This window comes from Passer montanus, unplaced genomic scaffold (genome assembly GCF_014805655.1).
Source record: "Passer montanus isolate IOZ18808 unplaced genomic scaffold, ASM1480565v1 scaffold31, whole genome shotgun sequence".
NCBI lineage: Eukaryota > Metazoa > Chordata > Aves > Passeriformes > Passeridae > Passer > Passer montanus.
Genome location: NW_024367819.1, coordinates 10321813 through 10382760, shown reverse-complemented (window position 1 = coordinate 10382760; position 60948 = coordinate 10321813). Strand labels below are relative to the sequence as shown.

The 60948-nt window shown below is 46.8% G+C and overlaps 2 protein-coding genes across 2 annotated transcripts; both read right to left on the bottom strand.

Moving 5' to 3' along the window:
* Window positions 1-374: 374 nt before the first annotated feature.
* Window positions 375-12867, bottom strand: CUNH7orf57 (chromosome unknown C7orf57 homolog). The gene is given in 8 exon segments (XM_039714798.1): window positions 375-1717; window positions 3822-3944; window positions 3947-3957; window positions 5065-5165; window positions 11253-11415; window positions 11542-11650; window positions 11887-12065; window positions 12678-12867. Coding segments are annotated over 7 exon segments (744 nt in total). The 5' UTR covers window positions 12053-12065; window positions 12678-12867; the 3' UTR covers window positions 375-1646.
* A 2365-nt stretch (window positions 12868-15232) lies between these two features.
* On the bottom strand, window positions 15233-39171 carry LOC120504905 (myosin-7-like). Its single transcript, XM_039714808.1, is given in 39 exon segments — window positions 15233-15370; window positions 15452-15586; window positions 16014-16109; window positions 16545-16820; window positions 16923-17048; window positions 17252-17455; window positions 17534-17584; window positions 17586-17741; window positions 17817-18000; window positions 18201-18397; window positions 18817-18935; window positions 19037-19163; window positions 19253-19642; window positions 19905-19995; window positions 20073-20218; window positions 20309-20485; window positions 20699-20941; window positions 21030-21158; window positions 21267-21393; window positions 21483-21619; window positions 21820-21943; window positions 22031-22148; window positions 33655-33742; window positions 33881-33948; window positions 34032-34341; window positions 34479-34649; window positions 34825-34974; window positions 35082-35200; window positions 35285-35423; window positions 35502-35605; window positions 35684-35782; window positions 35986-36049; window positions 36183-36275; window positions 36652-36772; window positions 36997-37024; window positions 37146-37302; window positions 37708-37854; window positions 38278-38495; window positions 39117-39171. Coding segments are annotated over 38 exon segments (5433 nt in total). The 5' UTR covers window positions 38479-38495; window positions 39117-39171; the 3' UTR covers window positions 15233-15349.
* Between the last annotated feature and the right edge of the window lie 21777 nt (window positions 39172-60948).

Below are 60948 nucleotides of genomic sequence, written 5' to 3'. Positions count from 1 at the left end.
GGAGGCTTGGCAGGCACGTGGTGTGCAGCCAAGGCCAACTCACCACAACTGGTCAGGTTTTAATGCTGTGAGCTCCAACTCTGGCATCCTCTGATAGGGTGGCCTAGAAAACTGGATTTCCCCAAAAGCTCTGCCTTCACAGCAAAATTAATGGTTTCAATGCAACACAAATTGCAAGTGAAAACAGATACAAGGTAAGTAATGTCACACACCACTAAAGTTACAGCTTGATGTAAGCTTTTTTATATTTAGAAAAATTTGCTGAGCAGCCAATAACTGTATATTTAAGCATTTGCACATGTTTTAGCCTTTTATTTTTTAAATACAATTTAGTTGAATTGTTCAAAATAACGGATAGCAAAGATGGACTCAGGTGCTAGGTAAAACAACATCAAGAGCAAAATTTCTACAGTTCACTGAAAATTTTGAGGGTTCAGATTAGCAATGGTTTACCTATTTCCAATCAATTTTTACATCAAGGTTCTAAAGGAACAGTATTAAACCAAATACTCTAAACATTCTGTTCACATAAATGCATATTTATTAATAAATTTTAGAGCCTTCAGGACTTGGATTCAAAGGTGCAAAACATACTGAATGTAATCTGAAGAGGAAATTCTAAAAATTAAGGGTTTACTTTTCATGCTGTTTGCAAAAAACATGGTAATGAAATTGCACCCACTTTCTAGTGGACTTTATAATCAATATTTAATTATTAATAAGATTTCAGGGATATATCCTAATCCAAGTAGATAAAAGAGCAAGTGTTGAAATATCAGTGTCTCTTAACTTTTTCAGAATATTAAAGTACAACATCTATACATTGCTGTTTCAAAGTACAAACTTCTGCTGATGCGAATAAACAGTGATCTACCATATAATATTTTTGTTGCAGTCAAGACTTCAGGATAGATAATTTTATTTTTTTTTATCTAATAGCTGAAAGTACAGACATCATGGATAGCTGAGTCCACAGAACTGTTAACCAATGATTCAGCTTCTATATGACGAGACCATACCAGGAAATGCCACCAGGTCTTTAATTATGTGGCTGAACACTATGACTGATCAACTAGTTCTTGTGCAGCAGGCACAGCAATAGACCTGTCCTAGAAAGCTGAGTGTCTGTTCAAAGTAAATGAGCTCTTGGGATGAAGAAGTAGTCTTTTCAGTGAAGGTTTGACTTTTTTACTGCAGGCATCCATACCAGTTCAATTCTTTCCGTCTGCATTTCATCCCGTACCGCACAGTTGCCCTTCACCTTTTTTTGTGGCATAATTCATGAGTACAGCTGTACTTAACTGAAGAAACCTGTTGATTTGGACACACCAATAGCCTGTGTCTAGTCAAGTTAGCAGCAATATGGTAACCCTGTTTGAGAACAGCAAAGCAGCAGGAGTCTTGTGCAGGAGAAAAACTCAGCTTTGCTTTGTTTTGTTTATTATATTAAGAAAAGGTCTAGGACTAAAAATTGACACCTGTTGTCTGTTCTTTAAAATTTGCTGCAATCAAGCCAAATGAAGTTCATCCATCTCGCAAACATCTCAATCAGGGATGAGTTAAGTTACAAAAATAATCTAGTCAACATGTAAATAGTGGGCTACATAAGCAATACAAAGCTTTAGTTTCCCCAAGAATCTTTCAAGTTACTTATTACATCCCTGAAATGGTGGCTTTAACTCATTGCTTGCAGGTGGTGATTCAGATCGTTCTGAATCTGCAATAGGAAAAAAAAGATTAAAGTTTACAGAATAACTTCAACCATAATAATAAAAAGGTCAGCTAAAATTTTTGGCTTCTTTCTCATGTCAAAATACACATAAATTCCACTACTTTTAATTTCTAATTAACAAGATAAACAAGCTACCTAAAAAATTTGCACTATGATGCAAATCTGTATCTCAAAACAAAGGGATTATAGATTTACATATGGAATGGGTTGTATCTCCTTTCTGATGCATCTAGGGCTTATTCTGTGCAAGTAAGAACAGAGAAAGCTCCATCTCAAGGTGCTCATGCTGCTAATTGCTTTGTATGAACAAAAAAAAGTACACAAGTGAGAAAAAAAGTAAAAACACTACTGTCAGTAATCACCTAAAAGAATGAAAAGGACATGGTCAAAACTGAAGGAAGATACACATCTGGATGAAACCATATTGTTAAGAGCATTAAAAACAGTCTCCTTGTACACTGTGATGCAGAACCAATCTCAATCGCAATAGCTATGATTGCAAACAAAGGCAACAGAAGCAAAGCCGGTATCATATTATCAAAAAAAAACTGAAAAAGATAGCAACTCAAAAATTAGATGTATCTATATGTCAACCTATGCAGCACACTGACTTTTCAGAAGCCTTTACAGCGTACCCATGTTTTTCTTCTCTTTTGCCTAACTGTTATAACCAAACCAATTTCATGTTTACTCTGAAAAATCTTCAGATTTTCTTTATATCTCAGATGTCTTATTAGAGGCACACATATTAAAGAAATTAACTATCACCAAATTAAGGAAATCAAGATTTTGAAATCCCCTTTTAATTTTACTCAGAGTAATGGGAAAGAAAAATGTCAGCACACAAGAAAGTTGAGAAGAATCTGAAAACAAAGAATATTCAAGGTTTTCTTTCATGCTGAGGAAGAGCACTTTTAGACTTCATAGTTGAATTGTTGGGTCACTGAACCTCTCAAAGCAGCATCCTCTGCATGATCAGAGTTTGGATACTTAAGTTAACTTGAAAAGTGGCCTCTTCATTTTCTTTCAGATACAGACCATTATCTGGCTTCATCTCTCAGTTTTATGACATTTTTTCTTCTGAACAAAACCACACAACTTCTAGCTCTCTGTTTTCTCCTGATACCACCCGGAGGAAGAGGTTTTGTACTCCAAAAAAAAAAAAAAAAAAACCAAAAAACTGTAGATACATTAATGGAAGACACAAAAATTAATTCAGACACAGCTGAAGTGTCAGAAAAATTAAAATACCTGGCCTGTAAGACTTTTGTACATTAATATATCAAGGTCAAGGGAATAATGACAATGCCATTGTATACAAAAGGATTCCCTGACACAAATTCTAAAATAAAAAAAATAATTCTGGTGCATGGAATGGGAGGTCCAATAGCATTTCCAAACATTGTTATAGAAAACTGATAGAGCCAGCATGGTTACCAAAGCAAAAGGTCTTTGACAGAAGTAAGAGAAATTTTTCCACCCTGTAACCTTTATATTTGTTTCCAAGTGAACTCTTTCATAACTATTACTATTGTGCATGATAAAGTTTTGAAGGCATGACTTTTGATAACTTTTTTCTCTTAAACTGCTGAAATGCCACTGTCTTCAACAATGTGCATATACGTATTTTGACAAATTTCTGCAAATAATGATCTATTTCTTAAACACGAGTATCAATGACCCTTGTGACAGAAGTTTTTAAAAATAATAGGAGCAAAAGAGTATTCATAATAACTAGGCAACAAATATTTTACAGTCTGCTTAAATTTAGGCAGGGTGGCTAAAACCCTGCAGCATTTTATGGAAACACATCACAGAAAAGCCCCTGGATCAGAACACAGAAGCCCCTGGATTGGAACAGAGCATACTGCAATTGTAGAGATGAAAAAAGTCCATGAAAGCGCCTGCCTTGACTGGCTACAAACAGGAGCACTCCTTTCTTTAGCTGGTCACAGGGTATTGTAAACTAAGCACAATAATTCAATGTGTCTCACCACATTCAGAGAGCCACACAAATATTGAGGCTGCCCTCTGCTGTTACCTTGTGAGTCCAGCTCGTTTTAAAAGAAACAGCTTTCAATAACGTTACCTTCAGAGAGCTCACTATTTTCTGATGTTTCTTCAATCTTTTTTTCCCATCCAGTACTCTGCTGCAACCAGTCAGTCCCATAGCCATTGCTTATTAATTTGCTAAAATTTACTGCTTCATTTTTCTTTGAGCAGGCCTGTAAATACAAATATATTAATGGAAAACAAAAGCAAAAAGTAAACAAAAATGGGGGCTAGGTGGAAAAATAATATTTTGCACAGAAAAGGCCTTATCATTTATTTCTAATTATAACATTAATTTAAAAATGTAACCATGTATAGCCTTATAATGTATTTATAAATAACAAAACATATATTCTACATGTAATAATCTAAGAAGAAAAACCAAAAATAAACAAACAACCAAAAGCAGAGAACTATGCCTGATTTAGTACTGCACAAATTTACATGAGAAGAGACATCTGTTTCATTGGAATTTTACATGTATAATGCTTACACTGTTCTGATCTTAAAGACAAAAATTGCAAAAGAATGTGAAAATGAAAAAGGCTGACAGTACTCATTCTGTGATGCACAAAAGTGAAGTTATGTTACAAATTTTCTATTAAATTCATTTGACACTTTAATCACTTATTTGGCAGCATTAACATAGTTCTAAAAATACCAGGACTACTGATGACTGAGCAATAAATTTTTAAGACAAAGTATACAGAAACAATTCAGCTGTGCACACAGCTGATGATGTGATTATATCACATCACAAATTACATAAAAATTTGTTTAAAATTCCTCTTTCAGATGTTCATCACAGAGTATTTTTGCTCTTATGACCTTATAAAGGCTACAGTTTATGTCTTTCCTTAAAGAGTCAGTTGTACTTGTTTCTCTGTAACCTACACTGACAGAACTAACAATGTAGATTATCATTTTCATCTGTTCACTGGTATTAAGAAAAAAAAACAAATTTAGAATACCAAAAAATTCTGCTACATGAAGATACACTACTTATGCTTAGTTTCCTAACACAAGTTATGTGTTTTCTAACAAAGTTATATCAAATAATTTTCTAATATTAGTTAAAGTACTGTTATTTTAGTTGCTTTAGACACTTTAAAAACTATTTTAGCATCATGTATGATAGCAAATTTAATAGCAATAAATATCCACAAGGCCCTTACACATATCTACTAATTCCTGCATTTTCACAAGGAGCAATTTTAATTGTACACATGAATAAGTTGCAGGCTTAGGTGTTCAATGATTTTCATAAATGTACTACTTACACGGGTGGGAAGGAAAGCTTATTTTCTCCACTAAATTCCTTGTTAGTAGAAACAGTTGGCATTCTGCTTGGATATTTAGGGCTTATAGGTGGAAGCTTTACCCGTGTTAGAGAAATCTTAACTCAAAAAAAGGAGTTATGAAGAAAATAACCAAGAAGATTATATGATAGCATGGCCTTCAAAAGTGAGGATGATATTAAAGGCCTAAATGTATTCAAATTTCCATGTCTCATCTACATTATTTCCACAAGTACTAGTAATGGATTACTGAGGAATAACAAAAGATAAAGCAGCCTCCTTAGTTAGTTATTCTACATGACATTAGCTGCTTGCTCTCTCCACAATGTGCTTTACAAAAGCCTTTCCCTCACAGTACACTTCAAATGAAGCCTCAAATCCAAACTTATCCATAGCAACCTCTCATCTTGGTCCATTTGTTTTGTATGCAGAATATGAAAACAGACCAGTCTTACTAAAGTCAGGAGGACTAGAAACTAACATATGGTTTAATTACTACTTCTTTTTCAGTTTGTTTGAATTTTGTTTTTTAATAAAAAGCATAAAATATCCTATATAATAAGAAAAGAGTTGTGGTATATTAATTAGAGGTTTGATATTCAAAGAAATACACCCATACACACACACATATATATATATTTGGGGGAAGCCTACAACAGAAAAATATATTTTACTTTTTTCATCTTTCCAATGACAGGTAAAGAAACTCAGTGTTGACTAAAAGACTGAAAGATAGCACCTAGAAAGCCAGGGAAATACAACATACATTCTAGAACTGAAAGTGGGAAAACCAATAAGTAGTGGAGAAACACGAGCAACACATACCAAAGCTCTTTATTTTAACATTGATCAAATCAACAGCTACTAATAGGTAAACTTACCTCCCTCTCAAATAAAAGCATGAAATTAAATATCCTCAACAACTCCCAGATATTTTTCACTAATAGCTGCTAAGAAATTCTGAGGTAAAAAAAAACCAGAACATCTTTAAAAACTACTTACAGCTTCCATCATTGCACAAAGAAAAGTGGACAAGGGGGAAGTCTGAAGATAGCACAGAATTTTAAAGGTTATTAACCAAGTTTTTGTTTTACACTAATATATCCTTTTAATTAGAACCTACATATTATTTGACCATTTTCTTTTTTGAACACACAACACAGAGAGTACCCCATGGAATAAATAAGAGATATTACTTGCAGGTTATTTACAAAAAAATCAGGTGAGGGTAACTAAAAGTGAAATGTATTGCTCTGTAAATTTACAAGTACATTAAGGATAGCAATACTTTCCACCTACATGGACACAGATACTGCAATACAGTTAACAGAGCAAAAAATTATGAAGTGCAAAAATTAGATGCATGAACAGCAGTCATACTTGGATTGCAGGCACTACAAAACACCCATGAAAACCTCTATAAGGAGAAGATTACAAAATGTAAACACACCAAGGACTTCTCAAGGAGTTTGTGCACAGTAAGGAAAGAGCAAAGTATTATGGCCTTTGAATACACCTAATTAGGAAGCCACAAAGAAAAAGCAGATCTGAATGTTCAGAGAATGTGTTTTCTTATTATCTTGAAGAAAGTGAAGCCTGGGATAGGCAGTTGTACTGATTCTGAGCTAGGATGTCAATGCAAACACGTGTGAAGTCAGTGAAACCCCTTCCAACTTCAGTGGAGTCACTGTGTGCTTTGGCTAATCTCAGCTCTTCTTTGATAAAGAAGAGCTGAGATTAGCAAAAGCACACAGTGATATCAGAGGCAGCTACGTGAGGTGAAAAGGAGGGTGTTTGTCCAACCTGGAGGTTAAAAACCACATTAGCTGCTTAGAACTGCTTTTCAAGTTTGTTCACACTTCTTGCTGAAGCAGCCTATTTGTGTTTTACATTTCAAAAATGCCATCCCATTGTGCAGAAATCCTAGCACTGCCTTCCCTCTATCACTAGACGACCACTTCAGATGTGGCGTGCAGGTTTCAGATCCAGGACACAATTACCTACAGTTTCAACTGACAAAAACAACCTCAGGTGACATTTGTCACATGCTGAAGTCAGGATGGCACACAGGGCAACACAGAAACACAACTCAATTTGATAGTCAGGATAAATAGCAGATGGAGAGAGATGAGATTTCCTTCTTGACATCAAACAAAAGCAAAAGAAAAGGAGGCCTAGTAATTAAAGAGTTAATTAAAAGACAAAGAGCAGAAGCTAGAGATATTTTTACTAGAGACAGAAAAAGGTTCAAATTGTCCAAAATAAAGTCAAGAAAAAGAAAGAGGAGAGGAAAGGCAAAGAGAAAAGTCTTGAAGGCTGCAAGCAGGAGCATTATTTTAAATGCTGCCTTTCTTGGCATTAAATGAGAGGCTAGCTTATACTGCAGGGATCAAAACACTCCTTACTGTTCAAGTAAACTAATCAATGACAAAGGTAGCAAGGGAACAGATGAGAATTTGGCTTTCAAGGGCACCTGCAATCCATTGAGGTGCTATTTGTTACTTTGCTGGGCAAATTCAGCATTAAAAGCAGACTCTTGTGCCACTAGAATCCAATGACTACAGCTGAGGGAGCTATTTCCCTTTGATAAGTCTCTATTTAGTAGCAGCGATCAATTTTCCCACATAAAACAAACTACACAGGGTATTTTTTTTTACAAACAAACTACACAGGGCATGTTCTTGGTTTAAAGTGTTTTCTCCCTCTGTGAGGAGATGGTAACAATATACTCTAAAAATTGCTATGTTTATTATAAATACGCATTTATTAATCTTGGATTAAAGAAATATGATATAGAATATGCATTGTGCCTGGCTAGTATATGAAGACCAATGGATATCTGCAGCCAGCATGGTAAGATAAAAGCCTTTAGATGAAATCCTGTCTCCTGTGTGATCAAGGACAAAATTCTAGATTACATTTCAAATCTCTCTCTGAGGTAAAATCCTGGCCTCAGATGAGCAACCATTTTGCACATACATACCTAAGTACATATGCATATGTACACAGACATTTCAGGCAAGTGCCTGAAAGAGAGGACTGGGGAGATGAAGGAGTAATCTTACTGGTGGTGCTGCAGGGATATTGCAAATGCTGTTGCAAACTCTGATGACACCTCCAACTGACCTCTCATCCATACAGGCCTCCCTCCTTCTTAAGGTCACAGTTTTTTCAACCCAACCCAGCTGGGCCATAAAATGCACAGGCAAAAGGATCACTGAATCACAGAATGGTTTGGCTTAAAGGGTTCTTAAAGATCATCTAGTTCCACCTCCCCTGCCAGAGGGACACCTTTCACTAGACCAGGTAGCTCAGAGTTCCATCCAGCCTGACTTTGAATACCTCCAGGGATGTGGCATCCACAATTTCACTGGATTACTTGTGCCAGTGCCTCACCACTCTCACAGTAAAGAGTTTTTTCCTATCATCTAGTCTAACCCTACTCTTTTCAAGTTCAAATCCTGTCACCAATCCCCTTGTCCTGTCACTACATGCCCTTGTGAAAATTCCCTCTCTATCTTTCTTGCAGGTCCCTTCAGGCACTGGAATGTCATAACGAGGCACCCCAAAGCCTTCTCTTCTCCTGGATGAACAATCCCAATTCTCTAAACCTTTCTACACAGGAGAGCTGCTCCCTTCCTCTGATCATATTTGTGCCTTCCTCTGGACTCCTCCAACAGTTCCCTATTGTCCCTATGCTGGGCCCCCAGAGCTGGATGCAGCCCTGCAGGTGGGGTCTCAGCAGAGCAGAGGGGCAGAATCCATCCCTGACCCTGCTGCCCACGCTGGTTTGGATGCAGCCCAGGACACATTTGGCTTTCTGGACTGTGACTGCTCATGTCTGGGTCATGTCCACCCTCTCATCCACCAGCATCCCCAAGTCCTTCTGGGCAGGGCTGCTCTCCATCTGTTCAACCTGTGCTGATAACAGGGGTTGTCCCAAGACAGGTGCAGGATCTTGCACTTGGTCTTATTAAGCCTTGTGAGATTTCCATGGGCTGCTTCTCCCTGGGCCAGAAGTCCATTACTTTGCCATGAGCACATAGGCTAAATCCTTCATGCATTACTACTCTTTGCTGATTTGCAAAATCCCCATGTAATGGCCCCCTGGATCTCCAGTCCTCCTCAACATAGCAACAACCACAAGGAAAAGCAGAGATTTTAATATTTCAGAACAAAGCAGCAGAAAGGCTTGAACCTTCAGAGCAAAGGCCCACTTGGGAACAATGTTTTCCAAACAGAGCAGAAGAGGTACCCTTAGAGGTTAAATGGTTTTGCACTTGTTCCTAAGTGCGCCCTTTGGGATTTAACTCCACAATTGCACCATGCATGTCTCTTCTGAATAACTGCTTAGTCACACTCGACTGAAAAATATTTTCAATGCATTCAGTCTCATACTAACAGAAATACTTGAGGCAGTTTGCTGCTGCAGTGTCACCATGCAGTCAAATAAAAAAATCGAATTTTCCTTAGAAATTTGCCTGTGGTGTTTTGGAATACATTATTCTTACCTTTCAACATACAACATGTACGGTGAAAAACTAAAATTTTTTTGAGACTCTTTGGTAGGGCTAGTTCCATTGTCTCACTTCGAAGACTCTTTGGGAAGGCACTTTTAAGAGCACGGCATAGAAACTTCCCAAAAGAGGATATTCAAGAAGTAGCTGTGAGAGAAGCACCATGTGACATTTCAAGATACATGATGTGCTTTTCAGTGTACAACAAAGACACTGTGAAGCACAGCCAAATGGGAGATGGAGGTGTGGAGGTAGAGCTAAACGTACCAACACAGAATCTGTCTTCCAGCCACCTAATCCTACAGAAAAAGATTTGGTAGAACCTTAGGCAAAACTTAACTTCAGCATCCAGGAGAATAGTGTAAATTATATAAGAGGGCCTCAGCATATTAGCAATCTGAGCTGAATATATAACGTATATTCACTGTGCATTTAGTCCTAAATAAAGCACGTGACTGAATTAAACTGGGAACACATGAAACTTTCAGATACATGACTGAATGAAACTGGGTCTCAACCAAACTCCACCAAAACTGAAATGAACCTCAGTTTCACTTTACAAGTCAGTACATGGGCTTGAATTACTGTTATCAAAGTTAAGTTTGACTCTTAGAGCACTGAACATAATTGGTTCTTAAGTAATGGAGTGAGGAACAGCACTTCCTCTCCATCCTAGTTCAATTCCTTTAAGAGGCACAGCATGTCAAGTTTTTATTTTCAGTGCCTCAAATCTATCATAGAAAAAAAAAATAGAAGCTTTACCTACAAGCATCAGGCAAATTACAGTTTAAACATAGGTTGCTTGTTTGCCTGTTGCCACAGACCCAGTAAACACTCCCAAGCCTATTCAGTAATGAGGTGTTCCCATTTACACAAGACTTATTCTGATTCTGCACTAGTTATTCATGTCAGCAAAGGCTGAGGATTTTTTCCTAAAATTCCCAACATCTGCCTTTCTGTTGAAGAAGGGGGGTACCAGTGTTCAAGTACATCAAATGTCCTTCCAGATATACCCCAAAGGACTATGGTAGATGCAGCAACTGAGTTTACAGAGGATATTTACAAAACATAAGGCTTCAGAATCTAAACTGGGCAGGGGCAGGGAGGATGAAAGAGGAAGGATAGCAGAGAGGTCTCCAAGACAAAACACCAGTGTCAGTACAGAAAGGTTTGTTTGGGGCACAGCTTGGGCTATACTTCCTTTGTCTTGGATGCATCTTTCATTAAAGACAGCTAACACAGTACGGTAGGGAATCCCAATTTAATTTCAATTTCAAAATAAATTAAACTCCTTTTTCAGAATAGTCTTCTGTTCTCATCTTCTTTATTCATCACCCAAGATTATTAAACAAAATGTCTCTTCACCAAGAATGAATTGCAGGGGAAATAAAGCATAAGAATAATACTACTGCTTTTTATTTATACTGACGTATATATACCATATAATGTGATGGGAAACTGTTTCTGGTTTTCACACTACACCTGCAGCACTTAAGAAAACATGTCTTTCTTCTTGTTCTCAAACTGCTAATATAAAAATTGATTCTGGAATACGGAAACATGGATTACAGTTTCCCTCCTATAAGAAGCAACAGAGATGTGTTCACAAGCTCTACAAACAAAGCATCATCACAGGGTGCCTCTCCATCCTACCTTCTTTTTCTCTGCATGTTCTTTGTCCTCAGCTTCCCGCTGCCAAATACTTTTTGTATCAAACTCAAAAGGCCCTCTTCTTGTCTCATAACTCTTACCGTGATGGTCATCAGCCATAAACTGTCTGTGAACCATATAATCTGGTAGAGAGGAAACACAGCTCCTGCAGGCAAAGATTTAATGCTTGTTTGTACAAGGTATACAAATCCCGCACTTTAGTACAGAAGCATTCAGAAATGTTAATAGGCGAAGAGGGAGGCCAAGATGTGTTGGGCCTCAGCAATCTTACCGTGGCTCCTCAATCCCTGCAGGACTGGCACAGTGTGAGTACCAGTCAGGTGCAGCGTATGCTGCCAGAGGCGACTTCATTACCACAGGAGTGTAGTGCCTCAGTAGGTCTAGAAAGAAAAAGACAAAAGCCAGTACTTTTCTGACTTTTTATGTAGTTGCAAAAGCACTACCTTTGTTTTCAGATTGATGTTTTGTCAGGAAGAAATTAATCTCCTCATTTTTTCCACGAGTATATTTCAAAAGTCCAGAGGATCCTTCCGTAGCATCTATGAACACTTTACACTGCACTCAAGCAAAGCCAAAAAAACCAAAGGAAAAACAAAGAAGCAAGACAGATGCTCACCAGGTCGGCCTCCTTGCTTTGCCAGCCTCACATAGGCTGAATCAGTTTCTTTGATCCATTTCCTGTGGCACCCAGACAGTAGCACTTCATGGGGAGCTCTTGAAAGGTCACTGAGACCCAGAATCTGGGAGGGAAGTGGGCTCTTCTCTGGTTGTTTGAGTGGCATGGGGTATTGCTTCCTGCAATAATGGAAAAGAAAAATATTTATGGTAAAAGTTAACTGACAGCATCCCTTTTTCGGGCAACTTAACAAATTGAGCCCACCTGGAACATGAATGAGGTGCTACATTTCATCGTGAAGACAAAAGACAGACTTGCTCATTCTGGGGGATATAGCACAAGCAATTTCTGGAGAATCAGAAGCAAAACACTTTTGTTTCAGTTCTGAGACAACATTCAAGTTTCCCCATAAAGTGCTCTCATACAGAGGATCATGCCTCTTCATTCAGAAAACTATTTCCAAGGACACATCAAAATCAGTGAGAGGCACACGAGACAGCAGAAAACACTTCAGCCTTTGGTTTCCTTTCCTTCACATGTGCTAACTAAAAGCAAAGACAGTAGCTGTCCATTGGCAGGTCTTTATATGTAAAACCTAACCCAATCCCAAAATAAAAAAAAATTAATAAAACCCAACACCGAATGCCCTACTTCTCCATGCATTACTTTCTCAACTTCTAGTGAGAAAAAGAAAATACAAACAAATCGTTCAAAATGGGGAAATGAACGGCAGATCGATAAGAAAAAGCCAGTACGAGGTACTGTGCCATAAAAGATGCACAGGCACTTACCGGAGCGACTCCAGCTGCAGCTGATGCCGCTCCGTCGGTGTAAGGACACCACTTCCAGGCAGCAGCTCACAGAGGAGCTCCTGGCACACACCCACACGGGCTGGCTGTGCCCAGACTCAGCCCCAAGAACAGCCCAGGGCGCTGCCGCTCCCGGCGCTCGGGGACGCCGAGGCACCAGCCGGAGCCCGCTGCCGCCTCCCGGCCGGGTCCGTGACCGAAGGGCGATTCCCCGAGGGGTGACCCGCATCCCCCGGGAAAGGGGCGGGATGAAGCCTGAAGGGGAGGCGCGGGCGGAGCGGGGCAGCCCGGCTCCCGGTACCTCCCTCGCTCTTTCCTTTCTCCCGCGGGGTGGAAGCTCGGCGCGCTGCTCTCCGCCGCCAGCAGCAGCAGGCAAGGGCGCAGAGCCGGGTGGGGGCGGCTCCCGGCGGGCTCCTGGCTCGGGAAGCGGCGGGAGCCGTGCCGGGACGCCTTCCTCCCAAAGAGGGAAGGGCGCCCTCCTACTGTGACCGGCCGCCCAGAGCTTGCCGCTACTGGGAAACTCCATCCCAGGAAGACAAAATCCGTCCTGTATTCCATGGCATTTACCATTCTGTACTATTTAATTTTTGCCTTCTGGCCGGTTCATATATTGAAAGCCTGCTGGTACCCTTTCAGTACCCCAAAAGGGGTCCTTGAAATACCCTCTTCTGAGATTTTCTTTGTATTCGTGGAGCTGGCATGCCACTTTATCCACCAATGCTGCTTCTTCATCTTTCCATGTCTGGGACCCAGAGAACATGGGAGAATGATAGGATATAGTGGGAGAATGCGAAGGGATGGAGGCACATGAAGAAAATGGTGGGGTGGTGGAACATGGAGGATATAGTGAGATGTAGAGGAGATGGAGGGCCAGAGGGGTGGTAGAATGGGGAGATGGTGAGTCATGAAGATGCTGGGATGTGGAGGGAATGGAGATAGTGGGACATAGAGATTGTGGGATGTGTAGGGACCTGGAGGAAATGGAGTGGTAGAGAACTCATAGGGATGGTGAGATATGGTGGGATAATAGCCCTTGGAGGAGATGGAGGGACAGTGAGAAATGGAGGGTAACAAGTTGGAGGAGACAGGGCTGTTGGGCCAAGGGGTGGTGGAATGATCCATGGAGAGGCAGACAGATGAAAGCATTTGGGGCAGAAGGACAGTGGGACATGAAGGACAGGGGAAATGAAACATGGTGGGTAGTGGGACAGAGCAGTTAGTCTAGGGGAAGCAGCCAGCAGCTAGGGGAACACTGAGGCCAGAAGCAGCACAAGCTGCAAGCTCAGGAACCAGGAGGTCCCTGAAGGGCTCACCCAAGCTCTGTGCTACATGTGGAGGTACAAGATGCTGCTCCCCATCTCCTGAGGACCTTCCCTCCTTGGTTCTCTATGTGGCCTCAGGCACATCTCTTCCCACCCACAGATACGGATTGGTGTGAGTCAGGTTGAGATAACCTGTGAGGCAGTTTGAGGTCCAGGTACACGTCATGGGTGAAATCATATTGCACTGTGGGGTGGGCTGCAACATCCTGTGGGGTGCACCAGGTCCACACGGGTTGGCAATCCACAAAAATTTTAGGGTTGGAAGGAACCTCAGAAGATCATCCAGTCCAAACCCCCCTGCCAAGGCAGGGTCACCTAGAGAATTTACACAGGAACGTGCCCAGTTGGGTTTTGAATGTCTGCAGACAGGGAGACTCCACAATTTCCCTGGGCTGCCTGTTCCTGAGCTCTGCCACCCTAAATGTAAAGAAGTTCTTCCTCATGTTGAGGTGGAACTTCTTGTGTTTTAGTTTATGGCCATTGCTTTTTGTCCTGTCTCTGGGCGCCACTGAAAAGTCTGGCACTATCCTCTGGACACCCACCTTTGAGATGCATTGATGAGATCCTCTCTGAATTTTCTCTAGACTTAGGCACAGCTCCCTCAGTCTCTTTCCCTGGAGAGATGCTCCAGATCTCAGATCATCTTCCTGGCCTCCTGGACTCTCTCCAGTGACTCCTTGTCTTTCTTGTGCTGAGTAGCCCAGAACTGGAACCACAGCAGATGTGGCCTCACTGTGACCGAATAGAGGGGCAGCATCATCTCCTTCGACCCGCTGGTCACACACTTCCCGATGCACTCAGGACACTATTGGCCCTCCTGGCCCTAAGGACACACTGCCAGCTCATAGTTGACTTGTTATCCACCAAGAATTCTAGGTCCTTCTCCACAGAGGTGCTCTCTCATCTGATTCAGCAGTGGCTTCATATTTTCCCTAATCTCCCTTTTGCTGCTGATATACCTGTAGAAGCCCTTCTTGTTGTACTTGTTATCCCTTGCTAGATTCAGTTCCAAGGTGACTTTGGCCTTCCTCACTGCATCCCTGAATGCTCTGACAATGCTTCCGTGTGGCCTGTCCCTTTTTCCACATCCCATAAATTTCTTCTTCATAAATTTCAGATTTACTAGAAACTTATATGGGCTCCATCCATATTACAGGTACCATACAATGGGATAACCCCACCCTCCCCACACAAATTCAACCCCACACAAATGGCTGCTGCTCAATGGTTTTTATTGGATTTCCAAGCTTGAGGGGCTAGGGGGAGTTGGGCACTTGGAAGTCTAAATGGGACAGCTGCGAGTTCAGGTAGGATACTTAGGGATCCAGATCTTCACTCTTCATTGAGTCCCTTCTGATAGAGGAAAAAAAGGGGCTGTTGTGGGGCAGCCATGGGGTGGCCTATGAGGCACCTGTGGGCAGGGGAGAGTCCCACCTTGGCTCCAATATCGCGGCTCTTGGCCCGCAGCTTGTTGACCTGGGACTCGGCGATGTCGGCACGCTCCTCTGCCTCATCCAGCTCGTGCTGTGCCTTGCGGAACTTGGCCAGGTTGGTGTTGGCCTGTTCCTCCTGAAGGGGGCAGAGACACCAGTGAGGCTCCCACACAGCTCTGTCTGGCCTCCTGCCACCCCATCTGCTCTCCATACACCTGACTATTTTATTGCTCCATCAGGCCTTCAATAGAAACCCCTGTTTCTTCAGACATCCCATTTTCAAACCACCCAACCATCTACTCAATGATCCATCCATCCAATCTTCCACCCACATAAACTAACTTCCTTCCTTCCTTCCTTCCTTCCTTCCTTCCTTCCTTCCTTCCTTCCCCATCATCTCTCAATCCCACAACTAACACACCCTCCTCATTCCCTGACAACCCACCACCCCTTGACTACCTCATCTCATGGTTGCCTGCTACTCTCTACATCCTCTCCCACATCCTAAACCCACACTGTCCTCTCCTGGGGGTGGTCCCATGGCTGCCTCAGCCAATGCTCACCGCCTCCTCTGCCTGTCGCTTGTAGGCCTTGACCTTCAGCTGGAGCTTGTCCACAAGGTCCTGGAGCCGGACCATATTTTTACGGTCCTCCTCCGTCTGTAGGGTGAGACACGTATGGATCATGACCTGACCCTACCTGCTCTTGGAATCACCACCCAAGCTATGACAGTCAGGAGACAGTTAATGAAGTTCTTGGGGAGTGGAGTTTCTTGAGATCTGTGGGTGGCTTCAGCTCTGGGAGCAGGAGGAAGATGTCTTATTGCCCTTGATGAGATCCCACCTGAGGTTATGGATCATGCCCCCATAAGATTCCATGGATACTGGGACACTGAGAGGTGGCCTGGGTAGCTCATGGCCCAGACCATGTTCTGGGTACTCACGTACATACAGTGGGTGGTCCCTTATCAAATCTAGACAGCCTGTGTCTCTCTGGCCAGCAGGTTGGCCATGTTCGAGGTCATGTACAGCATGAAATATGAGGCCCTGAGGCCAAGGGGCAGGAATTGACCTGGGCCAGCCCAGGAGCCCCACCTGGTAGCTCAGCTCCTTGACACGACGCTCGGACTTGCGGAGACCCTTAATGCTCTCAGCATTGCGCTTCTGCTCAGCCTCCAGCTCATTCTCCAGCTCCCTCACTCGAGCCTCCAGCTTCTGCAGCTGCTTCTTGCCCCCTTTGAGGGCCAGCTGCTCGGCCTCATCCAGCCTCATCTGCAGGTCCTTGATGGTCTGCTCCATGTTCTTCTTCATCCGCTCCAGATGGGCGCTGGTGTCCTGCTCCTTCTTCAGCTCCTCGGCCATCATGGCCGCCTGCCCAAGGAGAGAAGCAAGCAGAGAAGGAGGACCAAAGCATGCTCTACTTCACCCTCCAGTGGAAGGTGTCCTAGATGTAGGTCCCACTATGGCACTCACATCAGTGATGGCTTTCTTGGCCTTCTCCTCAGCATTCCTGCACTCCTGGATGGCCTCTTCCACCTCTGTCTGCAGCTGGGAGATGTCGGCCTCCATCTTCTTCTTCTGGTTGATGAGGCTGGTATTCTGGAATTAGAGGAGAGGATCTCATGAGGTGTCTCTTGAACTGCTGACCCATCCTTCTTCAACCCCCCAGTACTTAATGACGCCCAACTCCCTGCCAACTCTGCAGGCTTAAAGGATCTGGAGATCTTGGTAACTCAACCCGTTAGAAGCCCATACCCATGGATGGAGATGACCTCTGTCCTTGAAGGTATGTGATGTCTCACCTGTGAGTGGAGAAGCTGGACCCTCTCGCTGGCCTCAATCAGCTCCTGTTCGGCCAGCTTGCGAGCCCTCTCAGTCTGTTCCACCACTGCCTGCATCTCCTCCAGCTCGGATTGGAGAAGGTTGTTTCTCCTTTCCACGATGGCAATATTCTCCTTCAGGTCTTCATTGGCTCTTACCACATCATCCAGCTGCAGCTGGGTGTCCTGTTGGGATAAATATAATGGAGATCAGCCAGCAGCTCAGGGACCTAAGAAGACCTCCTTATAGGTGGGTAATCCCACCTTGAGGTGAGCCTGGGCTCCTTTCAGGTGGGACTGAGCTTCAGCAGCCACGCTTGTTCTCCCTTTTGAAGGTCTCCAGGTGCTCAAGCGACTCCTCATATGCATTCTTCAGCTTGAAGAGCTCAGTGCTGAGGGACCTGGCCTCTTTCTGTGATGCCTCCAGCTCCATCTGTGACTCTTCAAACTTCTGCTTCCACTCAGATAAGATCTGGAGCAAAGCAAGAGGTCACTCTCTGTCCCCATGTCTCCCATCTGCTCCTGTCTCACCACTGTGTCCTCTTACCTTATCAAAGTTTCTCTGCTTCTTGTCCAACGCAGCAGCTGCTGCATTTGATCGCTCCACATCTGCCATCAGGTCCTCAATCTCATTTTGCAGCCGGTGTTTGGTCTTCTCCAGGGAGGAACACTTGGCATTGACCGCCTCCACTGCCTCCTCAGCCTCCTGCAGCCGCTGGGCCAGCTTCTTCCTGCCGTGGCAGAAAACCTGGCTGTGGTGACCCATGGATCAAGTCGGCCAACTAAAACCTTATTCTTCCTATTCATTTGCTGAGGCTCTGGATTTTTACCATCTCCAGACCCGTATACCTTCTCCAGATTCTTCTACAGTGGAAGGGTGTGCACTCTTCCCTGCCTCATAGAGGCTTCCTTTCATGGGGAGAGGACTCACTTGGCTTCCTCCAGTTCCTCAGTGCGCTGGATGGCATCTGTCTCATACTTGGTCCTCCACTGTGCCACCTCAGAGTTGGCCTTGGAGAGTGAGCGCTGGAGCTCAGCCTTGGCCTCTGTCTCCTCCTCATACTGCTCCCTCAGAAGGTCACAGTCATGCCGGGCTGACTGGAGGGCATGGGCCAGTGCATTCTTTGCCTGGAAGGCAGAGGTAAGGAGTAGTAGCAATAGACCTATATGGAGGTCAAACTCAGAAATACTAGTAAGCACTGATATTTCTCAGCCAAACCTTCTCTAGATCATTCCAACCAAATTCAGCACATCTAGACCCAGAGCCATCTAAACATGGGTACCTCTAGTCTGGCCCAGTTTGACTTCCCCCTCATGCAGTGCCACCCAGCCACCTATAGACCAACCCAGCTGCTTCACAACTGACCTGCTCAGCCCGACCTCTCAGCTGTTAGACCAATGCAACCCTACTCAACCACTCTAAGATGCAACCACCCCACTGAACTGGCCTGAACTTGAATTCCATTTGGTGCTACCACCATGAGGGTGAAGGACACCTTGTCTTGTGGCCCGCCTGGAGACCCTATGAGCCATCCCACAAACCTCACCTTCATCTCCTCCTCCAGCTGTCTCTTCAAGTCCTCCATCTGCTGGGTGTATGACTGCTTGCCCCTAGTTAATTGAGAGACAAGGGCCTCCTTTTCCTCCAGCTGGCGGGACAGCTCTCCTGCAGAGGTAGGGCAGGTTTTGAAGGTGTGGCAGGGATTGAAGATGTGGGGCAGGGGCTGAGGATGTGGAGTAAGGGGTATGGTGGGTCAGGGTTTGCACCATTCTCAGTCTGGAGCTTGGCCCGTTGGGTGCTGGTGTCATTGAGGACTCGTTGTGTCTCTTCCAGCTTGGCCCGGTGTTCAGCTGCCTGGTCCTCCATGGTGCGAGAGATCTTCTCCATGCCCACCTTGAAGGAGGAAAGTATGGAGGGAAGGAATGAAGAAGGAGAATGATGCCCATGGTGGAGATAAGATGTCCACCTTGGTCTTCTTCTACCTTGGCTTTTATGAGTTGCTCCATGTTGGAGCTGAGGTCATCCAGCTCCAGCTTGAGGTCGCTCTTCTCCTTCTCCAGCTTCTGCTTGACGCGCTGTAAGTTGTCAATCTGCTCACTGAGCTCAGCCACACTGTCGGCATGCTTCTTGCGCAGCGCAGCAGCCGTGGCCTCGTGCTGCAGCGTGGCCTCCTCCAGGTCCCGCCGCATCTTCTGGAACTCTGCCTCACGCTTCTTGTTGAGCTCGATCTGCACTGATGTGGCACCACCCGCCTCCTCCAGCCGCTCACTGATCTCCTCCAGCTCCCGTGAAAGGTCTGAGCGCAGCTTCTCCACCTTGGCTCTGCCTGTCCGCTCTGCTTCCAACTCCTCCTCCAGCTCCTCAATCCGTGCCTGTGGTCCAGGGACGGAGCTGCTGTCAGCAAACTTGGCTCTACCCAACTCCTGCACTCAACTCAACCGATTGAGCTGGAGACTTTTCAACCCAACTCACCCCAATAGCTGAAAACACTTCAGCTCATGCCAGACATCTGAACATTTGTCAGCCAACTGAAAACTCCTAAACTCAGCCTAACCAGATGGAGACTTTTCACCTCAACCCAACCAACTGGAGGCTCTTAGTCTCGTCCAAATAAGCAGAGAATAGATTCCTCACCTGCAGCTCTTTCAGCTTCTTCTGGAGCTGCAGAGCCAGAGCCTGCTCATCCTCAACCTTGCTGTTCTGCTGGTTGATCTCAAATTCTTTTCTGCAAGTGAAAGCAGTTAGCAGTGAGGTCCCTGCCCTTGCCCCCAGTTTAGACCAGGGAAAGAGGTCCGTCTTTACTTCTTGAGCTTCTCCTCCAGCTGCTGCTTGTCGTTCTCCAGGTCCATGATGTTCTCCTGGGTCAGCTTTAAGTCACCTTCCAGCTTCCTTTTGGCCCGTTCCAGGTCCATCCGGACTTTCTTTTCCTGTTCCAGGGAGCCTTCAAGCTGTGTGGAAACGTGAAACCTCAGTTTTCCATCATACCTGCCCTAGAAAGCTCCTTAGCACTACTCATGGTAGGACCAGACCACACTCACGTCATCCACTTGCTGTTCCATCTTGAGTTTGGCCTTTGTCAGGGTGTTGACCTTGTCTTCCTCTGCCTGCAGGTCATCCAGCGTCTGCTGGTGAGATTCTTGCAGGGCCTTCTTTTCCTTCGTTAACTTTGCAATGGTTTCATCCAACCCAGCCATCTCCTCTGTGAGGTTCTTGACCTGAAAGAGGAGAAACACTAGGCCTCCAGCTTAGTACCAGAGGTAGGGCAAAGCTGAGTGATGCTGCTGTTGTCCTTGGCCAGTGAGGCCACTGCAGTGGTAGAGAACCCAAAGGATGTTCATGTAGCCCAGATCAACTAGCCTTGGATCTCCTCCAGGTTGTGTTGACACAAATCCCCACAATTTAAGGTCAAGGCCTCTTTCCACCCTCACCTTGTTCTCAGTGGCATGTTTCTCCTTCTCCACCTTGGCCAGAGTCAGCTCTAGATCATCAATATCCTTTTTCAGCTCCGAACACTCATCCTCCAGCTTCCTCTTCCTAGCTGTCAGCTCTGCGTTCATCTCTTCCTCATCCTCCAGTCGCTCTGTCAGCTCCTTCACCTTGGCCTCCAGCTGGATCTTGTTCTTGATCAGCTGGTCACAGCGCTCCTCAGCATCATTGAGGTTGTCCTGCTCCTGTATTGGAGTGGTAGATGAAGTAGGGTGGCCCTGGAGGGCTGCTGGTCACCCCCCTGACATAGTTTTTTGGGGCAGTCTCACTTACGGCCTGGACTTGGAGCTGAAGGTCATTCTTCTCCTGCAGCATGGAGACCATCTTCTCCTCCAGCTCCTTGCGCCGGGTCTCCGACTTCTCCAGGGCCTCCTTCAGCCGCCCAAACTCTTCCTTCATGTTCTAAAGCAGAGACCAGGAGATCAGTAGCCACACCCAATCCCCTTCATCCATCAACCCCACCCTGCCCATTTTGGATCCCCAGCAGCCCATCTCATCACCTCCTCCCACCTGCATCTCCTTCTCTGTCTCAGCACTCTTCAACAAGGGTTTGATCTTGAAGTAGAGCTTCATCCAAGGCCAATTCTTCACCCCCATGAAGGCCCTGATGTTCCACTGGATCACCAGCAGTGAGTCTCTAGAATGGTGACACAGATGCCACTACACCACAAATCTGGTGACCCACCAGACGTCCTTTCTCAAGGAGAAACACCCTTCCCCTCTCACCGGCGCTCCAGGATCTTCTTGAACTCGATGCGCATGAGCTGCCCTCGGGCCTGAGCCTGGATGCGGGTGATAATGCGGGAGAGGCGCTCGTCCCGCATCTCCTCCAGAAGTCCCAACAGCCCAGCCTTGAAGAAGACCTGATGGAGGAAGGAAGTGAGTGAGAGAGTGAATCGGTTGGGAAGGGTTTGTGGACAGATAGATGGATTGCTGGGGAAATTAAGTGATGGATGGTGGGGTGGGGTGGGGTGGATAGGCAGATGGACACATCAGTGGTGAGACCATGGGGTCCACATGACCCCAGGTATGGTAGGACCATGGAGACACCATGTGCCCTTACCTTGGTGTGTCCAAATTTGTACTGGTTGTGGTCAATGTCAATGGATCCCAGGAGCTTTTCAGCACCCTTGCGACTGTCAATGAACTGCCCCTCAGGGATGGCAGCAGGGTTCAGGATGCGGTACCTGGTGACCAGAGAGGACATGAAAACCCTGAGGTCAGCCCTACTCAGGTTGTCCACCCCATCCCCACATTTTCTCCTCTGTGCCTACCGCTGTCGGAAGTCCCCATAGAGGATGCGATTGGGGAAGCCCTTACGGCAGATGCGGATGCCCTCTAGCACCCCGTTGCAGCGCAGCTGATGCATTACCAGGGGATTGTCCATCACACCTGGCAGTGGGTCAGAGGGGTGGTGGTGTCAGCCATAAGCCACACCTACCACCATTTTCCCTGCCCTCAGCCCTACCCTTTGCTCACCTGGCTCCTTCCGCTCATTGGGTATAATACAGCGGACAAAGTGAGGGTGGGTTGTCTTGAGGTTAGCCATCAGTTTGTTGAGGTTCTCCTGTTGAGGGACAGAGGAGAGAACAAGCTGACTAATGTGAGAGCAAGAGAGGGTCTGTGGGACTGAAGGGGTGATCCACCACCCAGGAGATATCCTCCCATTGCCCCAAAGGGGGTCCACTATGTAGATCCCTCACCCGATGCAGTGCTGAGACGGTCTGAAAGGAGGAACCTTTCTTCTTGGCTCCTTTCCCTTTCCCTCCATCACCACCTGGAGAGAACAGGCATAGGGTAACACAGGAAAGGTGACTAGTGGACAGCAGACTTCTCCATCAACTCATTGCTCCATCACCCCACCATCCATTCACCCACCAGCATCTGCTCCAGCATAGTTGGAGAAGAGGTTGGCCAAGAGCTTCAAGGCAGATTTCTGGTAGAGCCCCACCACTGTCTCATTGAGAGGGTCCTTGTTCTTCTCCAGCCCCCCGATGATGTTGTAGTCCACTGTGCCAGCATAGTGGACAAGAGAGAAATGGGCCTCTGGCTTCCCCTTGACATTGCGTGGCTTCCCAAAGTTGGCCGACTTGCCCAGGTGATTATCAAAGAGCTTGGCCTTGAAGGTCATGTCTGAGGCTTTGGGAAACATGCACTCCTCCTCCAGGATGGACATGATCCCCATGGGCTAGGAAGAAAAATGGTGGTGGAGGATATTAAGCACAACCTAGTTAACCAACTCTGGGGCCCCTGGCAGGCTCCAACTCAAAGGGCCCTTCCCCCAAAGTCCCTTCAGCCCCCATGAGGCCCTGAGGGAGGTGGTACCTTCTCAATGAGGTCAATGCAGGCCTGGAGGTCCATGCCAAAGTCAATGAACTCCCACTCAATGCCCTCCTTCTTGTATTCCTCCTGCTCCAGCACGAACATGTGGTGGTTGAAAAACTGCTGCAACTTCTCGTTGGTGAAGTTGATGCAGAGCTGCTCAAAGCTGTTGAACTGGGGAAGGAGAGAGGAGATGAGATTAACTGGATTAACTCAACACCCAACAGGGTCAACAGAATGCCTGATGAGATCTGTAGGTGAACCTGAGCTGGGTCAACAAAATGCCCAGTAGTATCAATGAAGTCAATGCAACTCCCAAGAGGATCAACACAAACCTCAAGAGGACAAATGCCCTGCCACCCCCTCAGTCCTCACATCAAAGATCTCAAATCCAGCGATGTCTAGCACACCGATGAAGTACTGCCTTGGCTGCTTGGTGTCCAGGTGGAGATGAAGAGGCGACTGGATGGAGGGAGAAAGGGAGCTATGTGTGGATGAATGGAGCTCCTGGGTGGATGGATGAAGTTTGTGGGTGGATGGAGGAGTCCATACATGGATGAGTCCTGGGATGGATGAATAAATCCATGGATAGATAAGTCTATGGATGGATAATGGACTACAAGGCAGCCTCTCACTGGGCTCTCAACCCACTCACAGGTCTCAATGTCAGCTGATGCCAACTTCCCGGTGGCCCCAAAATGGATCCGGATGAACTTCCCCTGGGAAAGCAGTGGCAGGAGGTGGAGGTGGCTGCCTTCATGCAGAAGATCCCAGACCATAGACGCTGTCCCGCAAACTGCCCCACAGACCCTTCCTCATACAACCCACCCCCATCACTCACAAATCGGGAGGAGTTGTCATTGCGGAGGGTCTTGGCATTGCCGAAGGCCTCCAAGGCAGGGTTGGCCTGGATGATCTGGTCCTCCAGGGTGCCCTGGACGGGGTGGGACAATGCTGGGTGTGGATACCACTGGGGTACACTCTCTGCCAAGGGTACATGGACTGAGGAACTCACCTTGCTGCTATTGGTCACCTCCTTCTTGCGGTCGCCAATGGCAGCAATGCTGGCAAAGTATTGGATGACCCTCTTAGTGTTGACTGTCTTCCCCGCCCCGGATTCTCCGCTGGGGGAGCAACAGTGAGATATTGGATAACATCCTGGTGGGTACTTCATCCCACCCCACTGCTATGGGGTGGGGCTGGATAAAGCAGGGCCTTACGTGATGAGGATGGACTGGTTCTCTCGGTCTGCCAAGAAAAAAGAGGAGTCAGGTGGGATGAAGTTTGGAAACATCTTGGTCTTGGGGTTGAGGCTGAAGTTCTCCATCCTCTCAGGTGAGAACCACTTCTGAGTCAGGAACCATTTTTTGGAATGGGGTCTTCTAGTTTGAGGTCCTCACAGGACATTCTTACCTGTCAACATGTTCTGGTAGGCATTGTCAGAGATGGAGAAGATGTGGGGTGGAGCTTCACTCCGCTTCTTTCCCCGGTAGGCAGCCACCACCTCAGCATTGTAGACAGGCAACCACTTGTAGGGGTTGACAGTCACACAGAAGAGCCCCGAGTAGGTCTGAAGAAAAGGGCAGGCAGGTCAGAGCCAGGAGGTGCCACCCCACCAAGTGGGGACATGCTAGGTCTAGGTGGCCTAAGGGATGTGGTGACGGGATGTCCTCATCTTGGTTGTCTGAAAAGGGGCTGTAGAAGGGACATCTTGGGTCTGGGTGGCCCACAACATGCAGAGATTTACATCTCTTGTGTCCATGGCCCAAGGGGCCTGGGGATGGAACACATTATGTCCTATCAAGGGACCTCTTGAAGTGACATCTTGGATCTGGGTTGCTGAAGGGGTCAGGGGATACAACATCTCAGGTCTTGGTGGCTGAGGCAGTCTAGAAATGGGATGTCTTGGGTCTGGGCAGCCCAAGGGAGCTGGAGAAAGGGCCACCAGGTTCTAGGTGTCCCAAAGTCCATGAAAAAGCCACAACAGGTTTTAGGTGGCCCATAGGTTCTCTGGAAGCCCCATCTGGTACTAGGTATCCCAAAAGCTTTAGGGAAGGGTTACTACTTTCCATCCACCCCATAGGCTGTGGGGAAGGCCTCGCCTACTTCCCAGGTGCTCCAGGGGCTTGTGGGAAGGCTCACATAGATCAACCAAGAGGCATAGCGCTCCTTGAGGTTGTAGAGGACAGCAGGCTCATGGAGGAAGGTCAGCATTGCCATGTCCTCGATCTTGTCAAATTTGGGGGGGTTCTGCTGGTGAATGTCAGCTTCCTTCACCGTCACCGTCTGGGAGGAATGGGGAGACATGGGGGTGGGGGTTGGGAGATGTCCATGGCTTGGGGGATAGAGGGTGCTCCATTGGTAGGATTTCTTCCATGGGTTGAGAGGGGTCTCCTGTGGTTTGGGGGGTACCCCCCATCTGTTGTGAGACTTCCATGGGTCAGGGCCCCCACCACTATCAGCCTGGTTTCCCCTTCCTCAATTTGGTCTCCCCCAAACCTTCAACCCCCCTCCTTCCTTTAATCCCTCCCCCATTACTTTCGTCCCATTAATCCCTCCCTCCTTAACTCTTCACGCCCCTACTTCCCACCAACCCCTTATCCCCCATGATGCCCAATTCCCTCTTATCTCCCCCACCAGTCACCCCCTATGCCCCCTCCTGCCATCAACCCTTCCCATCCTTAGCCCCCTCCTCCATTATCCCCTCACCCCCATTAATCTTTTGCCCCATATGGCCCCTTGCCCCCCTCCCCTCACCCCCCCATCCCACAGTTGCCCACCTCTCCCAGTTCAGTCTGGACGGTGGCCTCCCCTCCTTGCCGCCCCGTCACCCGACCCCGAACGAATTCCTCCCGGGGGTGGGGGACGAAGCACTCGCTACGGGGGTCGAAGGGTCTGGTCTGCGCTGCCAGCCGCTCCCGCTCCCCTGGCCGCAGGAACGGGGCTGCCGCCCCCAGCGCTGCCAGCACCGCGTCCGCCATCCTGCCCCACACAGACAGGGACCCTGCATCACCTGGGGGGCTGTGAGGCTGTGGCCACAGGGTCTCACCCCTTGTTCCGTGGCCCCACACAACCCCACTGGCCGGAGCCCGTTGCCGTGCATGGGCCCCTTTAGCCATGCCCAGACCCCTATGGCTGCGGCAGATACCAGAGCCAGACCCAGAGCTTTGCAGCTGTGCACAGCCCCATGCATGGATCCCTACAGATGTGCAGGGAGCCCTATAGCCCTCTGTACACCCACATAGTCATGCACTGCCCCATGCACGGACTCCTGTAGTGATTCAGGGACTCCCTGCAGGGATCCCTATAACCATTAAAGGATCCCTAATAGCGATGTACAGGACTTCATGGTTGTGTATGACCCCATGCACAGGATCCTACAGCCATTCATGACCCCATGTATTGAGCCCTCTACAGTGCACAGACCCCCTATAGCTGTAGGCAGACCCCTATAGTCATGCAGGGACCCCAGTCCCATGCACAGCCCTGTGTACAGACTCCTGTACTGATGCAGGCACCTCCACAACCAGGGACCACCAATCCCTGGAATGGTGCATGGCCCCCTGCAACACAAAGACTCCTGCAGCCACACACAGACCCCCATAATGATTCAGGCATCCCTACAGTGATGCACAGAGACCCATAGAACTGCAGGGACTCCTATAACAATGCAGGGAACATCAGAGTCCTGCACAGCCCCACCTGCAGACCCCCACGGCAAAGTATGGATCCCCTGTAGTGATGTGCAGACCCTACAGCAACACACACACCCTATAGCAGCATAGCAGCACCACTCCCCCGCCAAAGCACCCATCCCCATGCTGCCCCACAGCATCACCCTCACCTGGAGTCTGTGGATCTAGCAGGTAAGATGAAGGAAGCTGGAAGAACATGCAGAGGGTGAGTAGGGCTACACCCTACAGATCCTCTTTGCCCCATAGACCCTTTTATGCCCTATAGATCACTTTCCCACATAGACCCCAAGTACACCATAGCCCTGCTTGTGCTACATAGGCCCCCTGGATGCCCCACAGACCATCAATGTCCCCTAGACTGCTGTACCCCATAGATCTCTTTCCCCCACAGTTCCCCTCAGTGCTTCTTAGGTCCTCTGTGCCTCATAACCCCCTGTGTACCCCACAGGTCCCCACACCCCATAGAACCCCTATGTGTCCCATAGGCCCCCTGTGCCCCATATTCCCCAGATTCCTGTGTTCCATTGATCTCCATACGCCCCATAACCCTCCTGTGCACCCCATAGCCCCCCATATCCTCCCTCAGCCCTTCATATCCACATCCCGTATTCCCACTATGTCCCCCACCCTCTCCCTCTCTGCCCCACGCCGACACCTGTGCCAGTCCCACAGCCCCAAGGCCTTTATAGACCATCATGGGATGGGGAGGAGCATTCCTGGGGAGGGGGTGGCTGATAAAAGAGAAGAAGGGGGGCACCTCCCCCCCCCGCTTCCCCAGCCACAAGGTGGCATCTCTCCAGTGACCCTGGCATCCAGGACCCACATATTCATCCTACAGGATGATTTATGGGGCAGAGCTATAGGGGTGAGCAAGGGCTGTCCAGACCCCTTGTAGGGGTGGGATGTGGGGTGAGGTAGGGGGCTTGGCTGGCTGGGTGCCTTGTGTAGGAGGTGTCTATGGAGCCCAGACATCTGGATTCGCTGGGGAGGGGGGGTGGAGGGAGGGGGGTGAAATTAGGGACCTCAGGGGCCAGGGTCCCTTGTGTGTGTGGGCGATCTATGTGGACCAGGGTGCTTTGATGGGGTTTGTGATGTTTCTGTGGGTCTCACATGCCTGAGTTCCTTGTGTGTGTGGGATCTCCGGAGCCCAGATGCCTGGGTTCTTTGTGCATGGAGGGGATCTGTGGGGCTAGGACTCTGGGGACCCTTGTGAAGGGCGTGCCTATGGGGCTGGGATGCCTGGGTCCCTGGCCAATGTCCTGTCACCGGTGGGGTGGTGACAGCTCTACCCTGCCAGGTCTATATTGGGACACGACCGGAGAGTGGGGGGGAGATTGTTATCTCGTCCCCCCCAGCGAGGCGCCGTGGGGCCGCCAGGGGTCTGGGGGAGGTGGGGGGGGGGTCTGGCAGCAGTCCCCGAACACCGTGTCCACTTTGTCATCAAGGAGGTGACAAGTGTTCCCGCGAAGTGACACATTCCCGCGGGCGGGAGGTCCCCACCTCCCCATTGTGCCCCAGAGATACCTCTCTCCTGCCCCATAGACCATCTCCTTTGTTCCACAGAGCCCTTACAGAGCCCCATAATTGCTCCATGGAGCCACACAGAGTCTCCGCAAATCCCCATAGAATCTTTTTAGAGCCCCATAGAGTCCACATAAGGCCCCATAGCGACATTACCCCACCCTTCCTCGGCCCGAGTTTGGCGGGGGAGGGGAGCCGCCCGGACGCCGGGGTCCCCTGGGGTCCATCATGCGGCGCCGCCGGGACCGGGAGGGATGGGGCAGCGACAGATGGACAGCGAAAGGGAGGGTGAGGGGGGAAGAGGGGAGGGACTGAGGATTTGGTGGGGAGGGACAGGCAGGAGACAGAGGGACAATGGGACATAGAGAACTTGCAGGGACCAGGGGGACATGGAGAAGGCAGAAGGACTGTAGGCAATGGAGGACACAGGGCTGGTGGGCAAAGAGGTGGTGGGGTGATGGATGGCAAGTCCAGAGCAATGGAGGGACAGGTCCGTAGGGAAGAGGGGGTTGTGGGATATGGTGTGCGGTGGGACGGAGCAGCTGGTGGATAGGGGAACACTGAGGCCAGGACAGAGGGACCTCAGCATTTGCAGCAGGAGAAGGTGCAGCCTCAGGAGCCAAAACATGCCTGAGGGATCCACTCAGGCTCTGCCCACATGTGGAGATTGATGTCCCCCACCTCCTGGGGTCCCCCCTCCCCATCTGCCCCCAGATCTCCTGCCACACAGATCTAGGCTGGTGTGGAGCAGGCTGAGCTTACAGAATACCATGGAGCAGATAGAGTATCTGCCCCACAGCGGATACACTGTGAGGCAGCTCAAGGCTGAGCTCATGAGTTACATCACATTGCACTGTGGGTCTGGTCGCATTGTGCTGTGGGGCACGCTGTGCTGCAAACTCCTTGGTGATCTTGAGTGGGCTACAGACATGCTGTGGGTGCCATGCCATGGGGAAACCCTACCCTCCCCACACAAACACAGCCCCACAAAACCTGATGCTGCTCAATGCTTTTTATTGGCTGACCAAGGTTAGGGGGCTGGGAATGGGGGTGGGCCACTTGGAGGTCCAGGGGATATTGTTGGGGGTCCAGAGCTTCACTCTTCATTGAGTCCCTTCTGATGGAGAATGAAAAAAAGAGACTGTGAGCATGAGGAAGTTGTGGGGCAGCCGTGGGGCAGCTGTAGGGCAGGGAAGAGTCCCACCTTGGCTCCAATGTCGCGGCTCTTGGCCCGCAGCTTGTTGACCTGGGACTCGGCGATGTCGGCACGCTCCTCTGCCTCATCCAGCTCGTGCTGGGCCTTGCGGAACTTGGCCAGGTTGGAGTTGGCCTGTTCCTCCTGAGGGTGCAGGGACACCAGTGAGGCTCCCACACAGCTCTGTCTGGCCTCCTGCCACCCTGCCAGCTGTCCCTCCATCCTATCTTCTTATTGTTCCATCTGGCCCACCATGGACCCACCTGTCCTTTCAGGCATCCCATCCTCCAGCCACGCAACCATCTCCTCAACAAACCATCCATCTAACATTCCATCCATCCATCCATCCATCCATCCATCCATCCATCCGTCCGTCCGTCCGTCCGTCCGTCCATCTCCACATTCCACCACCCACCCACTTTCTCCACTTTCTTTTGACATACTCTTTTCACCCCCTGACACCCCACCCCTTGACCACCCCAAGGTCCCCTGCTACTCCCCACATTCTCTCCCACACCCCAACTGTCCCAGCCCCGACACTGTCCCCTCCTGTGGGGTGGTGCCACAGATGCCCCTCCAGTGCTCACCGCCTCCTCTGCCTGTCGCTTGTAGGCCTTGACCTTCATTTGCAGTTTGTCCACAAGGTCCTGGAGCCGGACCAGGTTCTTGCGGTCCTCTTCTGTCTGTGGGGTGAGACACAGGTGGGTTAGGACATGATCCTCCCTTTGCTTTGAATCACCATGAGAGCAGTGAGGGTCAGGAGACAGTTAATGATGTTCTTGGGGAGTGGTGCTTCTCTGGATCTGTGAGTGGTCTCAACTGTGGGGCTTATCAAATCTAGACAGCCTGTGTCTCTCTGGCCAGCAGGTCGGCCATGTTCGAGGTCATGTACAGCATGAAATATGAGGCCCTGAGGCCAAGGGGCAGGAATTGACCTGGGCCAGCCCAGGAGCCCCACCTGGTAGCTCAGCTCCTTGACACGACGCTCGGACTTGCGGAGACCCTTGACACTCTCGGCATGCTCATGCTCCAGAGAGGCCTGGTGGAGACAGACAGAAATTAGAGGGCCATAGAGGACAACATGGCACTCATGGGGATGTGATTTGGCTCACCTCAGCCTCTTCCAGTGCAGCTTGGAGCTCCAGTTTCTCAGCATCCAGCTGCTTCCGGACCTTCTCCAGTTCATGGATGGTCTTGTGGCTGCCACCCAGCTGCTCCGTCAGGTCCGAGATCTCCTCTACCCAGATGATAACCCATCAGACTTGGTGGAATGTAGTGGGATACAAAAAGGTGGCAGGGAAGGACCATGGTCTCACCTTGGAGATTCTTGTTTTCCCTCTTTAAAGTCTCTAAGTGATCAAGTGACTCCTCATAAGCATTTTTCAGCTTGAAGAGCTCGGTGCTGAGGGACCTGGCCTCTTTCTGTGATGCCTCCAGCTCCACCTGGGACTCTTCAAACTTCTGTTTCCACTCAGACAAGATCTATGAGGACACCACCTGCTCAGCTGCTGCTTTGCCCATGAATAACCCTCTTTCCATCCTCTTCCTCCCTTCCCCAATGCTCTCCTGAAAGGGACTTGAGGGTCTGCTAAAACATGGCCCTTGAAAGTTGTTCAGATTTTTTCTGGATTTCTCCTGCCTTTTTTTGGTTCATGGGACCCACATTTCTCTACCCCCTTTCCACCCTTCTCCTTCCATCATTCCTTGGTCCTCCCACCTTGTCACAGTCATGCCGGGCTGACTGGAGGGCATGGGCCAGTGCATTCTTTGCCTGGGAGGGGAGAGAGTTACAAGGTGAGGAGGACCTGGATCTATATGAAGGTGAGCTGTATTGGCATTTTCCAACTCCAACTACCTAGTTACCAACCAACCCAACCCAACCCAGCCCAACTTCCCTGTAACTCACCAGTCCTTCTAAATTTCTGAGGACCCTTGATTCATTTGCTCCTGCTTTGAGGGCAGGCTCATGATGCACTTCTTAATCCCAAACCTTAGCAATGAAGGTGTCTTTTGACCTCACTGACCCCCCAACAAAGCTCTACCTTGACTTCTTCCTCTAGCTGCCTCTTGAGGTCCTCCAGCTGTTGGGTGTAGGTGAGTTTCCCTCGTGTCATCTGGTTGATGAAGGCTTCTTTCTCCTCCAGCTGCCTGGAGAGCTCACCTGTCAGGTGGAATGGCAGATAATCAGTTGCAGGACACACCCCCAAGCCACCTCACTGGGCAAGAGTTAGGCAATTGGGTTAGGGAAGAGCAAGACCCTCACCATTTTCTGTCTGGAGCTTGGCTCGTTGAGTGGTGAGGTCATTGACCATGCGTTGAGCCTCTTCGGACTTGGTCCGGTGCTCATTCATCTGATCTTCCATGGTGCGGCACATCTTCTCCAGGTTGGCCTACAAACAGAAAGGGCAGAAGATGAAAGGGAACCTTGAGAGGGCAGTGGAAGGGCAGTCTTCAAGGCTGTAGACCTATTTCTGAGATTCTTGCAGGGCCTTCTTCTCCTTCGTTAACTTGACAATGATCTCGTCCAGCCCGGCCATCTCCTCTGTGAGGTTCTTGACCTGCAGGAGGAGAAATATCAGGCCTCCAGCTTGGTAACAGAGGTAGAAGAAGAGACAGGAGGCTGTTCTTGCTCTTTGTGAAGCTGGGTCTAAGTCAGGAGATGTAGGAAAACACAACCAGCCTTGGTTCTTGGTGATGCAATCCAACCAGTCTTGCATTATTGCAATCCAACCAGTCTTGCATTATCAAAGCAGCCTTGGTTCTTGGTGATGCAATCCAACCAGTCTTGCATTATCGCAATCCAACCCAAGCAGTTTTGGGTCCTTATGAGCCAACTCATCCAGCCTTGAATTTGACAGCCCAAACAGCCTTGATTCTTGGCAACCCAACCCAACCAGCCTTGGGTCTTCACCAGACTCTATTCATGTTGGCTTTGGTCAGCTCAGTTCCCCACAATCTGAGGTCAAGACATCTCCCCACCCTCACCTTGTTCTCAGTGGCGTGTTTCTCCTTTTCCACTTTGGCCAATGACAACTCCAGGTCATCAATATCTTTCTTCAGCTCTGAGCATTCATCCTCCAGCTTCCTTTTCTTTGCTGTCAACTCTGCATTCATCTCCTCCTCATCCTCCATCCGCTCAGTCATCTCTTTCACCTTGGCTTCCAGCTGGATCTTGTTCTTGATCAGCTGGTCACAGCGCTCCTCAGCGTCAGCCAGGTTGTCTTGCTCCTGGAAGGGGTAAGCTTGGTTTGAGGTGAATGAAAAAGGAGCGCAGGGCCAGGACATCTGGGTCACTCACAGCCTGCACTTGGAGCTGAAGGTCATTTTTCTCCTGCAGCATGGAGACCATCTTTTCCTCTAGCTCCTTTCGCCGGGCTTCTGACTTCTCTAAGGCCTCCTTCAGCCGCCCAAACTCTTCTTTCATGTTCTGTGGGAGGCACAAAGGTGCCATGTAAATCTCATTTTTTCCTTTTTGTTCCCACCTACCACTTCCTCTCTCCATCCACCCACCCACCTTCCCTACCCATGGCCCTGTCCTACCTGCATCTCTTTCTCCGTCTCAGCACTCTTCAACAAGGGCTTGATCTTGAAGTAGAGCTTCATCCAAGGCCAGTTCTTCACCCCCATGAAGGCCCTGATGTTCCACTGGATCACCAGTAGTGAGTCTCTGTAGAAGCCACATCAAGATGTGGATCACCAGGGGTTTCCACTCAACATGGATGCAACACCATCTCCATCTCACCACCTACCTGCGCTCTAGGATCTTCTTGAACTCCTGACGGGACAGGAAACCACGGACTTGGGCCTGCAAGCGGGTCATGATCCGGGCTAGGCGCTCATCCCTCATCTCCTCCAGCAGCCCCAGCAGCCCAGCCTTAAAGAAGACCTTTGAGGAAAGATGACGATAAGTGCTGCTGGAATTTGAAGGCATGGCAGAGGGATGGATGGTAGTGTGGATGGGAGCTCAGATGGGAAGGTGGACAAGTAGATGATGGAAACATAGAGTCCATCTGGTCCCACCATGAAAACCTTGTGGATCGTAGGCCCACCAGAACTGAGACCAAGTGACCTCACCTTTTGTCTACCCCATAGCACAGCTGCCCACCACCACCTTTGGCCAGAGCCCAGCAGTGTCCTCTGGATCAATCCTCAGGGATTGGCTTACCAGGAGACTTGGTCTCATTGGGGATGATGCAGCGAACGAAATGAGGGTGGGTAGACCGCAGGTTGGTCATCAGCTTGTTGAGATTCTCCTGAAAAATGGAGGAGGAGATGATGAAGGGAATGAAGACATGCCCCCAGCCTGTCCCACCAAGGGTTATCCCTTGCCCTGGGACATGATTTCCATGCCCACACACCCTGGGGTCCACCAATAACCCTTGAACTCTCACCCGATGCAGGGCAGAGACCGTTTGGAAGGAGGAGCCTTTCTTCTTAGCTCCTTTCCCCTTCTCCACAGCTGTTGGAGAAGAAGAAAGGATGAGATAGGACAGGGACAGGGTGGAAAGAACCCCAGGTGCTGAAGAAGGGGGTTCCTCTTACGTGCATCAGCCCCAGCATAGTTGGCAAAGAGGTTGGCCAAGAGCTTCAGGGCAGATTTCTGGTAGAGCCCCACCACTGTCTCATTGAGGGGGTCCTTGTTCTTCTGCAGCCACCCGATGATGTTGTAGTCCACTGTGCCAGCATAGTGGACAAGAGAGAAATGGGCCTCTGGCTTCCCCTTGACATTGCGTGGCTTCCCAAAGTTGGCCGACTTGCCCAGGTGATTATCAAAGAGCTTGGCCTTGAAGGTCATGTCTGTGGCCTTGGGAAACATGCACTCCTCCTCCAGGATGGACATGATCCCCATGGGCTAGGAAGAAAAATGGTGGTGGAGGATATTAAGCACAACCTAGCTAACCAACTCTGGGGCACCTGGCAGGCTCCAACTCAAAGGGCCCTTCCCCCAAAGTCCCTTCAGCCCCCATGAGGCCCTGAGGGAGGTGGTACCTTCTCAATGAGGTCAATGCAGGCCTGGAGGTCCATGCCAAAGTCAATGAACTCCCACTCAATGCCCTCCTTCTTGTATTCCTCCTGCTCCAGCACGAACATGTGGTGGTTGAAAAACTGCTGCAACTTCTCGTTGGTGAAGTTGATGCAGAGCTGCTCAAAGCTGTTGAACTGGGGAAGGAGAGAGGAGATGGCCAGTGGGATCAACAGAACAACTACTATGTTCAGCTGGATCAACCTGAGCCCCAACAGCGTCAACACAAATGAAAACAAAGTCATCTGACCATCCAGTAGGATTAACTCTACATCCAATGTAATCAACACAACATAGTCAACCAGGGCTTACATCAAAGATTTCAAAGCCAGCAATGTCCAGCACACCAATGAAGTACTGCCGTGGCTGCTTGGTCTCCAGTGAATTGTTGATCCTGGTCACCATCCAGTTGAACATCTTTTCATACACGGCTTTGGCCAAGGCTCCGACAGCATAAATCACCTGGAAGAAGGATGCCCCACCAGTGAGAGGGCCTCTTGGTGTTCTTCTTGCTGAAGATGACACCATATCACACCAAAAGGAGGACATTCTGGGGATGTCCTACTCACCTGCTGGACATTCTGCCCCTTGGTGACATACTCATTGCCCACCTTGACCCGAGGGTGGCACAACCCCTTGAGAAGATCAGCTGAGTTCAGCCCCATTAGGTAAGCTGACTTGTCTGCCTCTGAGGATGAAGAAGTGAAAATATGAACCTGGAAGGATCATGGAGTTCACCCCAGTTTCCACCTCAACCTTGGTTAGACCCAACCTTCTGTGCCATCTGGTTCTGCCTGCTCTTCCCGTTGTTTCTGCTTGAACTTCATGTTGCCAAAGTGCATGATGGCTCCTGTCAGTTTATAGATGGAGTTCTTCTCCTCTGGAGTGAATCCCAGGACAGCAAAGGCACTCTGTGGTGCAAAAATGTGTTCAAGTCCTCTCCAGCCAACAGAGACACATAGACACTACCTGATGGCCTCCCATCTCACATCTGTGGCCAGGAGCTCCTCTCCATCATCAATGGATGGAACTGTGGTCTCTCCTTGGGAGATGAAGGCATAGTCATAGGGGTTGTTGGTCACCAGCATCATGTCTGAAAGCAGAAAAAGGGGTTGGGACAGGCAGGTCCCAAAAGGGGTGTGGGATCAGGTAGGTTGGGAGCATAGCTCACCCAGCAGCTCAGGCTTCTTATTGGAGAGGATCTGGTAGTAAATGTGGTAGTTTCTTTCAGCCTTCAGCTGGAAGATCACACGGGACTTCTCCAGGAGGTCTGGGGTGGGGATGAAGAGAAGATGGGTGGAATTCAGGATGAGAAGATAGAGGTTCAGATGGATGAATGGAGGGAGGCTTGAGAATGTGGAAGGGTAGATGGATGAAGATGAGGAGAAGTATGGACAGGTGGATGGAGAGATAGGTAGAGGAAGGGATGGTGGACAACGAGATATCCTCTCATGGAGCCCTCAACCTACTCACAGGTCTCAATGTCAGCTGATGCCAGCTTCCCAGTGGCCCCAAAATGGATCCGGATAAACTTTCCCTGGAAGAATAGTGGAAGGACGTGGAGGTGGCGGAGGTGGCCACCTTCTCCCAGAACACCCCAACCCACAGACCCTTCCCAAAGGACTCCACTTCACAGACTCTTCCTCACAGACTCCACCCCTAACACTCACAAATCGGGATGAGTTGTCATTCCGGACAGTTTTGGCATTGCCGAAGGCCTCCAAGGCAGGGTTGGCCTGGATGATCTGGTCCTCCAGGGTGCCCTGGTTGGAGTGGGACAGTGTCAAAGGGGTTCAAACAGTAAGGTGTAGGGGATGAAGGGTGCAAGGTTTCAATGGATGAATAGGAGAACACAGTGGTCCATGAAGGTTTGAGTGGGTGGTCAGATTGATGGACAGGGATGTGGGTTGATGCCATCAGTGGATGGATGGATGGATGGATGGATGGATGGATGGATGGATGGATGGGGATGGGACAGATGAATGGAAGGTTGGATAGATGGTTAGTTGGTTGGTTGGTTGGTTGGTTGGATTTTTGGGTGTTTGGTTCAGTAAATGTTTGGGTGGTTGATTGTGTCATTGGTTGGACAGACAGGTGGCAGAATATTGGCCAGACCCCTGGGTATCATCCCCCACTCACTGCCGTTACCTTGCCCGGAGCCCCCGCCTCCTTCTTGCCTCGGTCACCGATGGCAGCGATGACAGCAAAGTACTGGATGACCCTCTTGGTGTTCACAGTCTTCCCTGCTCCGGATTCTCCGCTGAAGGTAGCCAAGGAGAGCAATGGTTGGGTACTGGTGCTATGGTGCTGGGAGTGGGGGAATCACTGGGAGGGATGGATAATGGACCTCCACAGACAAGTCCATGTAGTGATAAAGGGTTGGCCAGTGACATGACTTCAAGAGGGAAGGGGGGGCTATGTGCAGGTTGGGGGGTCTCAGCTGTGGGGAGGATTAAGACAGAGTTTACAGATGAGATTACTCACGTGATGAGGATGGATTGGTTCTCCCGATCTGGTGGGATGAGGAGAATAAACATGAGGTTCTGAAACCCACCTTGGCTCTGCCCCACATCTCCTGCTCCCCAAAAATGATAAGGGAATAAGGTTATGGAGTCCCCGCAGAAGGTCCCTACCTGTCAGCATATTCTGGTAGGCATTGTCAGAGATGGAGAAGATGTGGGGTGGAGCTTCACTCCGCTTCTTTCCCCGGTAGGCAGCCACCACCTCAGCATTGTAGACAGGCAACCACTTGTAGGGGTTGACAGTCACACAGAAGAGCCCTGAGTAAGTCTGGAAAAAGGAGTAGGTGGGTCAGAGTCAGAAGGTGCCACCCCACCAGGTGGTACAAGGGGTCTGCCAAAGCGACCTCTTGTGTCTATGTGATATCTTGGGTTTAGGTGACCCCTGTGGTCTGGATATGGGACGTCTTGGGTGTGGGGGACCAAAGAGGTCTGAAGAGAGGATGTCCCAGTTCTGTAATCTGGAGAAGGGATGTCCTGGTTTTGAGTGACCCAAAGGGTCTGGGATATCTTGGCTCTGGGTGGCTCAAGAGGTGTAAAGAAGGATCATCCCAGTTAGGGTGGGCCATGAGATCTGGAAAAGGGATGTCTTGCACCTATGTGGCCCAAGTGGTCTACAAAAGGGGTACCCAAGTTCTGGACGGGGTCTGAAGAACCTCATGGGCTCCAAACTCACATAGATCATCCAAGATGCATAGCGGTCCTTGAGGTTGTAGAGGACGGCGGGCTCATGGAGGAAAGTCAGCATGGCCATGTCCTCAATCTTGTCGAACTTGGGGGGGTTCTGCTGCATGATCTGGTCCTCCTTGACTGTCACTGTCTGCTCAAGGTAAGGAGAACCCCATGAAGCAGGAACACAGGGCAAGGAGTTGCCCCAGTTGTTCCTACCCAAAGGGCTGGGAGTTGGGCATCTGAATGTTCCCTTGAGAGCCAGAGGAGGTCTAGGTGTTCCTCAAGTGATAGAGAAGATGTTTTGGGGTCTGGGTGTGGCTGGGGTAATAGAGGAGGTTGGATGGGGTCTATCTGTCGAATAGGTTCTGGGAAAGGTGGATAAGGGCCTAGATATTTCCTGGGTTATAGAGAAGATGCTGTGCAATCTGAGCATCCAGTGGGTGCTGGAGAAGGCATTTTGAGTCTAGATGTTTCTTGTGTTCTAGAGAAGGTGGGTTGGGTTCTTTGTGTCCCATGTGGAATAGAGCTGCTGTTTTGAGGTTCTGGAGTCCAAGGTGTGGCTGGGGTCCCCCACCTTGCCATGTTCGGTCTCAGCAGTGATCTTGGAACCCTCACGGCTGACAATGGTGGCCTTGACATATTCCTCCTTTTCATCAGGGACGAAGATGTCCTTCTTCAGGTCGAAGGGGCGGGTCTGGGCAGCCAACCGTTCCTTCTCCGACTTGCGGAGATAGGGGGCGGCCTCCCCAAATTCAGCCATCTCCACATCAGGCATGGTGGCGCTGGACAGGGCTGGGTGGGGTAGGAAGAATCAGACCCTCCAAGGGCTGCCAGTTCATCCCAGTTGGCCCCATTGCAGCTCTTTCCTTGGTGAACCCATCATTCCCTATTCTTTGCTACATCTCCCACTTCCTCTTGGTCAACCCAACTCCTTCATTCCTCCCCTGTGCTCCCAGTTCCTCTCCAATGCTCCCACTCCTCCCAGCTGGCCCATCCCAAGTCCATCCTCAGTGCTTCCATTATCTAGAGTTCCCTCTCAATGCTTCCAGTTCCTCTCCAGTATCATCTCAGTGAGCCCCATCCAAGGTCCATCCTTGGTGATCTCATCTTCTCCCATTCTTCTCCAGTGCTCCCAGTTCCTTTACAGTGCTTCTAGTTCCTGCCAGTCCTCATCTCCATCCCAAGTTCCTTTTTAGAAGTCCCAGTGCCCTCCCCAGTGCTCCTTGTTCCTTGCAATGCCTCACACTGCCTGCCCTTTATCCCACCCCAGCATCTCCCAGTACCCCCAGTACTCCTGCATCCCTCCCAGTCCCTTCCAGTTCCCTACAGACCCTCCCAGTATCATCCCAGACCCTCCCAGTCACCCCCAGTCTCCCCAGACACCCCTCAGTTCCTTCCACTACCCAGCCCCACCTCTCTCTGTGGTCTCCGAGTCAGGGGATGACAGTGCAGGCTCAGGGCGGTTCTGGTCCTGCTCCGGGACACAACACCCCCCCCACCACAGTTTTTCCCAGTATGTCCCAGTATATCCCAATATGTCCAATTACATCCCAGCATCCCTGCCTGGCCCCGCCAGTACACCACCACGCACACACACACACACACACACACACACACACACAGAGAAACACACACAGAACTGCTCAGTAAGTTCCAGTATCCCCCTAGGATTCATTCAGTGCCCTCCCTCCTCCACCAGTATCACTCCAGTCCCTCCCAGTTACCACAAACTCTCCCAGCATCATCCCAGTCCCACCCTGTTTCCCCACAGATGCTCCCAGTATCATCCCAGTCTCCTGCAAAGACCCTCCCAGTTCCTTCCTAGATCCTCCCAGTCCCTCCCAGTCCCTCCCAGTTCCCCTATAGACCCTCCCAGTATAATCCCAGTCCCTCCCAGTTCCCCCATAGACCCTCCCAGTTCTCCTATAGACCCTCCCAGTCCCTCCCAGTTCACCCACAGACCCTCCCAGTTCCCTCCCAGTTCCTCCCTGTTCTTTCCCAGTTCCTTTCAGTTGCCCCTAGTTCCCCCATAACCCCCTCCCAGACCCTCACAGTGCTCCAAGTGCCCCCTGCCCCACCTGCCCCTGGGTCTGCAGGCGCTGCCTGGGAGACCCCCCTTATATCCCCCCTCCCCCCTGCAGCTGCGTCACCAGGAGGGGGGAGGGCATGTACAGACGGGTGACCTCAAGGCCACCTCACTGCCCTATAGGGACACGGTGACCCCTGTGGATCTGCAGTACACTCCCCAAATCCATTGGGCCCTCCCTCTGCTCTGTAGTCCTATAGGACCTTCACTGCCCCATAGGGTCCAGTGACCCCTAAGGAACTATAAAGCTCCACCAGCCCCATGGGACCCCCATATCTCGCACCCACAAGCTCATATAGCTCATATAGCTCCCCCCTACTTCACAGGACCTACTTCCAGCTCCACAGGGCTCCCCCAGCCCCATAAGACACCAGTCCAGCCCTATAGGACATGCATAGAACCCTTATCAGCCCCATGCGGGGGGCATTACTTCCTTTCAATAAAATCCCTGTAAGTGCACACAGCCCCATAGAACCCACTCCCAGACACCTCTCCCCAATCCCATGGTCCTATAGGATCCAAATCTAGCCCCACAGGACTTCTAAATATTTCCCTATAGGACCCTCATAGTTTTCCCCCCTTGCCACAGGCCACTCCTGGCCCTATAGACCTTCCATACAACCCACTTCTAGACTCACAGAAACCCCATAGGGCTCCCCCAGACCCCTAGGATGCCCCAGACCCACAGGGTACCCCACTCTCAGCCCCTATAGGGGCCTCCTCTAACTCCCCTTCCCCTCCATCCCCCCGGTTTATTATGGGATAGATGAGGCAAGCCAAAAGACTCGCCTGGATGCCTGGGTCCCCCTGGGGTGGGGGAGGGGACAGACAGACAAAGGACAGGTGTGACCCCCCCCCCTTCCCCCTCCAAGGGAACTCAGGCATCTGTGCCCCTCCTCCCATCCCTTTGTTCCCTCTCCCTCCCCCCACAATGGGATATTTTTGGGACATCCCCCCCCACAACCCCTGACATCCGATCAGCTTGTGACGCCAGTGGGGCTATGGGGCACCTTCACCTCATAACCATATATGGGGCTGGCCCTACAGGTTTCCCTTCCCCCCCTCGACCCCCAAAGCTCACCTAAGAATAGACAGGGGCACCCAGGCATCCAGGCCCCATCAATCCCATTAGATGCCCTATAGAGGACCAGGTGTCTGAATTTCACCTAATTTTTCTGATTCCCCACAAAATCTCCTGATTTTCCCCCAGATATCCTTGGTTTTCTCCTGATTTTCCCCCAGATTTCCTTGGTTTTCCCCTGATTTTCCTAATTGTCCCCCAGTTTGCTGCAAATTTCCTTGGTTTCCCCCTGCTTTCCCTATATTTCCATCAATTTGCCCTGAATTTCCTTGGTGCCCCCTAATTTTCCCAAACTTTCCAGATTTTCCCCCAAATGTCCTTATTTTATGCTGCAATTTGCCCCAAATATCCCTTGATTCCCCCAAATTATGGCCAAATGCTTTTTTCCCCAATTTCCCCCTAATTCCCTCACTTTGCTAATTTTCCCTCAATTTCCCCTCATTTCCCCTCATTTACATATTCTGACCTAAAGTTCCTCTTATTCTCCCTGGATTTTCCCTAATCTCCCTCAATTTGCCCCCATTCCTTTATTTCCCCTACACTTCCGCAAATTTCCATGCATTTTACCTGATTCTCCTAAGATATTTCATTTTTTCCAAATTTCTCCAAATTTTCCTCAATTCTCTTTATTTCCCCAAAATTTTTACCAGAATATATCCCTAATTTCCCCTAACTGAAATTTATCTCCCAAATTTACCACATTTTTCATATATTTCTCCTAATTTTTGTTGCTTTCTCCAGATGTCCCCTAATTCCATCCTACATTGCCCCAATCTTCCCCAGTTTTCCCCCATTTCCCTGAATTTCCCCTTCATTTTGCCACAGTTTCCACAATTTTCTCAATTTCACCCTAATTGCCCCTGATTTTCCCCAACATTTTCATAACTTATCTTGTTTTCTCCATATTTTACCTAATTTGCTCCAACACTTTATTGGATATGGGGGGAAGCATAGCGACAAGGATGAGGAAAAGGCTCGGGTGCTTAAGGCCTGCTCAGCTTCAGTCTTTAATAGTAAGAGCACTTGTTCTCAGCATACTCAGGACCCTGAACTGGAAGACTGGGATGGGAATGGGAACAAGAACAAGGCCCCCATAAACCAAGGACTGTACCATTCAGGCACATTCAGGCATTTCCCTCCCAGACATTCCCTCCCTGGAATGCACTCCTGATCCTGCAGAAGCTCCTCATCTTCCCAGGACAGGTGAAGTTGGCTACTGCCTCTCCCTTGGCTGAACAGCATTTGACTTGAACTTGGTTCTGACTGACAGAGCCAGAGCTTTCCTTGACTTTACTTTTGGCAATTTGGCCTTTTGTGTCTGTCCAGACAAAGCCTTTCTGGGCTTCCAACCCCCTCCCGCCCCCATCCACTCTCTAATGACAGGGCTTCCTTTCCTGGTGCTTCCTCAGTGCCAAGAGTGGTCTCATCTATTCCATTCGACTATTTGTGTTCCCTGGCCATCACACAGAGTTGTTTCTGTGCTGCCCCATCTGCCATCCTGCCTTCCATATGTGCCAAGTGCTGCCAGCTGCCAGCAGAGCCACCTCCCACCCGCCCCAGCCGTGCTCCCCTGCCCATTTGTGTCCCCGGCACAATGGCCTTGCACTCAGTCTGGGGAAAATAAATGGGATCTATTGCCAGATAAAACTGACCCAATACTTTCCTCTCTGCTTCACCAGGATCCCTGTGGGACCTGACTCAAAATAGCCAGGAGCTGTGGCTCAGGTTCCACAGTGGCCCAGCATCTGCAGCCTGAGGTGAGAAAAAACCCAAAGGGCTCCTTCTGACCTGAGAAGGGGAAATGAGTGGCCTTTTCCTCTGTGGTGTGTGACTGCTGACAGAGCAGTGCCATAGAGATCAGACCATAGCAGCACGTGTAAATACACTGCTGAGAATTAACTTTCTTTGCAGTACTCCCTTGAGGAGGACTCAAGACATGGATGGAGAGGAAGGTACGACTAAGGCAACTCTAATTCCCACCATGGCACTCTCTTCCTCTATCAGGAAGTGTGAGACAACAGGAAAAGGAAGTGTGGCCATAAACAGGGCCTGTTTCATCAGCACCAACCTTTTGGCTGGCTATGACAGGAAACTAGAGGAGAATACAGGCTGGAGGGAGGAGAGAAACCTCTGTGTCAAGACTTCTGCAGTGTACCTTCCTCACAACTCCAGTAAAGCCTGGGACCTCAGCCTGGTCCAAACTTGACAGTGGCCTTCCTGCTGCCATCATGGATGGAGTCCTGCACTTCACTCTCAAAAGAAGGGGCAGTGGATCTTCTGAGTGAGTTAATGAAGTTCAATAGCAAGTGTAACAGTGACTTAACAAGTCTCAAGGTCAGAGCTTCACTCTGCACCTCTCTTAACTTTTTTTCTTCAGGGCAAGAAAAAGGGAGCAATAGAGGCATGGGAAGGCAGTTCCTATAGAAAAGAGCCATGGAAACCAGAGGTGATTAGCTTTTTTCTTTTAAAAGCAGTCTCCAGTCTGGCTGCTGTGAGCTCAGAGGCCAACAGGTGCACAGCATTCTGATCCAGTGCACGTCTGCCCAGTCTGAACTCACAGTTCCTGCTGCTCCTGTAGCTCGGGCAGAGACAGGGAATGCTGCAAGGCATAAAGAGCAAGGGAAAGATGCTGCTGTTGCCAAGTGTTTCCAATCAATGACAGTGCTCTCCTCTGCTTTCTTGCTTGTTTCCCTCCCTGAACACCACTCCTACTGAATGCCCTGCTCCATTCTCTCTCCTTGGACCAGCCCTGAACTACTCAATCCTTTGGGGCTCTCTCCAAAAAATCCTCTCTGTCCATCGGGGCTCAAAGCAGTTCTGCCCATAGCCAAATTTCTGAAATGCCCCCATGCAGAAGGTTGGGGCAGCAGGGTTCTAATGCTGATCAAAACCAAAAGACCCAAGTCTTCATGCCAATACAGTGCTTTGCTGAAACCTTCACAGGCCCAGTTCTGCCTCAGCACTGCTCTCTGCCAGCTGTGTGCAATGCCACAGACTGTGGGGACACTGCTGTTGGGTCCAGCTGACCTTTGCATGAATGGCATGGTGGGCACTGGGTGACCAGAGAGTGGCCGTTCACACCCTGACCACAGGCTGTGAGTGAGATGCACTGTGTGCTCTGGCATTGCACCAGCAGAACCAGCCTTGGCCCAAAGAAACCCCAACATCCCCCACTGTTTAAGGAGACAGACACAGAAGGAGATGCAGTAAGTTCAGTATCCCCCTAGGATTTATTCAGTACCCTCCCTCCTCCACCAGTATCACTCCAGTCCCTCCCAGTTACCACACAAACTCTCCCAGCATCATCCTGGCACACTGCTGCCTCCTCTTGAGGCATTCTCCACCAAGCTGTCCCACATGGTAAACACCTGTCAGACACATGCCAAAGCTCTCCTTACTCTTGGAACTCAGTCCAAGATGGAATCATGCCTCAGGGTGCCTGCTCCTCTTTCTGTGGTCACAATGGCACTACAGGGGCTGCAACAGATGGACATCCCTGTTGGGGTCGGCTGTTACTTGTCTCTGCCCCAGCACGGGAAAAGGTGGTTCTGGGCAGGCCGCGCTCTCGAAGAAGGAGTCTGGACTCTTGCTTTTCGGTCTTCAGTTGAGTTTATTGTTCCTTATCTACAAAGTTTTTCTGTTTGACCAGCTGAGGTCTGATTAGCAAGACAGCCAAGGGCACTCTCTCTCCCGCCCACGGGGTGGTTGTTTCTTTTATAGTGAAAACTACATATTAGATATTTACCTTCTATTTCTAATACATTTTGCCCTTGTTGGCAAGTGCACTTTTACTATGAACCAATCTACACATGCTAACATCATCTTGAACATGGATGCTAAGGAGAAGAAAGAAGGACAGGGCACACTCAAATTCTTCTATCTTGGGACTCTTGACTCCTATGTACAACATACAAAATCTCCTTGTATAGTGGTCTAAAGTTTTTCCTTTCACTTTGTGATTGCTACTACTATGCTACTTAAACTTTTGTGACTTGTAAGTCTTCATATTAGGTTGGCAACTTGCTCTATGAATTAAGATCAAATTTCTAGGTGTCTTTGGCTTCTTGCTAGGGTTTCTGAGCCCTTGCTAGGGCTTTGAGATATTTGGGGCATCTAGAGAGATGCTTTGGTTTCCGACACATCCCTACATTAAAACATGCTCCTGGTCCTCCAGAAACTCGTCAGGCTGGGCTGAGGAGCTCCTCATCTCCTGGTGATGTTGGCTACTGCTTCTCCCCCAGCTTCAGAGAACTGGCTTAGCCCTCCTGCAGAAGTTAAGTCCCCACTTCCTCTGAGGCAGGGGACACTGGCACATCCCTGTTGGCAGATTTTTGCTCTTAGCTGAGCTCCTCTGATCACAGCAGGGGAAGTGGACCAAGGCAGAACAGAGCCCTGGGGATACCCTAAAGCACCACCCTCAGGTGTGAGCTGCAGAGAGACTTGAAAAAGAACAGGCAGACACAACACCAGAGTCACGCCTTCAGAGCCTTTTGTTTTGCTGCAGGGCAGCAAGGAGGATAAGCACCTTGAAGCCTTCAGTATCCATGCAGTTCAGCAGCAGACTCAAGAGCAGCAGTAGGAACTGAAGGTCTTGAATCTGGCATCCCTGGCTTGGACCAGCTTGGTCCTGCATAAGCCTGAGTCAGTTGTAGAGTTGTCACCAAGTGCACCAAAGTCAACTGGAAAGGCAGTGTTTGGCACCATTTTGTTAGGGATGAAGGGCTTTCCAGAGGAGGATAATGAGCTGCTACAAAAGCTGTGGCCAAACCTCTCATCTGTGGGGGTGGAGAGGAGTTCTTTGGAAGTGGAAGGGATATAATGAACACCCATTGCTCCTGTCACCATCCCACTGGTACCTGTGCTGTTGCTTTTCTCCTCTCCATCTCAAGAGAAGGGTCAACCTAGTGCCCTTATAGTTCAACAGCCAGCAGGGCTTGTGTTTCTCCTCTCCAGCAGCATTTCTTTACTCAGTTGAAGTTTGTCAATGACACCAAACTGAGTGGGGAAGTGGACTCTTTGGAAAGGAGAGATGCCCTGCAGGAACACCTGGAAAGGTTGGAAGAATGGGCTAGCAAGAACTTTATGAAGTTCAGCAAAGACAAATGTAAGGTCTTGCACCTGGGCAAACATGAGCCAGGAGTGCAGCACAGGCTGGGATCTCCCTGGGTGGAGAGCAGCTACATGGAAAGGAACCTGGGGGGCCTGGTGGACAAGCAGATCAATATGGGTGAACAGTGCAGAGAAAGTTAACAGGATGCTGAGTTACATCAAAAATGATGTCACCAGCAGAGGCAGAGGAGTCATTATCCCATCCGATACAGCACTCATCAGGCCACTGTTCAGTTTTGGTCTCCAGTATGCAAAACAAATGTTGATGGGCTGGAGAGGGTCCAGAGAAGATGACCCAACAACTGGAAAGCCTGACATATGAAGAAAGGCTAGGTTTGTTCAGTGTGAAGTAGGTTTGTTCAGCCTTGAGAAAAAGAGGCTTTTGGGAGACTTCATTACCATGTTCTAGTATTTGAAGGGTGTCCACAAAGAAGATGGAGATTTTGTGTTTACAAGAATCCTATGGAAAGGATGTGGGATAATGGGTAAAAGTTATTCCTGGGGGAATTCTGTTTCACCACAAGAAGAACATTTTTCTCAGTGAGAGCAGTCAGCCATTGGAATGATCTCCCCCGGGAAGCAGTAGATTTCCCAGCACTGGATACATTTAAGATCCAGCTGAACAAGGTGCCTAGGCCATCTTGTCTAGACAATGCTTTGACAAGAAGGGTTGGATCGTCCAGCCTGACTTCCTCTGCTTCTATGATTCTATGACATGTACCAGAAGCAGATAGGGAACGATTTGCTTCCACGCGGCAGGGATTCTACTACATACATTTATTCCCTTTGTTCACACTTTAATCAGTCTGACCACTGCTGTTTTGTCGGAGGAACTGGAAACCTTCCCATTGCCACAGGAGGTCACTGTTGGGCAGTGTATGTGTGCATGTGGCAGTGATAAACACTCATTCCACTTTTGAAAAGAAACTGTTACCTGCTTACAAAGGACTGGCAGGGACTGAATCCTTGATCCAGGGAAGCAACATAAAATTGCCTTGCCAACACCGATTCTTAGACCTATGCTGGCTGATAAACCAGTACCTTTAAGGGTAGCATGTAAGAACCCTGTACAGTGTTTTGCCACCAGGTTTTGCTACACTGCCAATGACACAACAGGCACAGTCAGGTAGCTTTTAAAATAAATTAATACAGAAATGTTGTCTTGTGCATGGAGTTAAGTGGACTTTGCACTAACTATGTTGACCTCAGATTAGTGGTGTAGGAGAAAGATAAAGCCGGATGTTTAAAAAAATAGTGTCACTAATTTGTCACTGATTAAGAAATAAATTTATCAGAGGCCATGCAAGTTTTAAAATCCTGACAGACAGCAACTGATAGTCACTGTATAATAGTTTTGACCAATATCCTGCACTGAACCAACAGAAGCAGGATGCTTTGGACACCTCAGTGTGGCATCCGGGACATCAGGTGAGAATTCACCACTGTTGCTCTGAAAACCCTGGGTTACTTTGCAGTGGGTTTGAAGGAAAGGAACATAGGAAATAGAAGCGACATTTATCATTACAGAGTAAATATCGTCCAAGTCATAGTTCTTTCCCATTCCCAAGGAGCTACTGATATCTTGGACATATGAGTGACATGTGTTTTTTTGCTGTGGAAAGTGTCCGTCCAGCAAGTACCGTACTATTCCTTGGAACTACAGTAACAGGAACTACAGGAACTACTAACACCACCCTGTGGTGGGGTGTTATTACCAGAGAGAATGTTGACAACATCTCAAAAGTCAACATCCTTCATATACCAAACAAGCCTGACCCTTCCATTGGGAATTCTCAGATACTGTTAGAGAAATGTTGATGCACAATGCAATAATCAAGCACACATATGCATGATGGTATAATCAAGCACACCTTTTCCATGACATAGGTTAAGAGGCCCAGTATATTCAAAACCCACTAGTGAGGCAGCAAAAATCAGGTATCTGTCTGACTGCCTATACCTCACATTTGTTGAAAGATCTCTCCCAGAATCTGACAACCTGGCCTTGGGTGGAGAAGTTAATACATTATAAAGGACCCCCCAAAACAATCACAACACTGTTGAAGCTCCTGCTCTTCTGTGTAAGTTTTTCCTCTTGCGCAGTTGTACATAAGTGAAATAACAGATAACACAACAAGGGATGGTGATGCCTGCTGGGAAACAGAACCATTAGAATTCATTTTAAGTCTGTGAGCCAACTAGCCATCAAGATTGCATCCCACATCGGGCAGTACAAAATTTGAAATTTCTCTGGTTCCCATTCCCACTACTACATCAGTAATGGTTACTCAAGGATTTCCAAAAAGATTTGCAATTTTTACCTCTGAAGTTTTTGAATGTTCCATTCGGGTTTGATGGGACAACATTAGCTCCAGTATAATCTCATTGCTCATAATGGATAGTACTTACATGTGAACAATGGTGCTGTCTCACCAGAACATCTGCAAAGTTAGGAATCTTTCTGGAGGATTAGGAACAGTTAGATTGGGCATATGAGCATTGAACTCTATCAGTTCAGAAATCCTTAACAATTAAGTATGCAGTCTAGGACTATTGAGCAGACAAACTATAATTGAACAACCCTGGATATAATAAATGGCAAGTATGAAACTACCGACATCTTGATAATTAGCCTAAACCCTTGGAGAAAACTCCAGAAGATTTTAAAGAAAATGTATGCTGGTGTTCATAAATCTGTTTCAAATTTCAGCAGTGCCATTGCTTGTGTTGTCATGCAAACCTGTATTATAAATGAATATGGACTGGAAGCCCATTGGATCCATACTGGGAATCTTGTGATGTTAGGGACCCAGTTATTTGGATTGATGCCAGTATCATAACTTGCATTTATCAAAGCTTAGGAGTAGCAAGCTAGTAGTCTGTTGAGTAGATCTGTTTAGCACCACGCCATAAGTAGGGAAGGTGAAAATTAACCCATTTACACACCCTATTTCCTGTTATTGTAGCCAATAGAGTGTGGTTGAGAGTTCAAGGGGCCAAATGCATAGATAACAAAAGTAACCCATTTGATACTCATGGATGTAAAATGAGGAAAGCACTAACAGCACTGCCCTGAACACTTAGAGCTTCAAGGCCCTTGTACAAATAATATGGCCTCAGGTAACTGCTATTTAGGCTAAGTGTGTGATCACTGCATGGTTGTACTCAAGTAAAAATTGCGTTGCATATGGATTTGGTTTGCTTTGTGATGTTTTCTGTAATGACAGGATGACTTTATAGAAACTAAAAATCTAATTCATGTTTTTGCTGCTGGAACTTGGACAGGACCCTTAGGAATATTGTGGGACATGGTACATTCTCAAACTGAATAAGTGAAAATTTTAATCAACAAGTATAAGAAAACAATTGCTTATCAAAAGACTGTTTCTATACTGACCAGACTGTCAAGACTGTACCAGGAATTGAAAAAACTGCTAAATATCATTGGTATGAGATTTTTATGGATTGTGCACCATCTGCAACTTGCATATTGCATCTTAGGTTGAAACTCGGGATCACTGTAATTTTTTTTCTGTATTTTTTTAAATGCATCCAGAGTTAGTGCTAACATCATGCTGAAAGAATGTTATCTAATTATAAACTGTGATACTAGACTTTCCAGTGGAAATGGACTTTCCAATGCTCAGAGCTCTGCCCTACCCTCAGTCACAGTGAAGCAGTACCTCACCCACTGCAGTGTGGGGCTTACCAGACCTTTTGCCTATACTTAAGTGGTGGAGTGTGGGTGATTACTCGACTCCTGCCCAGGTTTTGGCCCAACACACAGCTCATGCTAAAGCCTGATGTATGGCAGTAGCAGTATTACTAAGCTAAAGTGAGAGCAACACGGTCACTGGCTGAGTGAGTGAATTTGTGAGCTATTGCCTTTGTCAGCTAATGAATTTATGAATTTGTGAAAATATGAATTAGGGAGTTTTCGACTAGACTAGTCAGCTGAGAGAGGATTGGGCTCGTTTGATTTTTACCTAATGAGGTAATGAAGTACAGATTGGCATACAAGAGAGCATTGTCCTTTAAATTTGAGAGATCCAAATGAACTCTGGCATGCATGTAATTCAGAATCTGCTACGTGACTATGCTGGCAGTCCACTGACTGTTTGTTCCTTTAGCAAGGGATAGGTTTTCATTCAGTTGAAAGCATTCAACTGCTTTCTGTCCCCTAAGTATTGCTTAGCTATAATAGGGCAGAAATATATATAGGGAGCTGATACCTGTAACAGTACTGTGAAAATTGTCACTGTCTGTTGACAACAAAAGAAAACTTCTTTCCAGTTTTGTCAAGCTCTGATGACAAGCTATGGTTTGTTTTCTTCTTTCTATACTCCCATTAAATTAAAGACAGGAATTTATTGGTGCAGGGAAAAAAGAGAAAAGATGAGAGGAATGGAAGAGCTTTGCATTTCTTAGCTTCATTTCCTATTTTTGTGCTGGGTGGCTCACTGAGATATCAGCTTTCACTGAACAAAAAAATTCCTGCCTCTGAGAGACTGGAGTCATGCCATCATACTGCTTCTTGCTTGACAAGTGTATATTAACTTAAATGGTTTGTTTCATCTGCTCCTTATGGTGCTTTTGTATTAACACCAAGTGATGAGTAAGAAAGGTCTCTTTTCTTTTTCATTCCAACTTTAGAAGTCACGATCACAGACACATTGTAGGGTAATAAGGTATATAATTTTTACATGTTTTTTTCCTACCAAAATAATTAGAGAGTTAGTCATGTGCTAAACAACATACTTTATTTCAATAGAAACACTACAGAAAAGCATAGTCAAACTTCATTTTCCATACATGTACCTCCTCTTTTCCTGCAACAGCCTAAGCCATTCATAATTAACATTTCTCACTTTTTAAAAAAATGTAACTTTTTTACAGTTAGGTGAATGAAAGCATGCCAATTTTCTGTACAGCTTAGTTTTCCCCAGAGAAATTATGTTTTTTATCTAATTATTTGCAACAAGCTTTTTTTCCTCCCCCCTAGAATTAATTTTACAGTATCATTGGGGTTTATGCCAGGAAGTGATTGCCCCTGAGCTAGGAGCAATTGCAAACACATTGCAAAAATTGTGCTCAAGACACTTTTTTCAGATCATCCTGGACAAGTCAGAAATGCTGACAGGACAGGAGGGCTGATGCTGGTCTTTATTCAAAGAAAAAAAATTAAAATATTATCAATACATTGCCTTCACAGAGTCAAGGCCCATCCCAGCTCCTTGAAATAGAAATTAAGGGTGGGACAGGGTGGGACAGGGCAGGACAGGGAAGCAGCCTGATCAGGACAAGAACAAAAATAAGCTGTGCCAAGAAATGGAAAACACAGAAAAAAAAGGTGATCTGTTCTATTCATCACCCCAGGCAGTATTTTTCCTATATCGCAAGCTGAAACTGTAGTCAAGGAGTAGAAAAAGGGGGAAAGAAGGGGTGATTCTTGCACTGCTGGAAACCATTGTCCATGGGAGCCCACCATAACAAGGGTATTGGTGTTTGCAGAGACAAGGCCATGGCCACAGCAGCATGAGAGTGACAGCCCGAGGAAGGCAAGGGGAGTGCTGCCTGGGCAGCTGAGTGAAGGCTTGCACAGCTCTGGGAAAAGGCCATGGACCTGCAGATAGGAACCTCAGCAATACCCCTTGCTAAGGCACTGCTGGCCTGTGGTGGAGCAGCCATGGGCTCTTTTGGAGAGCTGGGCTGATTTGTAGCCCCAAATCTGATTTAAAACTCCAGAGATGCAGCTCTTTCTCCAACCATTCATTTCTCATCTACAGCTACGTCATGCTAGCCACGTGTTTGTTTTCTCCAAAGACACACCTGGGCAGCAGGAAGCTCCTGTTGGACAGTATTGGTGATCAGGGATTAGGTAATGCTCAGCTGTGATGGACCAGAGTGGGAGGATTGAACAGCTGGGACCCCTCTGCAGTGACCCCTTTTTTCACTACAACTTTGTTCAAAAGTGTGGATGTTGAAATAAAGCTGACTCAGAGCAGGGGCAGCTTTTGCTGGGTGAGCTCCCTGGCAGCAGGTGCTTGTAAGAAGATTTTCACCCACAGCTTTTTATCTGTAAAGAAATTGCAGATGGCACCTGGAACAAGATGATGCTTGTCAGTATTCAGATAGTACCTCAACTACACTTTTTGTGATGCAAGATTAGTCATTTTCTGCTTAATTTTTTCCTTTTAAATGAAGATTCTAAATCACTTCTTTGTTTCAGCTGCTGCAGATTTTAACTGTACAGCAGGAAATCATCTGGGAGAGGTCTACTGTTCTTTTGGTTAAAAGATTCAGGCAGAAAAATTTAAGTCATAGAAAAATTATCAGGTATATGGATATGTTTATTTTTTGTTTGCACAGGAGCAAGAACTAAACTTTCTATGCAGCTTTAAAATCTGTGCCTTCTGCTCAATACACAAAGTTTCTGCACATTAACATTTTTCTATTTCTTCTGTCTATGCAAGTTAGTCTATAAAAAATAAACTACCTTCTCCTAGTTGTCAAGGAGTTTTCATTTTTTTGACTAGTACCCAACTACCATGTTTCCCAGGAGTTGGTTTTGGGTTGCATCTACAAAACACATACAGCCTTTACTTACCATCCCTAAAAGCCTGGGGAAAATGGACATAAATGAAAAATTTCTCGAGATTATCTCAAAGGAAACTAGAAATTTGAAAGGCTTATAGGGCTTGCTTGAAGCTGCTGTTGGCCACCTTTGTTTTGAGTGAAGTTGAGCCTGCCTGTGCTGAAGGAGTGATCTGGACATGGGATTTTCTCCAGGAAACATTATAAAAAATGTAATGATAAGTGCTGTCAGAGTTCTGAAATATTTGTAATGAATCATTCATTGCTACGTATCGGCCTCCTCTTCTCCCACTGAGTCATAATTTTCAGTAGGAGTAAGCATGGGCAAAATGAAATTTTATTATCCCCTTTTGCCTTTCTCTGACGACTGGTCTACTGAACATCAGAGTTAATTAAAAGGCTGCTAGGAGGAATTGAATTTGGTGATATAAAAAGGGCAGCTGTCATCAGCTTCAGTGGTAATTGTAATAAGGAGAACATACAGGGAAGGCTCTCAGTGCCAGATACAATATATGGATAAATCTCAGGGTGTCAAGGTTCAAAATTACAGATGAGAAAACATCTGTTCAGTTGCTAGCTAAACTTGAAAACACTTGAAATTCACTAGTCATCCCCCAGAGAAGTTTCAAGGTTCTATATATCCTACAGCTGAAGTTCTGCATCTGCTAAAATATCTCTTGGCTGAAACTTGAAAGAAGAGCAGTGAAATCCCAAACTATGCCCAGTTTTCCCTTGAACAGTGTTGTTGGTGACCATCCTTCTGTCATGACCTTGTGCTTCGCCCACAAAAGTAGCCAATCTTAGAGCTGCAGGGAGAAAGTGAATTCCATAGGTGCATATGTATTACCAGATGGTAATGCCAAACTTGTGGGACCAAGAGGACAAGAAGAACAGCCTGGACTCTGTGGATCTCTAAGATAATTGTATTTCTGCTCCAGCAGACATCTGAATCCAGAAGTCCCACTACTGGGCAAACAGCTTAGAGCAGGAAGTTTCAGGCCTTCAGCCTTGCTTATTTCAGAACCACTAAATCAGTTCTCTATCTGCAGCAAACTTTCAGCAAACCCTCTGGAATAAGATGAAAAAATGCATTGCTCTTCTGTAACCAGTCAGGTGCCTTATGCTATTCATGGAGAAAAACAGGTTGTTCATTCTGTTACTGGCATTGGTTTCTCCATAAACATGCTGGATTTGAGGCTGTTTTGTGAAGTGTCTGATCATCCTGATGCAATGCACAGGAATCACAAGTATGTAGCTATGATATCTTATATTTCTGTGGTGGGCAATTAAATTCCAACTTTTAGAGCCCTTTTGTAAACTTCAAAATATGGAATGCATCATTTAGTAGCATTAAAGATCTGAGTATACAGCATCTCTATATTGTTTTCAAAATGTCTGTGTACTCTCAGGCAAACAAGAAGTTTTATCAAAAAAACTGTAGGGAAAAAACCCACACTGCAAAAACCTCCAACTGCTTCTAAAATGGCATCCTGTAAGAGCTGGTATAAAAACTGAAAAATAAAAAGATGCCGGCAAATTCTCCGTGCTGACTCACAATAAGGAAGGTTTTTAGAAATTCTTCAGATCCTGTTTTACTTTCATCATGTTCAACTACAATCCTTTCAATAACACAGTTTCACTGACTCTAAAATATGAAAATCTGTACTTTACCTCCTCTGCGCAGTCCTGGAGCCTTGATTAAGAATAGTCTCTGATATATCGGCATGGTTTAGATTCATGGACAGGAGCTAAAGCAATGGCTGCGTGGAGATGTTGAGTAAACATGTACTTTCTGTTGCTCTTATTTAGATAGTGCTGTTCCTGCCTTGGCTTGAAGGAACAAGCATGATATATATGACAAAATCTGAAAGATTGGGCCTCACATTTATGAAGCTGGCATTTATGTCTGGCACTGTACAAGTGTTTTACAACAAACTAGAGTTGTACCAAAGGACCACCTTCTTTGCAAAGTACTGCTAGGGGTACAGCTGCATCTGTGTAACACAGATACGCAATTGGAACAGGTTGCTCAAAGGTGATGGAACAAGCATGATATATATGACAAAATCTGAAAGATTGGGCCTCACATTTATGAAGCTGGCATTTATGTCTGGCACTGTACAAGTGTTTTACAACAAACTAGAGTTCTACCAAAGGACCACCTTATGTGCAAAGTACTGCTAGGGGTATGGAACAGGTTCCTCAAAGGTGAGGTGGGGTTTCCATTTTAAAAAATACTCAAAACATAGCTGGAGAAGATCCTGGACAACCTGGTCTAAGCTGACCTCCCTAACTTGGGGAGGCTGGTAGTGGGGGTACAGATAACCTCCAGACATCCTTTCCAACATGTATTATTTTATGAATTTCTGAATTAGTGTAACCCTTTGGTGGAGCAGGAGAGCAGTAAGAAAGACTCTGTACCAGTGAGAGCAAAGTGGTGGTTCTGAGCTCTTTTTAGATAATTTTAAGCTATATGAAGATTCTACTCCTGGATGGAAGCTAGTTTCTATCAAGGCAGCTGTGTGGGCAGGAGCAAGACCTGAGGCCTGTCTGCTCCTGCTGGTGTTGATGCATTTTATCAGCATAGCCTTGAGCTTCACATAGGAATGATTTCACTCATATAAACACTGAATCCAGACATTTGGAGGGCACTTCTGAAAATCATCTTGTCCCAAGCCCTGCCATGAGTAAAAGAAATTCAAAGTTAAGTTTCATGTAACTTCAACATGTTTGATATGAAGGATCCTCAAGTTAAAAGAAAATCAGAAATGGTATTCACCTCTTATCTTTCAGTGTTGCAAGGAAATTTAGAATGACTTCACATATTTTGTTATTTACCTTAACACACTGAAATGAAAAAATACAAATAAATATTGAATAACAGACTAGAAATCAGTTGCTGTGACTAAAGAGATAACAGATCTTATCTAAGTTATTGCTGACATTTGATAGGTCTCATTTTTAGTTTGATTAATGAAATGTGCTTATATCAGTAACGATCAACTCTGACGGAAATATGGAAAGAAGCTGAAATCTTTCCATAAGTCCAAGTATTGGAGACATTTGTAAATTAAGATTATTTAGTATTAACTATCAAAAACTGCAGGAAAAAAAAGCAAAGCTAAAAATGAAATGTTGAAGTAATGAAGAAACTGATGGAGTTATGAGCTATAAATCTAATATTAATATATTATTTGAATAATTTTGTATCTGAATTAATTTCAAAAACATTGTTTTTCTTTGGGAAAAAATCTGCAGTTGGGAACAAACCAGACTCCAGTTCTGGGCAAGTTAAAATCTCTGTGGGTCCTAATGTTTCTGTCTGACAGCTGTTGAATAATTTATAGAATGACATCTTCTTTGTTTACATCTAAAAATAGTACTAGTAATTTAATAGCAAGTATAACTATTTTCATTCAAAATATCACTGATGCCTTTTCTGCAAAGGAACCTTATTTATCTCTGTGCTTGAACAGTAGAAAAACTACATAGATGGTTTCTTGGGTGCAGGGAGTCAGGGAAAAGGTCTTCCAGAGGGCCTTTGGGAGGCCAAGAGACTAACAAGTTCACAGAGCTCTGTGTTTGGTCTCCCTTCCATTAGCAAAAGAAACTGGTAGGAAGTGGTAGGATCCCTTCTTTCGTTGTCTTTTTCAGTGAAGACAGTTAAAAGATAAGCTTTTCCCAAATATACTGGGAACTAACTGCTAGGAGTTTCCTTGTTTATGGCACAAAATCTTCTCGGTCAGTGCTGCTCTGAGGGCTCTTTCCCCTCAGTTCTAGTGGTTTGCTGGCTGTTGTCTCAGCTTTGTCCTTGGTGTACAGCTGATAACAAGTGTTTATGGCTGGCTGGTGCTGCAGGAGGCAGTGGGACACTTCTGGGCATTCTCCCTGCTGGCCATGCTGATGGAAAGGACGGTTAGATTGCTCTGAACATTGCAAGGTCATTGCAGGGCACATGAAGCCATTACTAAAAGGGGTTCCAAGTACCTGGAGAATAAAAATCATAACTTTAGGTACTTCAATACTTCAAGGAACTTATTTATTTCTCTCATTAAATTTTTGCATCTTTTGCTGGTATGATTCCTGGTTTTACTTTTATGTTCTTGATGAATACCCTTTCCCCTCATAACAGATAAAGTTGGGGGATTTAATAAAGAAAAATTCCATGAAATTTCTTTAAAGCAAACTTTCATTGGTCCAGAATGATATTGGTACAATACAATTTTCTCTTCTGTGATTCAGAAGCTCATGTGAGTCATGCATTATTTCAAAGGCAGTCCCAAGGGCTCAGTCAAGGAAATATTTGGGCACCATTAGTGTTGCTCTGTCCTTTGAGTCCTAGATGAGACAAAACCAGTAAAAAGGAACACAGCAAATGAGTGCCCTTGGAATGAAAAAAATGGCATGCATTTATGTATTTTCTTTATTATCTTGTATTTTAATGATACTACTGAGAACGAGATTCCCTTTACATTGGTAATTATAAAGGAGAGCAGATGGTGAAGGCTTATCTTTAAGTGTTAATTAAAATAGCTTACACAGCCAAGCCTCTACTTGAATAAAGTACATCAGGAAGATATAAGACATGAGTGAGTGCCCTATTCCAGTGAATTATTCTTAAATAAAGCTACCTTGGAGCAAATCCATCAGAGATGCTTAACATCATGTCAGTGAAATCTGTTTCTCTCAAGTTCATGAAACAAGCACTAAATGACAGGTTCTAAGTGCATGTTTCTGGAAGTGAAAGGAAGTATGGGTTCACTAGAAGGATCTGTATTCCTGCTTGCCTTTGTAGGTATTCAAATAAAACAAGTGAATCGTCCTCTCTGTCTCTATAGGTTTGTTGGCAGGCATGTGCAGGATCACTTCTGTGTGGGCTGTGAGGAACTGGAGGAATGCCAATTCTCCTTCAGGATTTGTCCCGTTAATTCATACAGGTGACTCAACATAAGACAATTGGTTCCGAGATAGTGCCAAAGCCTCCCACCTTCCTGAAAACCAGTCTGAGGGTGGAAGCTGTCAGTCTGCAATATTCTGCTGTTGAAAGAACTCAGCTTGGTTACTGAAGACCTGGTTTTAGATGTTTGCTTTTTTTTTTTTTTTTTTTAATTTGGGACAGAGCTCTGTTAGACCTCAGCAGCAGCACATCATGGCCACTTACATATTTTTAAATGAAATATGAAGTCATCCACTGGATCAAGGACTAAAACCCAGTTGCCTATATATGTTCTTAAATGATCACTGGACTAGTCACACATACAAACTTTTTTCTCATTTTATTATCTGAGCCACTACATTTTTATTTCAACTGTAAAAAAATGAAAGGCAAAAAGAGGAATGACATTCCCTCTTCTTCTTTTCTCCATTGGCATTCTGAACAGCTGAACTGATGACATTGGAAGCTATGAAGATTGAGTCTGGGCTGCCCTCTTCAGTTCATTGTTGTGCTGTTAACAATTTTGAGCTCTGGATTTAAGAATATGGAAAAAGACAAAGTTACATTAATGTGTGCCAACTTCAGTGCATTCATCTTAAGGGAAAAATTTTCCCCAACCAGATACTGTAAACTTCTGTACAGATCTTTGTTTTTAAATAATGATAGGTGTGGGGAGACAGTATTTCTGTCAATTCTTTACATCACTTATATTAGGTAGGTTTTGGCAGCAAAGACAGAAAATATTAAAGATCATCTGGTAGGATAAACAAGATGTCAAATGCTTTGACTGCCTTTCCTTAAGGGCTCAAGCTCTCAGATTTTTTTCTTTTCTGAAAGGTTATAGAAATAGCTCACAGTTTGTCCTTCTAGCTACAAAATTGTTCTTTAACCTTGTGCAGTACAGTTGGGTACACTCTGGAAACATAACCAGTTAAATAGCTTCACAAATGTGTTTGCTGTGTTCTTCTGTCATCTGCCCTTTTTACTTAATGTCATTAAATGTTCGTTTGTCCTGAAGTACTGAAAAATTCTGGATAATTGGGAGTTAAACTGTGCTAAATGCTTCCTGGTCCCTGAGCACAGCAAGACCAAGAAGTCAACAAGTTCCAGGCTGGAATCTTCAGTGACTTGTGGCATTATGGTAGATCCCAAATGCATCCTGGCCACATGGGAACTGGAAGGTGGAAGAGGTGGCTGTGGCTCTCAGTGGAGGATGAGTGGGACAAGCACAGGAGAGGAAGCATTCTTTCTGACTAAGCACTTCAAAGCAATTCTGTTGTTTGTAAATAGCCTACCTGATTTTCGTGAAAAATTAGTATTCAGGTCATATGCAAGACAGAAAACTGCATTTTCCCTTCAGGCTCTTTTTTCTTGCCCTATGTGCTTTGACCAAGTGCTTTGATGTTGCTGTTCTCATAGTGTTCACTCTCCTGTAGCAAGCTACAGTTAGGAGTAGTTTATGCTGGATTTTGTCTGAGCACTGTGCATGCCTTTAAGATACTGCACCTATTGCCAGAACATAGTCTAGATTTCAGACTTTATTAGGGTTTTATAATGAATGTGGGGAAATTGGAAGCCCATTTCATTTTTAAAAATCTCTCTTCTAGACTCAAAATTTAAGCAATATAGTTTTGCAATAAAGTCAACTATCCACCAGGAACAGAATATTCTGCCTTCAGCATTTTAGAAACTGGAATGAGGCTATTTATCCTCTGTCAGTTCCTACTGCATCCTGTCATTCCCAAAAGACAGTCCCTACTGTCTCATTCAGATTGTAAGCAGGAATTTAACTACTATGGTTTTAGCAGCCTCTAAGTTCTAACCAGATCTCTCCTACCCTAATGTTCTGAGCATTCAAGGCTGCTCAGTGAAAATAAAATACTGCAAGGAAAAAGTCTGAGATATTGTCAGATAACCTGATATGAAGACTTTTTGTACAGTACACTGTGTGATTATTTTTTCTCTCTGTTCTAAAGAATAAAATAAGCTAACAAAAAGTCACTTCAGACCAATATTACATTAAAAAATTGATTTATGAACAAGCTGCTAAGCAGATTCTTTCTAAATCTCATCTGACATTTCTGTTTCAATTTATAATGGGAAATATATGAGTTTATTCAATCATTACTTAGCTCCCAGTGATTGCATTGTTGATGCAGACTTAACATGGAGAGTCTCACTAAGCAAAGAAGGTTCTTCCACATCCTTTGTTTAGTGAGAACCAAAACCTGCACAATACTTTGACTTCTCTATCTGATCTCTGCAATGTCATGTACGTAAAGAAACAAAAGCCCTTCCACAGCCCTTGTCTCCTCGCTCTGTCTAAAGCAGATATCAGAGTCAAGCCATCTTGTTATGATGATGCAACTATGAATAAGCAGAAGTAAAAGTTGAAATCTAATTGTGAAGTTTGGATTCAATCAAACACAGTTGGTCTTTGTCCCACTGAGACCTTCCTCATGCTCATCCAGAGAGGGGGGTAGGATGATGTTGGTACCATTTCTGTTTGTGCATGTGCTGAGTGTGTCTGTCTGTATTCAATCAAACACAGTCGGTCTTTGTCCCACTGAGACCTTCCTCATGCTCATCCAGAGAGGAGGGCAGGATAAGGCTGTTGGTGCCATTTCTGTTTGTGTGTGTGCTGAGTGTGTCTGTCTGGGCTGCTTCGTGTGCCCAGGAATGCACACAAAGCCTTGATTTTAAATAACAATAGGTGGGGGAAACAGCATGTTTCCCTTGTATGTAGGTACAGAAGTACTCACTGTGTGCACACAGTCTTGCTGGGAATACACGCTGGATTCAGCCACCCCAAATTCTGAATTCCCAGTGGAACTGGAAAAACTTTATCTCCCAAATTTCATTATAAAATACAAAAGTGATATTCCCACACTTGATGTCCCTCAAAACAGAGAATAGATAGTAGCTGATCAGGGTTTATTTGTTTAGATTGGTAGCTGGGTACAGAGGCTCTTCCAAAACACATCAGAAGAACTGGTTATTACATAGGAGGAGATGGGAAGGAAAAAAAAAGGGAACAGTACAATGATGCCAAAAGAATAAATGAATCTGAACAAGTCACAAGTAATTTTGGACCAAAACTGCAACCTAAGCCCCAGTTAAATTTATTTTTTGTGTAGCTTAAGGAGACTGTCTTTTGGGCACATTCATTATGGTCAGGTGTTGGGAAACATCTGAAGGAGAGGAGAGCATATACATCATGAGAGAATCCATTGGAAAACATGCTATGGGCAAGTATAATATTCTTCTCTCATTTGTATGAAAAGCACGCTGCCTTTTAATGATCTCTGGGTTATTATTAACATGGATTGTCATCACTTCATAGTCTTTGACTGGCCAGTAGCTGAACTGATGCCTACATCAATGCTTTGCAATAAAATTAGGCAGTGGTGTGCAGAATTTCATTATGTTTTCTGATTAA